Here is a 72,089-nt window from a genome sequence, read left to right as displayed (position 1 = left end):
TTATTAAAAATAAATAAATAAATAAATAAATGGAATTGTCTTCCTAAGCCATACACACACACACACACACACACACACACACACACACACACACACACACAAAATCAAGCCAAAATACTACTTGTTTGATTCATTTAGATATTACCTTGCTGAGAGAAAAATGATGACAACAACAACAAAACTAAATAATTTGAGGTTTGATTTCAATATTTTACATTAGAAGTCTAATATTTTGCCATATGATCCATTTACACTTAAAGAGATGATATGGGATATTCTGAGGAATACAATAATTATTCAAGAATCGTTAAGTAGTCATGAGCCAAGAAAAACAAAAACTATAAGCATAGTTTAAAAGAGACTATCCTAAGATTATCTGGCTGCTTTATATCACATAAAATTTATTTCCATAGCGCTTTTTTTCCCTTCTAGACTCTATTCCTCTGGGTAGGGAACTCACCTCCCACTGTGAGAAATAGAAGCCATCAATCATATAGGGAGCTTCCTATACACCCCTACTCCACCCATTGGCATCATTATCACTTGTTCTAATCTGTTCTCAGGAAGTAAGCCTTTTCCTTGCTAAGAATAACTTTCTATTTGTTCATACAACCATGATTATTCAATCATTTCTTCTTCCCCTCATCTTCAATCTCTTTCAATCTACTATCTCCTTCCTGGTTACTAACCTCATCTATTTTTAAACACCTTCACTTTATCCTGGTATCCTCTCATACTATCTTTCTATTGATATGTGTGTTTGTAATGGTAATAATGATTACTATTATCTCCATTTTGTATATCACTTACTATGATTCAGGATAGAAGCAAAATGCTTTTCAAATATCTCATTTGGTTCTTACTTCAACCCTGGGAGGTAGATACTATTGTTATCTTCATTTTACAGATGAGAAAACTGAAGCATACTAAGGTTAAATGACTTGTGCAGGGTCATGTCTAAGACCATATTTGAATTCAGGCCCATTTTTAAAATTAAACTGCCAGAAAGAATGAAGTTTCTTCATTGCCTCTATTCCTTCCATTCACTGCTCAATCCTTTGAAATTAAGTTTCTAGCCTCATAATTTGAGAGGGATTAACTAGATTTTGGAAGATTAACAGTGATTATAAATACAAAGGACCTTTCTCTCTTAAACTTTTGACTGTCAATCAACTCCTTCCCCTGGTAATTGTCTCCTCCTCCCTGTCTGACCCCTTCTCCTCAGTCTCTTTCAGTGAATCTTTATCTATATCCCTCTTGCAGACTAAATGTGGGTATTTCCTAAGATACCAGACTGCTTTTTTTTTCCTAATTATCCCTAGTAATCTCACCAATTCAGAGGGTTCAGTTATCTCCACAGAGTTATTTCCTAAATTGAGAGAGTTCTGATCTCTCTTTTGTACTCCAGTCAGTGAAAGGCATTTATTAAGTATTCAACAAACACAGTGCTTAATGTTGGTATATAAATAAAGGTAAGAAATAGTCCCTTCACTCAAAAAGCACATATTCTTTGTATAATTGTATTTTCCCTCAATTACATGTCAAGAGAATTTTTAGCATTTATTTTTACAAGATTTTGAATTCCAGATTTTTCTTCCTCTCTCCCTTCCCTCCCCCTCTTCTATAGATGGTAGGAGGTTTGATACAGTTTCCCATATTAATCAGAGTTGTAAAGGAAAAAAAAACTAATTAAAAGGAAAAAAAAACATGAAAAAAAAATAAAGTAAATAAAAGTATGCTTCAATCTGTATTAAGAGTTCATCAGTTCTTTTTTTTCCCTTCTTTTTTTACCCTGAGGCAATTGGGATTAAGTGACTTGCCCAGGATCACACAACTAGGAAGAGTTCATCAGTTCTTTATCTGGATGTGGATAGCATTTTTCTTCATGAATCCTTTGAACCTGTGTGTTCCTGAGAAGAACTGAATTAATCATAGTTAATCATCACATAATGTTGCTGATACTATGTACAATGTTCTCCAGGTTCAGCTCATTTCATCTTCCTCTGTCCATTTCACCAGTTGTTACAAGTCTTTCCAAGTTTCTCTGAAATCTCCCTGTTCATCATTTCTTAACACACAATAACACTTCATTACATTCATATACCACCGCTTTTTCTTGGCAAAGATACTGGAGTTGTTTGGCATTTCCTTCTCCAACTCATTTTACAGATGAGGAATTTGAGGCAAACAGGGTCACACAGCTAGTGAGTGCCTGAGGCCAGAGGAATTTAAAAGACAAATCTTCCTGACTCCACACCAAGTTCTCTATTTACTGTGCCTCCTATATGGAAGAAGAAGAGAAGGAGGAGGAGGAGGAGAGGGAGGAAGAAGAGGGAGGAGGAGGAAGAAAAGGGAGGAGGAAGAGGAAGAGGAAGAGGAGGAGGAAAAGGAGGAGGAGGAGGAAGAGAAGGAGGAAGAGGAGGAAAGAGGGAAAGAGAGAAAGGAAAGAGAGAAAGAAAGAGAGAGAGAGAGAGAGAGAGAGAGAGAGAGAGAGAGAGAGAGAGAGAGAAGGAAGGAAGGAAGGAAGGAAGGAAGGAAGGAAGGAAGGAAGGAAGGAAGGAAGGAAGGAAGGAAGGAATTTCAGAAAAGAGGAGCATTGGCTTGGGAAGAAGGATAATGAATTTTGAGTGCGAGATACTTATGAGATATTTAGTTTGATGTCCAGAACACAGTTGGCAAAACCTATCCTTAAATTCCTTTATTATTCTCTCACTTGCCAGGTTTGATTTCCTCCTTTCCCAACACATCCAATCCGCTTCCTAATGGGTCTCCTTATTTTTAATCACTTTTCTCTCCAAAGTATTCTCCATATAGCTGCCAAATTAGTGTTTCTGAAGCAAAGGAACTCCAGCATGTCATTCATCATGAAAAATCTTTAATGGCTTCCTATTGCTTCTAGAATAAAATATAAACTCAGACTTCATTTAAAGCCTCCCATAATCTGGCTCCTACCTGCCTTTCTATATTAGCCCCCTTGCAGCACCCTAATTTCCAACCAAATTAGCCTTTTTGCTTTTCCTCAAACTGAAGGTCCCATCTTCTGTATCTGTGACACTGGCCTCTATATCCAGATGGTTCAAACATATTAACAAATAGTTTAATAGGCCAATAACATAGGAAGAGAGAAAGATAATTGATGGGCAATCTATGAGGACAATCCATTTGTATCCATATAACACCAATATATTATGAGAAACTATCACCTCAACTCAGCCTCTTAGAAATTCATCTTCCTTCAAAGCTTCATCAATTGCCCAATTCCTGCAGGAGATCTTTCCCAGAACTTTCTAGTTGTTCTTTCCATCCTGATGTTTTACTTTTAATCCTTGGTGAATATGTTGCTTCTTTCTCCTTGTAAAGTAAGCTCTGTAAAAGGAAAGATTGTGTGTGTGTGCGTGTGTTTTGTTTTGTTTTTTAATTTTGTTATCACAATCCCTAGCTTGATGACTTGCACATAGTAGACATTTTGTAATTATGACTTTGAATTAGAAGAGACTTCTGAGGCCATCTAGTCCAAGTCACACCTAACAACAATCCTCTTTATCACATCCCTGACAATCATAAAGACTTTTTTATTCAAGATTTCTAGTAGGCGGGACAACCTGCTTATTGAGGAAATCCACTGCACTTTAGATAACAGAATTTTATATCTTTTTTTCTTATCACAGCTGTATCTGAACAACTTCCACTTATGATTTTAATTCTGATTTAATTAGGATGAAAGAAAATCAATCAAGTCCTTCTTCCCTGTGACAATCCACATGTGAGTCCACTGTTTTATTACTGTAAAAAAAATTTCTTCATTGAAATCTGATTCACTGAAATCAATGAAATCTTCATTAAACCTGAAACCCAGTCTTGGCTCTAAATATACCTGGGATGTTGTCCTACTACTTAGGAATGGAAATAATCGTTTTAACACAATTTTAGTCACAACCCTGAAGAGAGACCCTAGAACTGAGTATGTTTGCACTCCAAGATAGGAAGACAGAAAAAAAGAAGCTCTCCTCTTTCCAAGCTCTTGCCATACTCCCCACATCCCTCCTATCCCTCAAAACTCACAAGCATAGACTATGACTAAGCATTTTCTCCAGGCATGAGTATAGTCACATGCAAATGCCTAGGCTTGAGCCCCAGATTACAATTATATTACCAGACATTTTATAATGCAACTCAGTAAATTTATCAGACACATTTAACAGAATTCCTTAGGCATTCAGTTTCAAAAATTCATGATCTCTATTTCCCTGTGACTGTCACTACTATATTCAAATAAACGCAAGTTTTAAAGAATGTACTAACAGATATTTATAATGGGCCAATAATCTAGGAAAAGGGAAGGATAATCGGTGAGCAATCTATTGGTATTTATATAATACCAATATACACAAGAAAGGCAATTATATGTTGAATGGACCCCTTGAGATATATTTATGAGGGCATGGTAAGAGCTGCCAAACTAGGCAGATGTGGATAAAGTACAAACTACATTATTGAAAAAAGCTCCTTAATGAGGAAATCACAAATCAATTTAAAGTACTGCTCCAAATTACCTCCTTTCATTCTTTCCTAGCATTTTCCCTATTTCAGTTTTGCATTTTAGCTATAAGGAGATCTAGGTTAATGTTAGATGCATACGATTTTAAAATTATAAGGAATTTCAATATTTATCTAGTCCCCTAAGAAAAAAAAATCCTGTAATTTTTACTTCTGGGAGAACTATGCTCTAGAAAGGTTAAAAGACTTGCCTAAGAGTCATGGATTAATTGATGAGAGAGAAGGGGAAGGTAGGAAATTAAGAGATTACAATTCCTAGGACTTCAATAAGAAATTTACATGAGGGTAGAATATACAAATACAATATTGGTATTCACATATAAATGTTTATTATAATTTTTTCCATACTGCAGGAATAGCAGAGGCTATCTGAATCTTTAAGATAGTAAAATGTTCCTTTATGTTGATGCTGTCAAGCTTTCAGTGCTAGGAGTACCTATTGGAGTCAACAAAAGAAAACTTGAATGAGTTCTCCAGGCCCTCCCAGGTGTTAATGGATAGGTTTCAAATATTTATCAATGCTTTTATATATTGCTGGATCCCAACAGGTTAAAGTCAGGAAAAACAAATAAATTTTAGATTCAATTTTAAGGCTATCCCCAAAAGAAACTTTATGTATTGGAAAGAAACTATTTGTAAGCTGAAAAAAAAAGATGGGATTTATTATATTGCAACTCTATTTAGGAAAAGGGCTTATCTTTTCAATGTTCCAAGAGTCTATACAATCTGGGAAATGCAAAAAGTCATTATTTAACAAGAACAGTAGATATTTAAATATGAGGTGCAGTTTTGAACTTTCCTATTTTGTTTATAAAAAGATATAGGGGGAAATAATAGCAGTTAACATTTGTAAAGAACTTTGAAGTTTTTCAAAGTGATTTATATACATTATTTTAGTTAATGCTCATAACAATTATCAAAGCTACAATAAATATCATCCTCTTTTTACAGTTGAGAAAATAGATATGGAGAGGTCCTTGTTTGGCAGAACAATAAGAGTGGAAAGCAGAGTTTGAAACTAGATCCTTCTAATTCCAATTGCAATCTGCATCCTACCAAGCATATTCAGATCCTTTTAAGTTACATATCATATCAAACAAAGCAAGAAGGCATAAAGCTGGCTGGGTGGCACCAAAGGATGAGATTTAGAACTAGAAAGGTGCCGTAGAGGTCACATAGACCCAACTATTTTATTTTGCAGACAAGAAAATGGAGGTCTAGAGAAACTAAGTAACTTGAGGTCATAGATATAGAATGGCTGAGACAGAATTGTTTATAAGCTTTTACATGCAAATTCAGAACTGTTTCTTTTTTCTATCTCACATTTATTTTATTTTTAATTTAAACAAGCATTTCCATAACATAGTATAATAAAAAAGATGATTGCACATGAAACTGTAAAATCTATTATGTATAATTTGCTATTCCTTTTAAATATGGAATAAAGCTATCATGTAAATTTCTATAGCTTTTACCCTGGTCTTCTGAGTTGTCTTTTAACTCTTTGAGAAAGCTATCTCCAATTGGTGCCTCCACTTCCTTTCCTCTTATTCTTTTAAGTGCCTCTAGTCTAGCTTCCAAACTCGTATTTCCAAAGTTATTAACAATATCTTACCTATTAACTCTAATTGTTTTTCATAATATTTCTGGCTTGGCCAATTCCAATGATCTCTTGATGAAGAGAGCCAACTACACCCAGAGAGAGGACTGTGGGAATTGAGTGTGGATTACAACATACTATTTTCACTCTTTTTGTTATTTGCTTGCATTTTGTTTTCTTTCTCAGTTTTCCCCTTTTTGATCTAATTTTTCTTGTGCAGCATGGTCATTGTATAAATATGTATACATATATTGGATTTAATTATATTTTTAACATATATTAGACTGCTTGCCATCTAGGGAAGGGGGTGGGGAGAAGGGAGGGAAAAATTTGTAACGCAAAATTTTGCAAAGATCAATGTTAAAAAATTTTCTATGCATATGTTTTGAAAATAAAAAGCTGTAATAAAAAAATAAAAAATAAACATTCACAGACCTCAAATTAAGACCTGTCAGACAACCATAGCAATGTCTAATGATCAAAGCTGTTATATAAGCAATTCAACTATTAAATAAATGCTTAAAATTCTTTTTCTCCTTGCCCACTGCAGCTTGACAGCACTGATCACTATCTTCTCCTGCATATTGTTTTCTTTAGATTTTCAGACATTGCCCTATCCTGCTTCTTATATGTGTCAGATCACTCCTTTTCAGGTTTTTCTAATTCTTCATCCATGTCACACTCATTAGCAGTGGCTCTCCCTCTGAGTTCTCTTCAAGACCCTCTTTAAAAAAAAAAAAAAAACTATTATCTCAGTGATTTCAACAGCACTTATAGGTTCAATTATGAGTTCTATGCAGATGATTCCCAGACTTATACATAGAACCCTCATCTCTCTCTTGAATTCCAGTTCCACATCACCAAAGTGGAACATTTTGAATTGGATATCCCCAAAGCACCCAAACTTGGCGTGACTGAACCTGAACTCATTATCTTTCCCCACAAAATCCTCTCTTTATTGAATTTCCTTATCACTCTCGTTGTCATCACCACCTTCCCAGTCACCCAGACTGGAAACTTTCCCTCTGGTGTCATCCTCATCTCCTCAGTCACCTCACATATTCGATCCATTTCCAAATCTTATCATTTCTAACTTCACAACTTTCTCCACTAATATTGCTGCCACCCCAATACAGGGCCTCAACATCATCATGTTCGACTAGTGCCCTCAAAACTCTTCCCAGTTCAATCCACCATCCACTGTTTCCAAGGTAATTTTTCTAAAAGGTACGGCTGACCACATGAACCACCTGTTCAGTGAGCTCCAGCAGCTCCTTATTGCCATCAGGATCAAAAACAAACTCTTCGGCTTGGCAATTAAAGCTCTTTGTAACCGGATGTCTTCCAACCTTTTTAGTTTTCTCACACTTTACTCTCCTCCCAGCATTCCCCAAGACAGCAATCCTGTTCTATTAGCAATTCACAGCAAAGTACCACCTGCCAAACCTGTACTTTTGTATAGGTTTTTTCACCTCTACCTCTTAATTTCTTTTCCTGGCTTCCTAAAAGACTCAGTTCGTCTCACCTTCTGCAGAACTTTTTTGTTGTTCCACATAGCTGCTAATGACTTCTCAGAGGTTACTTTCTGCTGACACTATACAAATTGAGTTATATATTATTTACTTGATGTTTCCTTCAGGAAAGATCCTCAAAAATATGGATTTTTTTTCTTTTCTTCATAGCCATAAATATAGTACTTGGCACACAGTAAACTCTTGTCTGACTTAACTATCAACTTCCAAATGCATCCTGCCCCTTAATGTTTCACCCTGCAAGAATGCAGGGGCAAGCTTAAGGAAGTCACAATAGAAGCAAAGCCCCTCTGTTTATGTCCATCTACTTGGGGGTACCAAAGACAGCCAGGTTTCTCTTCTCAGCATATGGTCGCACAGATTGGTTCTAGCTTTCTAAGTGACATCAACTGCTTCTAATCTTACCTTGAGATGGATTGCTCCCAATCAGCAGAGATATAATTGACATTAATCTCACCAGTGTGGGTCTAAGTCCAGTTCCTCCCCTTTTTTTCCTTTTGTTCGTCCTTCTCTCACTCACTCTTTCCCTAATGCTACAGTACCAGTGAAAAACGTTCACATAAATCCCTTGCTCCCCAAAAGAAGCGTGGTCTTTATCCTCTATTCTTTTCCCACAAGTGTAGACAGCTCCAGATCAGGTCTGAAAGAGCGAGCAAGTGTTTGCTTGGCCTCTGGCTCTGACTGGCTGTGCCTCCGCAGGCCCCCGAGCAGGGGCCTTGGGCTTTTTCATATCGAGGAAACTGAAGAGATTGGGTTCAATAAAACTGCACCTGTATGCGGCCCAACCTGTAACTAGGGCAATGAATATCTAGGTGGCGCCGAAAGGCAGTCCCAATGCTCACTCTCTCCATATTAAAAAGCTCGTTTAGGCAACTGGATAATTTCGGACGCCTTATGGTTTGTTTGCATTTTGATCCGGTAAAGAGGGCTGGCCAACTTCAACCTCCTCCTCCCCTAGTAGCAGATGTAGGCGAAATGCATGGGGACAAACTCTTACCCAGAGTCAAGGCGAGTCGTGGAAGTCTATTGAAAAAGTTTTTCCGAGTGTTCCCACTTGAAAGGAGCTAGAGACAGCCGCAACTCAGTGCCCTGGGTACTCACTGCGTCCCGTTGCTGGCACCGAGTCAGCTGCTCCAGCTTCTTTCTGTCCAGGCGCAGCACGGCGCTCATTTTCAGTACTTTAACATCCAAGACATCAATCACTGCTCTTCCCAGAGGTGATTCACAGCCCAAACCTCTGTATGAAGAATCATTTCTCTACAAACAGCATTTACTGACCCGCCAGCAACTTGTATACGGCGTACAAATCACCTTCTCCCCACCTTCCACCGGATTCCCTCATGCCTCTTCTGCTTATATTACCTTTGGAAAAAAAATCTATTCTATCCATTGCGATTTTGTGCAAAAGATATGGCATATTACAGTACTTAAAATCTCTGGTCTGGATGGTAATATGAGGGGGTGGGGATGTAGGGAGGTTAAAATTGATTTCTTCCATTTATCCAAAAATGCCTTATCCTAGGCGAAGGAACGATGTTGTCAGAAGACACTCAAATGGAAGAGATAATAAGATAGGGACTTCTCAGTGCAGATTACTGTGGTGATTGAATCAAATAGAATGGTCCTCAAATACTAACACAAAATTCCCTCATTTAAACATGTTTTATTCCTATTGAAAAGTAAAAGATTGGGCTTCAATTCAGTAAGATCTACATTGGAATTTGTATTATCTGTAAGAGCAAACGAAGTATTAATTTCCATTTATTTTAGACACCTTCCTAGGACTACTAAATCAGAGTTTTTATTGATGGAAATCTCACCTTGTCCAGTACTTGTGCAATCCCAAGTCTGACCCCCCAAACCAAACTCATTCTTCATTGGAGAAATGGTCAAAACGTGAATAAACCCTTAGGAAAGAATCAGTTTTAGAAAAGTAATTTCAGAGGCTGTCTAGTCCAAACCTTCTTTCAGAAACCCTTGTTCAAGCACACCAACATTACAGTTAAGTGAGTCTGAATCCAAACTCAGTCCAATATAGTATGCTACAAATTAATAATCTCTTTAATTGCTTAATATCTTTAAGAATTGAAATGTTTTTCTTATGAAATTAAACTTATTAACCAACTACACTGGCTAAAAAGATAAAATTTCAATGTAGAACTTCTTGCGAAGAGTAGTCAGTGTAAAAACAGACCTTTAACTAATATCCCTCTACCAAGATTATATCCCAGTTTTTAGAAATCGACTACAAATTTGAACAAGAATTGTTAATTCTTTGCCTGTCTAGCACATAGTAATCTTTGCAAAAAAAAAAAAAAAATTCACAGTAATTTTACTAATTCAGTTGTTTTATTTTTTAATGAGAAATTGTAAAACTACCTAACCACCGGAAAATAGCTTGATAAATTGTGGTATTCCATGGAATATTATTGCCCTATTAAAAAATACAAATGTAAATATTAATATACATATTCAAAGTGAAATTAAAAAAAAAAACTTTTGAGTCCCTCTGAGATAGTTCATCTGGACGGAATATCTAACATGTTGAGATCCATAGATTTAATACTTATAAATCTAATATAACTGTGTTTCTTCTGACTGAAACCAATTTCAATAATGGGCAACTAAATCACTAACACACCACTTTTTAATGGTTAGTTGTTTTAGTTTTAGTTCTACATTTCATGTTTGGTTGGATTGTCTCTAGCTATTAACTAAATGCATAACCACTTGAGGAAAGCAATATTCAAATTGTCTTGATTCTGAAGTGAACTAGAGAAAAATCAGTTTTAAAAGCATAATTAACAAGTTTTGATTTAAATTTGAAATTTGACTTGCTTTTTTTGAGTCTATAAGCTTTATAAGACCTTACCTAAACAGTAATATTTAATACTTCTAGATTTATACATAAGCAGTCTCATTCCATGTGGTCCTTAATTTAGTGGGTGAGTGGATTTTAACTTAAAAAAGGTTCCCCAAACCTATTAGATTATACTAATTTTCCAACACTGTCCATATAGTAAATTCTGCCCTCAGACTTAATCAAAACGAATGATTACCAAATCATCATAAATGTTATCAAATCACCTGAGGAAGCAAGTTTTCTATCACCAACTAGCCTAACTTAAGAGCCAAACAGTCTGCAATACAAACATTATGGGCCTTGAATATCAACCCACTATCACCATTTTCCCTCAGACTCTGATGGGGACAAATTCAGGACTCAGAACCCAGGAGCCTTGAGAACAGCAATGCTTCCAAGTGCCCTCACCCTAAACCATCTTTTTGTAAAATAACTTTTGTGCAAATAAGAGCTTTGCAAGTGCTTCTGCAGTTGCTACTTGTAGCTGAAAAATCTATTAGGAGTGCTTTGAATAGATAACAAAATGCCGAACTGGAATCAACAACTACCTTTCCTTCCTGGAGATGAGGAAACCGATGTTTCTTGTGGATGTATCTGATTTCCAAATCATAAAGTACCCAAACTGATTTTTAGTTAGCATTCCATTTTTTATAAAAGCAAGTTGCTCACCAAAGTGCTATACTGGAATTCTTACCTACATTTCACTTATAAATTCCTGTAATGATTTATTTAAAGGCTTCAAGTTTGACAAAATAGGAAAAACACCAACTGCCAAAAGCACAATCCCTCAAAAACAAAATTCACCACACATGCCAAGTAATACTTATCATTTATGATTTTTATGTTGAGAATTCCCTTCCCATTAAGACAGCAACTATAATCCATAGCTTGTCAAGTTTTGAATTATCTGGTCAAACTAGATTCCTCTTAGTGGTAGCAAGTCCTTTAAGTTTCATTATAATAAAAGAATTATTAGGCTTGTCTAAAAGGACAATTAAGATCAAGGAGTGATCAATGTTAGATAGAGTAGGTCCCTTAATGGAAATGACAACTGGCTTCTTCAAAATCTCCAGTTCTTCCTAGAACAATTTAAAGAAAACATTATATTGTATTCATTTATGTGAAGCTTGCTTTACTATTGGTAGGTTATTGCAACTGTACAAAAATAATTTTTAAAACTGTCAAATATTAAATCATAAGACTAGTAGACTCTAAATATACTCAAAAGCACTTAAAAGTAACTGGAACAGGAAATGATTTGACAAACTAAAGATTAGATTATGAAAATATATATATACCAGTTTACTCTCCTTTAAATTCCTAAGCCAGGGACTGCTTGCCATCTGGGGGAAGGGGTGGAGGGAGGGAGGGGAAAAATCGGAACAGAAATGAATGCAATGAAATGAATGCAAGGGATAATGCTGTAAAAAATTACCCTGGCATGCATTCTATCAATAAAAAGATATTAAAAATAAAATAAAAAAATAAATTCCTAAGCCAGAAAGTTCAGGTTAAAATCTTTGTTGAATTAGTTTTTAAAACTCAAAATCAAAAACAAAATCTGGGCCAAATTAACATAAAGTCCACATCATTTTTGTGACCTTGGACAAATCCCAACAACTCCCATAAAAGTTGAATTATACTGATACAAGTCAGAACCTTTTTCAGTACCCTAACCACCATCTCTCCTTCCCCCACCTCTCCAATTCTGACTTCCTAAAAAAATAATTTTTATTGGCTGGCATTTAAATTCTCATTTCTTGAATTACTCCATTTTACCTACTCCAAATCTTAAATTATTTTACAAGGAATTACGATAATGATTTGAATTCAAAAACATCAAACAAAATTTAATAGTTGCAATCAATTTATTAAAAGAGATGACTGATTAGGCATCTGCAATGGTGACTTCCACTTCTACACCTGGTTCAATGCTGATAGAAGTGATCTGTTTAACAATTTCAGAAGGACTGTGCAAATCAATAAGGCGTTTGTGGATTCTCATCTGGAAGCGATCCCAAGTCTTTGAACCTTCACCGCAAGGAGTTTTTCTAGTTGTGATTCGAAGTGTCTAAAATAAGAGAAATGGCAAACCAAACTTTTTAAGTTATGCTTGAAAATCTTAAAGTGCGAGCTTTGGTCACCTAGTAATAAATATTCTAAATATACATTAAGCATTCTTGGAGCAAACCACCATTTTTAGTTTTTTTTTAAAGTATGAATGAAGACTTAAAAGAAAAGTGCTTTGAAGGGTATTTTTGCTGCATTTCCCCTTGAAGTTACTAACTCAAAACCCTTCACATAGGTATAACTTTGATCTTAGGACTCTGAAAGATCTTCCATACCTTAGTGGGCATTCGAACAGGTCCCTTCACTTTCAAGTTTTTTTCTTTGGCTCCTCTAATTAGGTCAGCACACACTAAAAGGAAAAAAAAAAAGGTATTCTTATAATGCATTGACAGAAACCTTGAGTAACCCTGAAAGGATCTAACCAAGATGGCCCTTCCAGAGTTGACTCAGAATAGCGTATAGAACAATCACTGAAACTCAACCACTAAGTTTATCATCATTGCCAACTTTTCCAGAAGTTCCAATTCATTCAGCCCACCAGTTGAGTGAACCTTTTAAAGAGCTTTCGGTCTTAAAAGAAAAAAATCTCTGCCCCTCCCCATCCCTTTTTGGATCCGGCAAAGCAGTTTTTCCAGAACTCGCAGGCGCTAAAGCCTTCGATCACTTGGAGTAGGTTTTAGAGCATTAACATGCCAAATGATACATCGATAGCACGAGAGACTTTTTAAGTCCTCCGCTCCTCACTTCCCCCACCTTCGGTTACCTTTCTCGAGTGACTTCACATTGCGGCTGGTAAGAGTGATACGGATGCGATGAATGGCCACTTCGGGCTCCACAAGTGTCTTGCCGGTGTCTTTGAATGCCTAAGAAGGAAGGAAGCCATTAGGGAGGTGCGGAGGGAGGAGGAGGGGGACAAGAAAACCAGACCCAAAGGACGCCAAAAACAAGAAAGTTACTAATTTAAAAAGGGAAAGGACTCATTTTAGGAATCAGTTCCCGGGAGCGCGCATGGGCAGTCACGTGGGCTGAAGCCGCCCAGGCCCACGCGGCTTCCCCCTTTCCACTTGGCCGTGGCAGCGCCAGCTTCGCGCCAACAACCAGCCCGGGCCAGCAAGCCAAGCTCGCGAGACCGCCAGCTTTTGTCCTCCTCACCATGGCAGTGAAGCGGCTTCCTGACCGACTTATTCCTCGGTGAGAGCGAACAGCGGTGAGTCAGGAGGAGAGGCAGGGACCGAAGGGAGGCTACCTTCACCAAAAAGGAAGGGGCGGGACCGAACAGGCGCTTTTATATCCACGGATGCGTCCCGTCGCTACGCACGTTTTGGGCGAATAACCCGGAAGAGGAAATCTTCGGCACTGAGAGCCATAGAGAGCAGCTGGGCTTGGGGATAAGAAGAGAGAGTTGAATGAAAAACAGAGCGCCTTGCATCGCTCCAGTGACCCCTGCCGCCTTGGCGGAATGGGCGCTTCACTTTCTGAGCTGTGGAATCCTGGCGCAGAAAATGCAGTGGCCGTGGCCAATCGGCTCTATTCGATTCACTCGGATTTGTTCACTTCTAGGAAGCCAAGGGTTGCAGTGAACGTTATTAGGAAGTCAGGGAAGGAAGTCGAACCTCTGCTAAGCTAGACAACGTTGTATTAGAGCCACATATGCTACTTCCGCCCCTCCTCCGCCCCCCCTACCATTAAGAAAAAGGACGTTCTCCCAATCACCCTTTGTTGTAAATTAAGAATCCCGGACTTCATCCCGAGCGTTGTTTGAAGTTGTAGGAGCGTGGGGATATGAGATGTGTAGTATGAAGAGGGCTTTGAATGCCAAGGAAAGAAGTTGGAACTTAGCTGGGTGGCAATAAAGAAGAATGTTGGGCAAATGTATGTGTACAAAAGGGGCGCGGGTTTAGAGATGGGAAGAACCATAAAAGGACAAGTTCAATATGGGAGGGAGGAGATGGTCCATGACAGCCTATGTACCTGGTAATAAGTATAGAGAGGAGGGGGTCAGTATCAAGTGTTGTGGAAGGGGTAAATGTAGTACAGCAACTAGTAGTGAAGATGAGGAGCTGGGCTCCTGCCTTTGATATCAAGTCACAAACTCTGAGGCAATGTTCTCCATCATAAAATAGGATCAAACTACCTGTGGTATCTTCATCACTGCATTGTTTAAGAGCCAGGATAAGAAGGAAAAAGAAAGAGAGAGAAACAGAGAGAGGAAGGAAAGAAGAAAGGAAGGAATGAAGTGAAAAAAAGAAAGAGTATACTTCTACATTTTCAGAAACTGATAATAAGAAGGGTACCAAAGTTTATGTGGTTAAGGTTTTCAAGTTAATGTGGTCTTAATGACAGCCATCTGCTGGTACATTGTTGCAATGACAGTGTCATCCTATCAGTTTTAAAAAGGAAATATGCATTTATATATACACAAATGTATATTTGCATATATACACATATTCATAGATATCAATATGCAAAAAAGGAAAAAATGTGTATGTTTATGGGCAAAATGAAGTTAAGCTATTGTATGACAAGTAAGTAGCAACTGCATTTTTCAAATACTTTGTTTATATGGTTGATATTTTTAACTTCTTAAAGAAAATCTAGGAATGTTCTCCCAGTTAAGCAAACAAGGTAACCAGAATCAAAATGAAGTGGGAAATTAGCCCTATCTGAACTTGTCTAGGCTATCAGATACAAATAAAATCCTACTGTGTCAGGACAAAGAAGTTTTTTAAACAAAATTTTTTCTAACGTACATGAACTGATGCTGAGTGAAATAAGTAGAACCAGGAGAACATTGTACACAATAACAGCAAGATTATGTGATAATCAGCTATGGTAGACTTAGTTCTTCACAGTGATAATATGGTGATCCAAAATAATTCCAAAAGACAGGAGTGGAAAACGACATCTGCATGTAGAGAAATAACTATGAAGAATGATTGTGGATCAAAGTGAATGTTGAAAACTATTTTTACATATATATGGAAAAAATAAAATATTATTTTATCAAATAAGTGGGCAGAAATAAATAGTGCAAAAAGCTGGGCACAGAGTCACTAAAAACTTGGGTTCATATCTTTGCTCTGACAATGTGTGACCCTGGGCAAGTTTTACATCTCAGAACTGCTAGAAAATATATAAGCCCCTTAGTTGAATGGAAAAAAATTGATTTCTCTTGTACATGAGAATCGCTTTATTTTGATTTCTAAGACTTCTCCAGTATAATCATTCCAAATTCATTCCCAAATTCACATGTCAAAGTTTCTCTTCTATACTATTTAGCTTCTTGATGTCTTTCCTAAAATGTAGCACCCAGCACCTAATACATATACCATCAGTGTTCTGACCAAGTCAAAATATAGTTTTACAATCTTCTCCTATGCTCAGGACACCTTATCTTTCAGTGAAACCGTTTTGGATGAGATATCACATTGTGTGTGCCTGTAAATCTCTGTTTGCTTTCCTATAACACAGAAGTTCTCACACTTTTTGATTTTAGAACACTTTTACACTTTTAAAAATTATTAAGGACCCCACAGCTTTTCTTTATGTAGATTATATCTATTCATATTACCATATTAGAAATAAAAATGTACTAGTATCATAATGAATAGTTTTGATCCCATGAACTCTCTGAAATCATCTAAGGAATCCCTAGTGGTTTGTGGACCACAGTTTAAGAAGTGATATAGAATATCCCAAATAAGAGAACAGTATATCACCAATCATCCAGCCTTTCAATCCAACAATCATTAAGCTTATACTATTCATCAGGACTTAAGTATATAGAAAGGGGAGAGGAACAGTCATTGCTTTCAGGGAGCTTACATTCTACAGAGGGGAGTATAACAAAGATACATACACACACATATATACTCACATATATTATCTACATCTTTCTATGTAGACAGATAGGTATAGAGATATACATAAATATAACATACACTTATTTGTGTGTACATATGTATGTAACACTTTCAGGAGAGAGAACACTAACAGGGAGATTCAGGAAAAGTTTCCCATGGGATCTGGCACATGAATTGATTCCCCAAAGATGTTTAGAGGCAGACTGAGGGTAGAAGTCATTCTAAGTATGAAGGAAAACGAACTGGAAAGACGTGGAATTTTTAAAATTCACTTCACAAGTGAATAAGTGAAGTGAATAAAACAAAATTTGTGTAAGCTTTTTTTATTCAGCTTCTGGAGCTGTATTTCAACTTCAGAGAGCAGTCAGTAGGCCAGTATAGAGAGAAAGTAGAGTTCATGAAGGAAGTGTGCAATAAGTTTAGCAAGATAGAATGAAGCCAAATTGTGAAGAGTCAAACTGAAGTGAATAAAACAAAATTTTAAATGTCAGATTGAAGAGAATAAATCCCATGATTTAAAATTTTCCAGTCCACAAAGGGGAATCTCTAAGTAGTCAGTAACTATTTTGAATAAACTCATAGTTTGTCTCAGATTTGAAAAGGACCTATTTTATCTAGCTACACTACAAACAAATTATTTATTTTTATACTCACAACAATTCTGAATCTCAATTTATTTACCTATAAACTGGAAATAATACTTGTAGAACTTATCTCAAAGAATTTTTAGGAATACAAATCTTAAAATGCTAGAAAATAATAGTCATTATTTATTATTTTAGTTTCCTAGGTTACAATAAAGTGTAAGCTCATAGCCATACATCAAGATCATTCAGGATTCTGGAAGTTGTTATAGGGCTAGGGATTGGACTTTGATTTCATTATCATAGGGAACTAAGCAGATCAACTCATTCTCTACAGATTATATCCTTAACAAATTTCTTAGGACCCAATTATATGATTTGCTCAAGATCACAGAGCCAATATTTGCTAGGCGCTGGACTTGAACTCAAGCTTTCATTGTACACTATACCATATTGCAACAAGATGTAATTTGAGAAATAACCTAGTTCAATGACCCCCTTATAATAAATATCAGAGGATTCATGAAGCAAGGAGGTATATTCTGACCAAGCTTATTCACTGTGATGGAGAAAGATAGTCCAGGTAAAGAAAAGATCATCTATCAATGCTGTGGTCCTCCAGATACTATTGCTTTTAGATGATATAATGATCATTCAATCAAACCTCAAAACATTGGAGAGCCTTCTAGTAGAGATATGTAATTATTGCAAAAAATTTGTCTTGGAGAAATTAGGCAGATAAAGTATTTCTGTTGTCCAGATTTCAACATCCATTTGGATTTGTTTTTCTCAGAATCAATCCCTTTTTGTTATTTCTTAGGGCACAATACTATCTCTTTACATATATATATATAATTTGTTCAATCATCTCTCAATTGAAGGGTATCTCTTTAGTTTCCAGTTTTTTTTTTTCTGCAATAAAAGGAACTGTTCTAAGTATCTCTGTACATATGGGTCTTGTCCTGATAGTGATTCCACATCTGGAACAATAGATCATCCAAATGGATCACTCAGAGTCAAAGGGTTCAATTCTGGAAGACAGAATTGTATAATAAGACAGGACATACCAAGATCTACAAATTTCTTCCACAAACAAGGTAAAATTTTGCCTCAAAGTGAACTTTAAACAACAGAAATAGTTAAAAGTTGGATAAAGCAGTTGTTATCCGTAGACAACTTGGGAGGACTTTAGGAAAGACTCCACCTCTAAGGAATAGAGGTTTGGCCCAGTTGAACAAACACCTCCAATCAGATTCTCAGCAGTTGGCAGCCTCAGGGTTAGGAACTTTTCACCTCACAGAAAGTGTGGGGATCAAGCAGCTGAGAGGGGGAGATTAGAGAATACTTTCCTATCCTAGGATGCTGACCAGATGTAGTCCTGAACTGCAGCTGTGAGGACAAATTCAAGTCTGGTGAGTTTGGTAAGAGAGTGATAGGGACCTTGTTGACTGTGGTCACTTTCAGGAGAGTAAAGTCCCTGGTTTTGGTTCTGGGCAAAAGGATGAGTGAAGTTTGCAGCCATGGGAGGGACTTCAGGGAACAAGAGAATTTGCAATTACAGTGTGGCTAAGTCCTTGCCATGGCTCAGGGGTAGAGTAGGAGTACCCAAGATTGAGCCCCTAGACTTAGAAAACTAGTATAAAAAAAACCCTGAAGTTTGAAGCATAATTCCCCACACTTGGGAGTAGAACCGTACTATAATAATAAGTCACTCTATAAATAAGTTAATAAAAAGAATGATTAAGAAAGGAAGAAAGAACCCAAACATAAATAGCTAGTATGGGAATAGGGAAGATCTGGTTTTATACTCAGAAGAAAATAATGAAATTTTTAAAAGCCATTCTTATTTCAAAGAAAAATGTCAAATGGTCACAACTCCAAAAAAAGTTTGTAAAAGAACATAAAAAAGAACTTTTAAAATCTGATAAGGAAGATTGAGGCAAAAATTAGGGGGAAAAGGGAAATCTAAGAAAATCAAGAAAAATATAAAAATAAAGTCAACCAATTGGAAAAAGAGAGCCAAAACTTAAAGGAGAAAATGACTCTTTAAGAACTAGAGTTGGGCAAGGGGAAACTAATAATGTTATAAGACATCAAGAAATAATAAATAAAACATAATAAAAAATTAAAAGAATGAAAAAATAGAAGAGAATGTGAAACATCTCATTACAAAAACAACTGATCTAAAAACAGAGAGACAATTTAAAAACTATTGGACCATCTGAAAATTATGATAATCTAGATATTATGAAATATTATTAATAAATATTGCCCTGAAGTTATAGAGTCAGAGGAGGAAATAGAAATACAAAAAAAGATCCATTGATCACTCCCTGAAAGAAATCCCCAAATAAAAACTAACAGTAACATCATAGCCAAATTTTGAAACTCAGGTTAAGAAAAAAAAAGATTACCTGAAGCAACAAGTTTTTAAAAATACAGTAAAGCTATAATCAGGATAATACTACACCTAGCAACTTCTACACTAAAAGGGCTTGGAACATTATGTTTTGAAGAGCAAAGAAGCAGGATTTTCAACCAAGAATAACTTATCCAGAAAAACTGCATCCCTGAATAGAAGGAAAAAAAATTAATAAATTGAAAGTCTTCAAGTATTTGTTGGGGAGGGGGAAATTTTGACATATGAGATCCAAGACAAACATAAGATGAACATTTAAAATAAATTATGAGACTTAAGAAAGTCAAATTGCTTAGTTCTTATATAGGAAAATGTTATATATACTCTTAAGAATGTTATCATTACTTGGGTAGTTTGAAAGAACACACATAAAAGACTTGGGGTTGAATTGAGTATGATGAGGTGACTAAAAAATAAAATTGGATAGAGAGAGGTGAAATGGAGCAATTATCTCATACAAACAAGGCATGAATGGCAGAACTGTTACAAAGGAAATAGGGGGAGTAGAGAACTGATGTGCTAGACCTTTTGTTTATCAGAACTGAATTAAAGAGGGAATAACGTCTCTAGAAGAATATAAAAGTCTAAATTTAAAAAGAAACAGAAGGATGAGGATATAAGTTAAGTGAGGGACTTTTACAGGGGTGTGTACATTAAGAAGTAGGAGGATGGGGAGAGAATAAGGAAAGGGTTCTTAAGAAGATGGGTAGATTAAGAAATAGAAGGGTAAAGGGAGAAGATAAGAGAGAAATTCTTTAAAAGGGTGCAGATTAGTGAAGTTGTGGTTAGAAGTAAATCAGATATGTGAGGCATAAGGTAAAAAGAGAATAGGAAAAATAGGATGGAGGAAAATACACAACTAGAAATTATAGCTTTCAATGTGAATGGGATAAACTCATCCATAAGACAGAAACAGATAGCAAGATAGATTAAAAATCAGAATCTGACAATATTTTATTTATTAAAAAAACCCACCAACCAAATAAATAAATGACAACAATAACAACAAAACCCACACACATTTAAAAATGAGAGCTACACATACAAATAAAATAAAGATTGGAGTAGAATTTACTGTGCTTTGGCTGAGGTTTAAAAAAAAAAGCAGAAGTAGCAGGTCTCAGACAAAGTTAAAGCTAAAATAGATTTAATTAAAAGAGAGAAACAGGGAAAGTACATTATGATAAAAAGTACCCCACCCTGCCAAAAGCAATATCACTACTAAATCTATGTACACCAAATAATATAGGATCTAAATTTTTAAAAGAAAAATTAAATTATATACAGGGAGAAATAAACAATAATACTATAATATTTTATCCTTTTCCTCTTAGAATTCGATAAGTCAAATAAAAAATAAATAAGAAAGAACTTAAGGTGGTGAATAGAATCTTAGATAAACTAGATATAACATATATCTGGAGAGAAATGAATAGAAATAGAAAAGAATATACCTTTTTCAGTGGTACATGGCATATTTACAAAGATTGACCATATATTAAGGCATTAAAAATTTTATAGTCAAATGCAGAAAATCAGATTTATTAAATGCATCCCTTTCAGATCACAATACAATAAAATTATGTTCAATAAGGGACCTTGAAAACACAGATTAAAAACCTAATCTTAAAGAATAAGTGAGTTAAAGAACAAATCACAGAAATAATAACTTCCTTAAAGAAAACAACAATAATGAGACAAAATAGCAAAACTTATGGGATGCAGCAAAAGCAATAACCAGAGGAAATTTTATAACTCCAAATGCTTATACAATAAAATAAAGAACATACCAATGCATTAAGTCAGTTATTTAAAAAATTAGAAAAAAATTTAAATTCCCAATTAAATACAAAATTAGCAATTTTAAAAATTAAAAATGAATGTAAGAAAACCATTGATAAATAATAAATTGGTTTTATGAAAAAATAGGTAAACCATTAGTTTATTTTAAAAAGAGAGAAGAAAATCAAATCACCAGTATTAAAAATGAAAAGGATGAATATACCATTAATAAAGATGAAATCAAAGCAATTATAAATTATTTTGTCCAATAATATGTCACTAAGTTTAATAATTTAAGTGAAATGAAAGAAAAGTTATAAAATAATAATTGTCGAGATTAACAGAAGAGAAAATAGAATATTTAAATAAATTTATTTTAAAAAACGAAATTGAACAAACCATAAATGAACTTCCTAAGAAAAAAACATCAGGACTAAATGGATTTACAAGTGAATTCTACCAAACATTTTAAGATTTATTAATTCCAATATTAAATAAGTTATTTGGAATGATAGACAAAGAAGGAGTCCTACCAAACTTCTTTTATGAAACAAACAAACAAACAAAAAATCAGTACTATCTGATACCTAAACCAGAAAGAACAAAATTAGAGAAAGAAAAATTATAGACAAATTTCATTAAGGATATAAAAGCAAAAATCCTAAATAAAATAATCCTAAATAAAATACTAGCTAGGAGACTACAATAATATATTGCAAAGATTATATATTGTAGCCAAGTGGGATTTGTACCAGGAATATAAGGATAGTTTAACCTAAGAAAAACTGTAATTTGTAATGGGGATGAGATAGAAACTTTCCCAATAACATCAGGATTGAAACAAGGATGCCCATTGTCACCAATATTATTCAATATTATATTAGAAATAATAACAATTGCAATAAGAGAAGAAAAAGAAATTAAAGAAATCAGGACGGGCAATGGGATAAAAAAAAAAAAAAAAAACCTAACTTTTTTTCAGATACTACATTGATCTACTAGGCAAATCCTAAAGATTCTACTAAAAAAGTTAGTGGAAATAATAATTTCAGAAAAGTAGCAGGATATAAAATAAACCCACATAAATCATCAGCATTTCTATATATTACCAACAAAACCCTTCAAGAAGAGATAGTAAGAGATACCTCTTTTAAATTAACTGTAGACAGTCCAAAATATCTGGAAGAATACCTACCAAAAAAACCCAGGAAAGATATAAACATTATTTAAAAAACACTTTTTAATATAAATGGTTAGATTTAAATAATTGAAGAAATCTTAATTGTTCATAGGAAGGCAGTTTCAATTTTACCTAAACTAATCTATTTATTCAATGGTATTCCAATTAAATTACCAAAAAATTATCTTACTGACCTAGACAAAATAATATTGAAATTCATTTGGAAGAACAAAAGTTCAGGAATATAAAAGAAATTAAGGACAAAGAAGTCATAAAGGAAGGAAGTTTAGCAATATTAGATCTTAAACAATATTGTAAGGCAGTAATTATCAAATTATCCAGTACTAAGAAACAGATTGACAGATCAGTAGAACAGAGCAGACATACAAAAAACAGTAGCAAATGGTTATAGTTACCTTGTATTTGACAAATGTAAAGATCTAAGCTTTGAGATAAAAGTTCATTAATTGGTAGGAAAAAAAATTGTTGGGAAAACTGGAAAGCAGTTTGGCAGAAAATGGGCATAGACCAATATCTTATACCATTTGCCAAGGTAAGGTTAAAATGGATACATAACCCAGATATAAAAGTAAGTACCATAACAAAATTAGAAAAACAAGATACATGTTACCTATCAGACTTTTGAATAGGAAAACAATTTGTGAATAGAGAAAAAGAGCATTGTAAGATATAAAATGGATAATTCACATTACATTAAATTTAAAAAGTTTGGTACAAATAAAACCAATGAAGCCAAGATTAGAAGGAAAATAGAAAATTGGGAGAAAAAAATTTTTATCAACAGTTTCTCAGGTAAAGGGCTCATATCTCATATAAAGAACATTGTCAAATTTATAAGAACATGACTCATTCCTTAGTTGATAAATGGTCAAAGCATATGAACAGGCAGTTTTTTCAATAGAGAAATAAAAACTATAAAAAATATAAAAATGTTCTTTAAGTCACTAAAGATTAGATAAATTCACATTAACACAACTTTGAGATATCATCTTATACTTATCAGATTACCTATCATTTTATGATAGAAAAGGAAAGTGATAAATGTTAGAGGGAATGTGGAAAAACTGGGACATCAATACACTTTTGGTGGAACTATGAATGAATCCAACCATTTTGGAGAGCAAGCTGGAATTATGTCCAAAGTTATTTAATTACCTATGCTTTTTGATCTAGCAATGGCATTATTAAGTCTGTTCTCCAAGGTGATTAAGGGAAAAGGAAAAGAACTTAAGTGATTAAGGGAAAAGGAAAAGAACTTATAAGTTCTAAAAAAAAAAAAAAAAAAAAATTTATAGCGCCTCTCTTTGTGATGACAAAGAACTGGAAATTGAGGTGATGCCTATCAATTACGGAATGTCTAAACAAGTGGTATGATTGTGATTTAACACTACAAGAAATGATGAGTTCAGTATTCTTAGAAAAACATGGAAAGACTTGTTTGAAATAATGAAGAATGAAATGAGCAGAAACAAATGAACACTGCATATAGTAACAACAATATTGTCCTAAAGACAACTTTAAGTGAATAAGTCATTCTGACATTAACCATAAAGGACATATGAAGTAAGATGCTATCTAAATCCAGAGAAAAAAACTGATAAACAGAAGTATGTATAAAATAATATTACATATATATATACATACATACATACATACATACATACATACATACACCTATTTGTGTTCAGAGGTGGCCATCTCTAGGGCAGGGTGGGAGGGGGGAAAAAGGAGGGAAAGGATGGAATTTCTGCTTCTAGATTCCCCATTTTGGGGGATTTTTATGTCCTGGACTTCCAGCAATAAATGGTAACCTCCTTACCTTAGCCATGTTTGGCAAATATGCCAAAGTCAACCATCACCAGCACTGATAGATTTTTCCATGATACAGAAAAAGTATGAAGAAATAAAACTGATTGTTACATCTTGTTTTGGTCCATAAAAATTACCTTCCCCTTACTTTGGTGCCCCAAACATTGAAAACAATGCCAACAAAACAGGCTGATATTTTCATTATTCCATTTTATTTGTTCTTTTTCTAGTAGAAGTATTGTTAGACAAAGTCATGGATATAAAGTGGTTAGCAATAAAGAGGAAGATAGTTCATATAGTCATAAAAAAGAAAGAACTGAAGGTCAAAGTGCCTTGGAGATAATTTATTTAATGTTCCATTTTGTTTTAAAAATTGAGAAAACTAAGACAAAATAATTTCAAATCTTATAATCTTCCCTGAATAATATATTTAATTGAGTTTATATAAAGAAATAAATTTTTTTTCCTTGTCTATTATTCTGATCCAAGTTGAAATAAAATAGCAAATACATGTCATTTTAATTAGCTTAGTTAGACATTTCATGATTGTGATATGATCCACCTACAGTGGACTTGTTATATTTTTTCAGAGGGCGACTTACTCAAGAAAAAGGTAACTGGATAATTTTTCTCATTTTAATGATTTATAATTTGTTACACAAGACTTTCCAAATTTCTTAAGAATTTGAAGTTAAAATAGAGTATGCTTAATAAGTATCTACTATTTGGTAGAATTGCACAACATGCTCCGATGTGGTTTCATTTGTGGAAGGAGGGAAGAAAAATATACTTCTAGTCTCTGAAGTCATTGTCTCGAAACCTCTAAAGGGACACATTTTTGGCACTGCTTGACATTCTTCTAACTTTTCCCCCCTTTTAGTTTAAATCTCTTTTGTCTCTTCTATTACTACATGGACGCTTAGTTTTTTCCTCTTTGTAATGTGATACTTATATTCAGCAATGTGCAGGAAGCTGTCTTATTATTAGTCCAGCTCAACTGCTTCTTTTTTTTTTGTTGTTGTTAATTGAATGTATGGTTTCTGTTTTGTTTTTTGTTTGTTTGTTTTAGTTTTGCTCTATTTTCATGTTTTCTATAGGTTTTCCATTGAAATGCACTTTTAAAAGTATGAATTTTAGCTATTGAACTATTTAATTTGATATATAATAAAGGAATCCAGAATGTTTAATTTCTAAAAAGAATTTTTTTTGTACATTAAAAAATAAACTATTTAAGTAGGAAGTAAAGTAACAAGCATTTTATTATAGGTCTTTTATGTGCCAAGTTTTATGCTAGCTCTTTATAAATATTATCTCATTTGACCCTCACAATAGCCCTGAGAGGTAGGTGCTGTTACCTACCTCTGTTATTATCATCCCTATTTTCCAGATGAAAGGTAAACAGAAATTAAAATTAAGGATTTGACTAATATTACACACCTTAGAAATCAAGTCTTCTTAAACTAGAGTGCCCCAGAACTGTATCTGTTGTACTACCTAGTTGATTTAATAGCATAAGACAAATGAGTTTCTGAACCTAGAAATAAAAAGCAAAATGTTATAGTGGAAAGTGTACTGGTCTTGGAATGTCTGGGTTCAATTCCCATCTCAGACATTAGTTATGTGACCAAAGGTAAGTGATTTAACCTCATAATCTCAGCTTTCTCATGTATAAAATAGATAAACTGCCTATCTCATGAGATTGGTATAAGGAAAATACTTTAAACGAATTATCATCATACAATCTTGATTTTTGTTTTATTTTATGTTAAGTGTGTGGGTCTATTTCATTTTTCTGACTACATTTTGAAATCTGCAGTCATATGGATCAGAATAAAGAGAAATTTGCGGCAGGGAAACTAAATAAAAGGTTACTGAGCAAATATAATAAGAGACTTATTACTTTAAAGGATATATATATATATAATATATATAATATAATATATATAATATAAAAGGATATATATATAATTATAGTATATATACATACAGACAAATATATGTGTATATGTATACATGTATGTATTTGTGTATGTATACATATACACATATATTTGTCTGTATGTATATATACATACACAAATACATATAATTAGTAACCATTTGATTTAATTTATGTCAATCTATAAAAAAAATCTTAAAAACTAAAAATACATTTAGAAAATCATGTCAGAATTAAATTCTTATAGTATTGGTATAAAATTTTTTAGTAATTCTGAAAAAAAAATGAGAGAAAATAATCCAAGAAGAAGCCTCTGCTTATAACACTAAGGAAGGGGAGGAAGATAATGCCATCAGCCATGATGAATAGATAGAACTGAAATTTCCAGATTAAAGTTAATTTATCACTGGGGAGTTTAGAGATGAAACGATTCTACTCTTAGTTAAAGAGAATCTCTAATAATAGGCTGAGATTAGAGTTCCAATCCTGCACTAGGAAAGATTACCTTTTCCTGTATGGGTACCATATTTATCCCAAAATGTCATATCTACAAACCAATGACAGGAAAGTTATAGACTGGGAATAATTGCAAGTGTTTATGAGAAACTCGATCAGTGAAGTCAACAAATATTTATTAAGCATCTTTTAGGTGCCAGGTCCTGTATTAATCATTCAGTATACACAGAAATGCAAAACAAACAAAATCCCATTTTTGCCCTCAAGGATCTCATAGTCTAATGGAAATAACATTCAAAATAAATTAGAGATAATTAGCAGGGAGGAAATAATTATTAAGACATCTTTTAGAGGATAGAATTTTAGCTGGAAATTGGAGATAAGATGGAGATGAACAGGGAGATGAACTAGGCATAGGAGGTAGTCAGTAAAAATGTAGAGTTGGAAGATAGTATTTTTGTGGGTGGAATAATAAGGAGGCCAATATGACTGGATCACATTGTTGTGGAATAAGATGACTGGAAAAATTGAAGGGTATTAGGAAAGACTTTGAATCAGAAAGGATTTTCTCTTTGATCCTATATGTGATAGATAATTTATTCCTATATGTATATATCCTATATGTGATAGAGTTTATATAGAATTATATGTTATATATATATGTATATATATAGTATAGTACACATAGTATAGTATAGTATATGTAGTATAGTGTATGTGTGTGTGTGTGTGTGTGTGTGTGTATGTATATATATATATGTATATATATATATAAAATTAAGAATGGGGTATATCATTGTTAGATATGTGCTTTAGGAAGATGATTTTGCCAGCTTAATGAAAGATGGACTGGAATGTGGAGGAACCTAAGTTAGGAAACAAATAGCAGGCTATTGTAATAGCCTAGGCATAAAATAATGATGGCCTATGCTAGGGTGATGACAGTGTCAGAGCACATGAAAAAATGTTATGAAGACAGATATATGACTGGACTTGGTAACCAGTTGTGTATGTGGGGTGGAGTGAAAGATTGGGAGAAGTCAAGAATGACAACTAGGTTGTGAGTCTAAGTGAATGGGAAGATAATGGTGTTCTTGACAGTTTTAGGGAAGTTGGAAGAGAGGAGGGTTGAGGAGTAGATGACAAAAAATTCTATTTTTGACATGTGGAGCTTAAGATATCTATAGCAAGGACATCGAGTTCTGGATGTTCAATCAGCAGTTGGAGATGTGATTGGAGGTCAGGAGAGAGTTTCAGGCTGCATAAGTCTATCTGAAAATTATTGATTAAATCCATGGGATTGGCTAAGATCACTAAGAAAAATAGTGTAAGGAGAGAAAAGAAGGAAAGGTTGCACAAGGATAAGAGAAATGAATGACTAGGACAGAGCCTAGGACATCCATGGTGGGAGTTAGCAAAGGAGACTGAAAAGGAGTGGTCAGATATACAAAACAAGGAAAGAGAACTATCAAAAATCTAGAGGAAAAGATTAAAGAAGGCAGTGACTGACAGTATGAAAGATGAGGATCAACATTACATTAGCCAAAGGCACTCTTTACCAGAGGGATGCAATTAGGGACTAGTGCCATTGATTGACTCAGCTAAAATGAGGTAGGGGAAGGGCATAAGGGATTTCAATTCTTTCATATTCCTTACAGTGTACCTGGGGTTTTTTCCTCCAGCCACCTGAGAAAGTAGGCATGACTAAAACAGAATAAACAAAGACAAAAAAAAAAAAAAACAGTCTTGTGCCATGCTTCTTGCTCTTCTAGCTTTCAACTCTCTAATCTCACTGAAGGCAAACCTTTGAGAATGAAAATTTTTGAGCTGCCAATCCAAAACAGCACCGTGCTTACTTCTCCAATGACTCCAGTTTCACTATTTAGTGAACTGGTGGGAAATGCTACCACCCTCCTCTCCTTACATTCTCTCCAGAGACTTTTTTAAACTGCTCCTTTAGAGGAAAACTCTACCTTCCAGTTTCATTCTTGCCAAAATTTCCTCTCTTTCTGACCTTGGGAGAAATCCAATTCCCAGGATCTTTAGCAACTTTTAGGACCCCACACAAGACAGCCAATTCAAGCACTGCCAAAAGAACTATTACACACATATTATTCTTTCTGTGTATAGGTTCTCATGTTTATGGAAACTTGTGCCTGTCTAGGGGTATGGTTTCAATATTCCTCTTTTTCATTTGGAATTTCCAAATGTCTGTTCTTCCTCCCCTCACAACTCAGCTTTCCTGAAGTGATGATATATCCTTTCTTCCTCTGAAGAGATCCATAACTTCTTCCCAGATTCGGATCCATTGCCATTATTAATCATACCAGACAAAGATTTAGAGGCTACTGGATTTTTTTTTTTAATATAAAGAAAGAAAACATAATCAATAGTGATGTAAAGGTAGATATCATTAATTTGGTCAATCAAATATCTCACCCTATTTAATTGATAAGATTTCAAAGCCTATTACCTTAATCAGGTGAGAACATGTCAATAGAATCAACTCATCAGTGAGGTGGGTCAGGAAGTCTATTCTAGTTTGTTAAAGACTATGAATTGTCTATAAAAAGTGAGCCAGTTCAGTACCCACACATTGGAGTACCTAGAAGCCTTCCAATTAAGTCCCTGAGAAAGAATCAAGATCAAAGGATAATAGTTTTACCTTGACATTTCTTCTTCCTCCCTCATCTTAACTAGATAAGTATCTCTTTAACTCTGAAGGATCTGAAGAATTTTGGACTTCTTATCTTCCTATTGTCATTCTGGCATTGCAACTGGATAGCTGTGACTAGTGCCTGCATTAGGAACTGAGAACAAGCTGGACATAGGGGAAAAAAATTTGAAGTTGATGTCTAGTTTTTTGGGGTTCCTGGTTAGGGAACCAAAATGTGATAAGGTCTAGATTTAGGAACCAAAATAAGATTAAGGTTTCTGGTGATCAGGGAGTTAAATGATAAGGTCTAGTGGCAGGTTCGGGATTCAGGGAACCAAATGGAGAGGTTTGGCTCCCCTGCAATCCCTTGGGATTTGGCACAAGGGTAGGGAGTTTGGGGGACTACCTTCTGGCAATGCAGAGGTTCTCTGTAAAGGACTTTACAGACCCAAAAACTGAGATTGATAAAAGAGGTTTATTATGGGGATTGGAAGTAAAGTTAGAAATCCTGACAGAGAGGCATAAAGTCTAGTTAGGGGAATAGGTAAGGGTAAAGAGAGGGTGGCACTGGAAAAGAATATTCCAGTGTACAGATCTATGGAAAATGAAGTTTTGCACTAGAATGCAGTTCTCAGTGGACAGAAGGTCCTGGCAGCAAAGGGAGCTGCCAAGGTCCATCTGCAAAGACTTTAGGTGATGGAAGCTCATTATATTGAGTGTCTTAGTGGGGGTTGGGACAGCCTGAGCAGAGCAGAATCAGTGGGGGCTTGGACAAACCCAGATCTCTATTGGAATTCAACAGCACCGATCAATAGGAAATACAGTTTCTTAAAGGAACCATAACCTGCTTCAAAGCTTTATAAAGAACTTGGTGACTTCACACCAAGAGAAATATATTGAGGACTCTAGCAAAATGATTTCCTGGAGTTAAGAGTTAGCTCTTATATTTTATGCACTCTAAACTGGAGCCTGCTTTTCCTAGATTATGTTTCTATGGGTAGGAGAGTATGTCCAGACTTTTGTGGTGGTGAGATTTTTTTTGTACCAATACCATCTCAGTAAACACCTTTTTTGTACCATACCATCTCAGTAAACACCTCTTTATTTCTGAAAGCTAATTTGTTTTAGCTAGTTGATATTAAATAATAATGGTGGGGAACACACAAATTGGGGATTCCTCAGCTATAGCAAGAGAAAAACTACCCAACTCTTCGGGAGATCTGGGTTCTGAGGAGATCATGGAAATTGTGCTCTTAGGGACCTAATCTACCCCCTTGATTAGAAGTTGAGATAAGCAATACTAGAAGGTAATATAGTTATAACAAGTTAATGATCAATGATAAAGTAAAAGCAATAATGGCAAGTGACTGAAGAACAAAAAAAGTCTGAGTTTCCTGGAATGAAGAATAGGATCAGCTTATTCTCCTCAATTTAGTCTTCTTCCAAAGAGTTAAAAAATTGATTTCCATTGCTCTAAAATCTCACCAGTGTGTACCAATCAGTTTAGTTATTCATTCCCCTCATCTGTAAGAAGACCTCATCAGAACATGGAAGAAGAGGAGTCCAGTACTAATAGATCACTCCTCAGTTATCTTTTATTTTTTGGTAAATATTTTATTCATGTAAAATTAAACACAAAGCGAAAAAGGGAAAAAATAATATTTCCATGTACATAGCAAGCAGAACACAAGAGAGGATTCAATATAAATTTCCATTTCAAGAAAACCTATATAATAAATATTACATATTGTTTTCAAAACTACTCAGCTTTTCTTTGCTTCCTTATAGGTTTTCTTTTGTTCTTTGCTGTGCATTTTTTTTCTCCTTCTTCCCCTCTCCCTGCCTTAAAGAAGGCTACAATTAAATTGAGATATATGTATATATTTGTCTACACAATCACATCCTAATGAGAGATTGTTTATGAAAGATTTCCCCTCAATTTTCTTTAGTCCTTCTGTTCTTGGCTATATTGGTTTTATTTATACAAGAAACTTTTAATTTAGAATAATCAAATATCCATTTTACATTTTAATAATATTTTCACCTTATATATGTTAAGGTCTGTTACTACTGAATCTTCTTTCTTCATATCTTTTCCCCCAGTTTGTATGAAATTCCTGACCTTTGTTCTTCCAAATGAACTATTATTTTTTTTTTCTAAAAGTAAACTAATATTTAGTATCTTAGTTTGGATTACTTTGAATAAATAGATTACTTAGGTAAAATTATCATTTTTTTAATGTTGTTTTTATTTACCCACAAATAATTTGTAGAAAAAATGCTCATATTCATGTAGTTCTTGTATTTGTTTTGGTAGGTATATTCTCAGGTATTTTATGCTGCCTAGTTATTTTAAAGGGCATAAAACAGTATTGAATAATATTGGTGACATATAGTGGAGTTTTCCTATTTTTCTCTTTTAATTAAACAATTTAGCTTTAATTTTGTCAGATTATGATTACTATTCCTGCTTTTTTACGTGATAAATTCTACTCTAGCCATTTATTTTATCTCTCATTTTTATTATATTTCCTGAAAGCTATAAATATATTTTTGGATTCAGATTTTTGATCTGATATCCATTTCTGTTTTATGGGTATATTCATTCCACTCACATTCTAAGTTTTAATTACTTTTTGTGTATTTCCCCCTCACTATCCTTACCCTATTTATTCTATTCCTCCTTCTCTAATTTACTTCCATCAGTCAGCTTGCCCTAATGTTTCTTAACCTACCCATTCCTCTAAGAATCCATATATTATCCTCTTTACCCATCATATCCCCTCACCCTCTTATTTTTTTCTAAATTTAGAACACTTTTATATCTTTGTAGATACATATATTATTTACTCTTTATCCATTTCTGATAAGAGTAAATTCCAGTACTATCATCCCTTGCTACTTATCACTTTCTTCTTCTCTATCACTTCTTCCTTTCATGCCTCATTTATATGAGATCATTGACTCTTTTTTATCTCTCCCTATAGTTTTACTTTTTTAAAAAATCATACACAGCTCAGACTAAGCTTTTCTTTCAAACTACCTAAATAATGATAACAGTCCATAAGAGTACTAATACTATTTTCACATATAAATTGTAAACAATTTGATTTTATTGAGATCCTTATAATTGCTCTTTAATATTTATCTTACATTTTTCCTGGATCTTAAACATTGAATTTTCTGCTGTTTAAGTTCTGTTGTTTTTGTCAAAAACACCCCAAAATCTCTCAGTTCATTAAATTTCCATTTTTTCCCCTGCAGAATTATACTTGTTTGCTGGGTAAGTTAGCCTTGGTTGAAATCCCAGCTCTTTTGCTCTATGAAAAGTAGTAATTCCAAGACCTGTAGTTTTTCAGCATGGTAACAGCTAGGACTTGTGTAATATTTATTGTAGTTGCATATTTAAATTAGTTTTTTTCTTGTTGCTTGCAATATTTTCTCCTTAAGCTGGGACCTTTCAAATTTGATGGTAATATTCCTGTACATTTTCTTCCTGGCATCCATTTCAGGTAGTGATTGGTGAATTCTTTTTATTTCTGCATTGCTTCTTTATTTAGAACAGGGGTCCTCAAACTTTTTAAATAGGGGGCCAATTCACTGTCCCTCAGACTGTTGATGGGCCGGACTATAGTAAAAACAAAAACTTTGTTTTGTGAGTCTTTAAATCAAGAAATTTCATAGCCCTGGGTGAGGGGAATAAACGTCCTCAGCTGCTGCATTTGGCCCGCAGGCCGTAGTTTGAGGACCCCTGATCTAGAACTTCAGGGCAATTTTCCTTGATAATTTCTTTTAATGTATCAAAATTCGTTTTTTTTAATCAAAAATTTCAGGTAGTCTGATTATTCTTATGTTCTTTTCCTTTGATATATTCTTTAGATTAGTTGTTTTTTTTTGATGTGATGTTTCACACTCTCTTTCATTTTTTTTTCATTCTTTTGATTTTGTTTTTATTATTTCTTGGTGTCATGTCATTAACTTCTCTTTGCCCATTTCTAGCTTTCAAATAATTTTTTTTCTTACTTAAATTTATGATTCTTTGTCTCCAGTTGGTTGACTTCCTTTTTTATAATTTTTAAATTTTCTTGAAGTGCTCATTTTAAAAAAAAAATGTTTTCCTCAATCTCCTTATTTAAATCCTTTTAAAGTTCTTCCAAGAACTCTTTTTGGGCTTGGGAGCATTTGATATTTCTCATTGAAAAAAGAATGGCTTTTTTAGGTCTACTATCTTTCTCTGAATATGAAGCCAGGTCTTCTCTGTTCCCATTGTAGCTATCTATTATTGGGTTCTTTTTCCTTTGCTTACTCAGTTTTACTTTTTTTTCTTTTTTTTTTTAGAAATTATTATACTCAAACTCTAGTCCCAAGATTTGGGGAATGGTACCCCAATCTTAAGGTCCTTTTTACTATTATTTTCTGGGCCCTGGCCTGGGACCCAAGCTTAGGCACTCCTCTTCACCCCTAAGCCATGGCTAGGGCCCCCAGCCACACTGTCTTACAAATGTTCTTACTATGGTTCTGGTAGTGGCAAATTATAGCTGTCTTCTCTGCTTTGGAACAGAAGTCAGGGACTCTGCTCTCTTACAAATGCTCACATTCGGTGTTCACCAGGAATGTGCTAACTCCTTCTCCCCATCTGTAGCCCAGACTCCATCAGGTTACCATAGCTGTTCTTGGTGTTCCTTCACAGTGGAAAGCCCTTCAATCTTCCTTTACTAAGCTGTTGGCTCTCTTTTGCTTTACCCTGACTCCTGTTTATTTCTGCTGCTCTATATTCATTCTCAGGCAATGTTTACTTTTTTTTTCCTTTTTTGAGAAAATTTGGAGTATTGAAAGGTTTTTGTCCTACTCTATCACTTTCTTAAAATCTCCTCTCAGTCCCCAATTATTTTATGCTTCCTTCTCATGTAATAGACTACATAAGAACTGTTAATTCTGGTTTTTGGTTTTGCTCTCCCCCAAAACTTCAAGAACACAGTCTCTGAAAGCCAAGTTCCAAATGCATCACCAACTGGTGAGCTCTGAGAAAGAATCTCTTTGAGTTTCCTCTACTTTGCAATGATTTGAACACAGATCTCTGGAAATGAGACATACCTAAAACTTAAAATTTCATAATTGTTTTTAATACTTTAAGACCTTTCATAATCTAAGACTTTAAATCAAATCTGAGTCAAAGTGTTTCTACAATGTTCATGCATGGGTGGTGCAAAGTGCGCATGTTGTATTCAGAACCAAGGCTGCGGTGAAGTCTCATGATGCTCCACAGGCAAGTGCTGCCAGAAATACTTAGAATTCATTAGGCATTTGATTTTGAATTAATTTTTGTTTTACTGCGATTTTTTCCCCCCACGCTGCTAAGTTTAACACTCTCTCTCTCTCTCTCTCTCTCTCTCTCTCTCTCTCTCTCTATATATATATATATATATTTTTTTTTTCAATTCATTAGATTCCGATGTTTTTATCTGCCTCTTTTGAACTTTCTTTTTCTGTATACTTTTTTCCAGACTAACATGATTTTTTTCTTTATTTAGTATTTTATTTTCCCCCAGTTACATGTAAAAACAATTTTTAACATTTGTTTTTAAAAACTCTTGAGTTTCAGATTTTCTCCCTCTCTTTTCACCCCTCCATTGGGAATGCAAGTAATTCAATAGAGATTGTACATATGTAGTCATGCAAAACATTTCTGTAATAGTCATGTTGCAAAAGAAAATATAAATCAAAAATAAAAACTCTCAAGAAAAATAAAAGAAAATTTAAAAAAGTATACTTCATTTTGCATTTAGACACCATCAGATCTTTCTCTGAGGATAAATGGCATTTTTCATTATAACTTTTTCAGTTGTCTTGTATCATTGTATTGCTGGGAATAGTTATATCATTCGTAGCTGATCATCTTACAATATTGCTGTTACTTTGTAAACAGTTCATTTTCACCTTGCATCAGCTCATGAAAGTCTTTCCAGGTTTTTCTGAGAGCATCCTGATCATCATTTCTTATAGCACAATAGTATTCCATCATAATCACAAACCACAGTTTATTCAGCCATTCCCCAATTGACGGCATCCCCTCAATTTCCAATTCTTTGCCCCTAGAAAGGAGCTCTACAAATATATTTATACATATAGGCTCTTTTCTTTTTTTAAAAAAAATCTCTTTTGGAACACAGACCCAGTAGTGGTATTGCTAAGTCAAAGGGCATGCATAGTTTTATAGTCCTTTAAACATGGTTCTACATTAAAGAGATGGTTGAATCAGTTCACAAATTCCACCAACAATGCATTAATGCCTCATTTTCTCCATGTCCTTTCAATATCTGTCCCTTTTCTCTTCTATTGTATTAGCCAATCTAATAAATATGTGATAATATTTCAGAATTCAGAAATCTTTTGACGAGGGGAGCCCCCAAACTCTCTCTCACTCTCTCTCCTGGACTTTGGGGGCAAAGCTTGGGAAACTCTCTCAGAGAAGCTCTCCTTTGAGAGACCCGCCCCAGGGAATCAAGATAATGTGATTTCATTCTGTTATCTGGGTGGGACTAGTTGAGTCCAGGACTACTCCTACTTAGCTTGAGCTGGAGATCGATATTTCTATCCAACTCTCAGTCCCCACCAAGAGTTGCCATAAAACAAGCTTCCTTCAGCTCAATCCCTTGCAGAGGACCTAATCATGCCAAGGAACCTTTCTCTCTTTTTGGGGTCACAGCAGGTTTTGCTGTAACCCTCTGCCTGCTGAAAAGACATTCTCTTTTCAGTATTACTCCCTCTTTATCTCTTGCACCTATTTCCCTAACAGGACCCTATATACCCCTCTGTCAGGATTTCTCTGCTAGAAATTTTCCCTGCTAGAGGATTTCTCTGCTACTCTGTCACTAAGGAAGTCAGCCTCCTAGCAAATGCTGACTTCCCAGTGCCAATAAACTCCTTTTGCCAGTTTAACTTTTCGGGTTCATAAATTCATTTATGAAGAACCTGCACCAACTAGAAGGGGTTCTCACAGCTCCATGCCCTGTGCCAGACCTCATCATTTTTGGCTCTCTGACCAGGAATTGAGAGGAGCCAAACTTCATTCTTTGGTTCCCTGACCAGGAATTGAGGAGAGCTGAATCTCATCACTTTTACTGTTATCAGTTTTTTTCATGATACCCACATTCAGTTTCCATATGGTGTTGCACCCCACAGTTTAAGAAGCTCTGCTCTACACTATAGCCATCTATATAACTCTAATATGGACTGAGGGCTAAATTATATCATTATATATAGGTAATTAAACCAACAGTAGCTAGTTTTAAAAGCATCATGTTTTAGTTGGGGGAGAGAAGTGAGGAAGCAATGAATTTGAAGTAATATATCAGGAAACCTGGATTTGAATCTTGTCTCTGCTATTTAACCTGAGGAAGGTTCTTCAGCTAATTTTCTCATTTATGTGTAGCAGATCCATTTGCCCATGCCCTACAGAGGACAGTGACATTTAGGAGAAGGTCCTCACTGATACTAGCAGAACATACTGACCTTTACTCCCAAGATTGCTCCTCACTTCCCAAGTTGAAAAACAGGCTTGTAAGTAGATGTGGAAGCCAGAGAGGTGGAAACCAGGCAAGAGGTGGAGTGGGGAGGTAGGGACACCAAAATCTAGCTCATTCCAATGATTGTGATGAGACTGGCATGGAGACAGAAAGGAAAAAGGAGGTTGAAGGAGTTGCTTAGAAAGGAAAGCTAAGCTCCCAAAGGAGACTGAGTAGTTAAGGAATCTGCTTATCTGAAAGAAAGGAGAGCAAGCTGTATAAGGATGCTTAACAGGTATGAAGTACCAACAGAAGCAGCCTGTTGAAATAGGCAGAGGAGTTAAAAACATCTGGCTTCATTTCCTGTCTTAGGTACATATTAGTTGTACTACCAATAACCTTTTCCTCTCAGAGGAATTAAGACTATGAAATTAATCTCTCTTTCACACCAGGAGTTCCATTTTAATGATATCACAAGTCCATAGGAACCAATTGTCTTTAGTCTTCTGCATCTCCTTTGATCTTCTTTCCACATCTCTTGCCTTTTTTGTTTTTCTCCAAGGATTCAGTATCATAATTTTTCTTAGATCTCTCCTCACATCAAAACTTATTGATAGAGCTTTGTTCAGAAATTTTTTCCCAAGCAAATTAGGTTGTAATATATATATTATGTTTGGTGATTAAAGATTAATTTTCAATTTTAAAAATTAGTCTTCTCTAAACCTTCTTTGAACTTTTTTTTTAAAAAAAAGATGGATTTCATCAGTGAATTCAGTGGATTTCAGGTTTTAATAATACATTTTAAAGTGCTATATTCTTTTTGCATTATAGTAATAGAATCATTTAAAAATAAATGGGAAGTAAAATTTTCATTCCCCTTAAGTATAAGTAGCATATCTTGTAACTATTGAAAATCAGTCCTTAATGGTTCAAATAAAATTTTTCTTTTTACAAATTATTTATTCTAATTTAGTTAGATTAACTTAGTCAACATGCAGCCAACTCATATTAAAGCACTATCTCATTCATTACTTATATTTTTATAATTGTTTTGGATGCCTCTCTTTTTTTTTTGTCCCAAACTAATCCCCATTGTGCTAAAGATAGTAAACTATCAGAAATATTAACTTTCTCTTTAAAACCACAATAATAAACTTCCAATGGAATTGGATTTGTTCTTTGTGGACCGCTTTTCCATTTCTGCAACTTAAATGATCAAGATGAATTTAAATGATGAATTGACTAGGTAAGAACTCTAGTAAGTTTTGTTTTATTTTGTTCTTTATGAATCCTTCTGGCATGTACTATTGAATACAAGCTTCATGGTGTCTTTTTTTTTTTTTTTTAATCAGGCTCCTGCACATTTTACCATTAGTGCCATCTTGTGAGCATTCAGAGCAACATGCAAAACAGAAACACATTGTCCTAAGAATGACAGCATTAAAAAAGAGAGGCTTGAAGTATTAGTTTTAAAAATATGGATTGTTTTAAATGTCTACAGTATTTCTATTCTTCAAAAGAATGGTATGTCATCCCTGCAACTGCCAAAGCATAATTAAATGTGTGAACTTGTAGAAGACTTTACCTTTCTTAAAAGGAATAAAATCTTTTCCTTAAAACAAAACAAAACAAAAAAACCCCATTCCTGGACACTATGATGATTTAGTTAGGGTTAGTTTTAGTTGGCACTCTTTAAAATAAATTTGTTAGGATAAAAGCAGAAAAAAAAATCTGTGGCATTTATAACAAGTTTGGACAATGGCCACCAAAGTTTTTTCCAACTCAGATTCTGAGAAACTAATAGATAAAAAGTCTTAAGAGTATTTGCGGTTAACTTAAAGGATGTAGTCATTTAGAGTGAATCTTCATAATTGTGATTATGAAAATATTTTGTCCTCACCTTTCATTCAAGGATCTCAAATTACTTAGACATGAATTTTGAAATTTCTAAAAAGTTCCAAGAAATCTTTATCCATAATGGCATTCCCATGAATGAATGAATGAATGAATGAATGAATGAATCTGTTTAAAAAATATACTCAGACATGAATGATGCTTAGGCTAAAAAATCAAAATGTCAACACATACAACAAAATTGTGGCTAGTCCAAGAAAAGGCTGGCTGGTCATTGAGTGAGATTTTGTTGAACATTAAATAGAAGCAGGTCCATTCCAATAGTAAGATTTCATATTACTTAGGACTTTGGGAAACAGTTTAGATGATTGCTGATAGGCATTTTTGTAACTTTATTTTTTTAGACAAAAAGCCCCAGTTAGAAGTTCTATGTTTTTATAGCAGATCATGTTTAAGTAGTAATATTTATATCCAAGAAAAAGCTGTACCTATCAATTCGTCATTTCCCTTTCTAGTATAGTTTCTTTATAGGCATTGCTTTCCCCCCCCCCCCACTTCAAAAAAACTTTAAAAGCAGGAGGAGTCTCTTTGATGTGAATTCAGCAGATCTGTTGAGGTGCAATGTCTAGTTGTGCACTAGTTTTGAGTGAATAGTCTCCTCTTTTTATTAATAACAATTATTATGCCAGTTTAACATTTACATAGTGTTTTAAGATTAGAACACATTTTATGTATTATGTCTTTAACCTTTATGATAATCTGGTAAGTACTACAAGTATTTTTATTCCTATTTTACAGAATAAAATAAAACGTAGAATGGTTAAATGACTGTTTTTGATCATACAACATCAGAGGTGATACTAAAACTCAGATTTTGACTTTAGGTATAAAGCTCCTACTATATCATATATAGAAATGAATTTCTAATTATATTAAAATCAAAACATGAATAGAATAGTAAGATTGGCTTCTGTAAGCAATACATAAAAATCATTAAAAGCTTTATAATAGAGGTAGTGTGGCAGATAACAGGTCTTTGGATCAGGAAGACTTTAGTACAAGGTCTGTCTCTGGTAAGAGACGATCTCTGTGATGTTGGACAATTCATGGAATCTCATGGTGCTCTAAGTCTAGTCCAAAAACTAAAACACTTAATTGTCACATCATGTGCGTGTATGTGTCCCCTTCCCAACATATAAAAAAGTTGTCTTCTAAAAATTCTTAATTCTGTTATTTGGAACTCAGAAAGTATTTTCCAACAGAAAAGAAAAAACTTATAAATAATAGCTAGATTACTATGCCAAATCACCATAACCTATTTACCTGAGAATATAGCCACATTTCTCCCCAAATACCATATTCCAATACTTTATCATGGAATGGAAATGACTTTAGGTATTCAAAGAGTATTTTATCAGACTGTTATCCTGACAGGATTTTTTGTATAATCGTAGTAATAGATGCTATTTGCTTAAATAAGCATGAATAGGGGTTATCATCACAAGATTGGTATTTAGGTGATGAATATATTAATCATGTCAACATGAAACAGATTTCAAATATCAACAAAACCAAATGGCCTGAATACTATATGGTCCCCTTTCATTTCTATCATAATAGAGGCAGAATGTCAGAGAAAGGGAAAGGAACAGAGATGTCTAGGAATAATACAGTTTTTAGACAGCTAGATAGCATAGTGAATAGTGTACTGGACCTGGAGTTGGGAGGATTCATCTTCATAAGTTCACATCTGGACTCAGAAACTTACTTTTACTAATCACTTAACCCTATTTGCCTCAGTTTTCTCATCTGTAAGATGAACTGGAAAAGACTGTTTTCACAATTCATGTCACTTCCTAAGTAACATTGAAATGAGAGATTCATTGGTTATAAAAAGGCATTTGATTTGGTAGAGCAAAATGTAGCTTTAAAGGCTGTCCTCAAATAAAATATCTACCTTGCATGTTTATCATATAAAATCCTACAACAGATATGACTACAGAAATCTTTAAAATAACAATAATAACAATCTGTACATATATCACAAGGAGGGTGAAGGCAGAAAAAAAAGGCCTCAATTTATTCTAGCACTTTTTGGAAACGGCCCTAAAACACCATAAATGTTTAATATTTAGGGATTGCCTAACATTTAGGGATTATGACATATTAATGAAATGAATTATTACTGTGTCATAATAACAAATAATTATGAAAATTTGAGAGAAACATAGAAAAATGAATTTAAAATATGAAGAACCAGTAAACTTATATATTTGATGATCACAAAAATATAAATAGAACAAAACAAAAATATACATTGAATAAAATAAAATGACCAAGCATGGCTCTAGAAAAGAATTAAGAAAATGCATTTCTTTTCCTTCATTGAAGAAGTGAGGAGAATATGGGTAATAGATAGGATCTATATATTGAATGGTTTTTCTTAACTGGTTTTTTTTTTTTCTTATTTAAGTTTTATTATGAAGAAAAGTATACTGGATGGGACTGAATTCAGAAATGAATATAAGGTAAAGACAAAAGGCATCCATTAAAAAAAAAAAAAACTATCCACTGAGGGACAACATCAAATTAGATATAAAACAAGGTTGTTTGTTGGTGTCGTGGAATAAAATTTTATGTGAAAGGAAATCTCATATTTGCCAATACTTTTTACATGACACTGTTCTGGTGGTATTAAGCCCTTAAATCCTATACCACTTCTTCAATATGGTCCACAGATGTCTAAGAGACCAACCAAACCATCCACAAAGGAAAAACAAAATGGATGTTGAAAGTATATTGACATAATTAGAGCTTGCAGTCTACTGAGATGGTATTTGACTACCTATAGCTGGGACAAGTGTCATAAATGGACAATGAGCTGGGCTCATAATTAAATAAGGAGAGATAATGATAATAAAAGTTTACATTTTTATCATACTTTTAGGTTTGTGAAATATTTTATATGCATTATTATTGCTTTTATTTTCACAACAATCTATAAGATCCATTTTATAGGTATTATTATCCTTATTTAACATATAAAAAAGTGAGACTTAGAAAGGGTAAGGAACCTGTCCATATTTCAATAGCTATTAAGTATCAGAGACAGGATCCAGAGGTAGAAAGGGTAAGGAACCTGTCCATGTTTCAATAGCTATTAAGTATCAGAGACAGGATCCAATCTCTTCCCAATTTTTTCAGTATTCCATCCACTAAATCACATTTCTTCTAAATCTGGAAGGTGTTTAAGAAATTGTACAGTGCTTTCAGTGCTCCAAAGCTACATATATGAAGCTACAGAAAGCTTATTTTTTGCATATAAACATTATTCTGGTGATTCTATATAAATATGAATTTTGGAACATCATGATTTCATAAAAAAAGTTAGGTAGCAAAAAGGTCAATGGAAAGATGCAGGATCCACAATGACTTATATTTGTGAAATCGCATTAAAAAAATGAGGATAGATATCACCCCACCAGATATAACTAGAAAAGGGGAGCCAGTCATATAACAAGAATAAGGCATGAGTGAACAACTTGAGTACTTTTTTTTATTAATATTAACCTATTTTTACAATACCTCCATTTCAAATTTCTCTTCCTCTTTCCCTATCCAGAGAACCATGCTTTTTAACAAAGAACAAAAATGACAGAGAAAAGGCACAGAAACAGCAAGCTTGGCAAGCCAAACAAGTAAGTGTGATATCTATGAAATGTTCTATACCCATTCTAGTCTCCCCTGATTTCTAATTCTACATCTCTAACTATATATTGGACATCTCTACTTAAATACTTCAAAGGCACATCATCTTCATCCCTTAAATCTACTCTTTGTCAAGGGCATCACCATCCTGCCAGTATCTCAGGTTTGTAATTTCAAAGTGACTTTCCGATTCAAAAATCTTTAGTGGCTCCTTATTATCTTTAGGTGAATAGGAACTCTTTAGGCTTGCATCAAAGCCCTTCCATAGCCTAGCTCCAGCCTACATTTCTACCTTCATTTCATACTGATTCCTTTCACATTGTCTCTCTTTTAAAAAACTGGACAAGCAGATGTTCCCTATACTCAGCCTGTCACTTCCCTCTTCTATTTACATTTATATTTACATAAGCTGTCTTGTATGCTTGGGAGAGGGGTATTTCCTTCTCATTTATTCTTTCTGATTCATTATTTTGGTTCAATGTTCAAAGTTCAAGTGATACTTTCTTCATCAATAACAACTATTCAGTAATTTGTGTTCAACTTTTTCTGAGCTTATTTGGGGTTTTCTTGGCAAACATACTAGAATGGTTTGCCATTTACTTCTCTAGTTAATTTTGCAGATAAGGAAACTGAGGCAGAGTTGCCCCGGTTCACAGTAAGTGTCTGAAGTCATATTTGAACTCAGATCTTTGTGAAAACAGGCCTAGTATTCTATTTACTTCGTTATCATCATCATTCCATGCTTCTTTAAAATTTTCGAAGTTCTTTATCTATGTTATCTCCCCTTAAGTAAAGGTGCTATTAGAACTGAGATTTTGGAGAAAAGAAAATAGAAATAGAAAGAGGTAACATGGTTTCTTCGAAGTCATACAATTAATAAATGCTTGAGGTAGGATTTGAATTCAGTTCTACCCCATTTCAAATCCAGCATTACCCCTTGCTATCTCAGAACATGAAACTCACATGTCCTCAAAGGATACCTATTCTAGAATTTTTCCTTCAATGTTTATTGTGGATGAGATGAGAGAGAAAAAGAATACTAAATCCAAAATTCCTTGAAATTTCAATGAATTTAAATACTACCATAACCTCAGATTGTTTTATTTTTTCACTAGAAAATGACCTAGTGTATAATAGAAGTACACACCAAAAATGCAAATTTAAGAAGGAAAAAGCCTGTTTTCTATCTTCCTAAATTAAAAAAAAAAGTGAGAATTGAAGTATTTTCAAATTTTTAAACTGGGGCTATAATCAACACTTGGATCTCATTATGCATAGAACATATTCCAGTGGTGTTGAAACCACCCAAAGCTAGACTGGATTTCAAAGAAAATATATTCCCTGAAATAAATGTGGAGTTTTAAAAAAAATTTCTGTAAGATAACTAAACTTCAAAAAAGTGAAGGACTAAATTTATTTCATTCTATTTTCTATTATATTTAATAAGTAAAAAGTAACAACTATGCCAGTTTCAAAGAAAACAAATGTAATTTTACCAAAGACCACATAGGAAAGTTATTGGTGCTAGTCAGCTGAAAATCTTCATACTATCTCACACAGGTGAGGGTGTCATGTAACTTCACCTTCCCCTTTTTATGAAACCTCTCAGTACCTCTGAATATAAGTAGAAAATGAACATTAATACAGAAGAGCTAGGCATGGTTCATGTTATCATCTTCATAAACTAGCTATCTTGATCAGAAAAATCCTGTTGAAAAGACTTTCAAGACTCCATATATTCCACTTGTATATACATTTTAAAATAGCTTGTTACAGGTCAAATGTTGGGATGTTATGAGCAATTTTTTTTTATTATAACTTTTTATTGACAGAACCCGTGCCAGGGTAATTTTTTACAACATTATCCCTTGCACTCACTTCTGTTCTGACTTTTCCCTTCCCTCCCTCCACCTCCTCCTCTAGATGGCAGGCAGTTCTATCTATGTTAAATATGTCACATTATATCCTAGATACAATATATGTGTGCAGAACCAAACAGTTCTCTTGTTGCACAGGAAGAATTGGATTTAGAAGATAAAAATAACCTGGGAAGAAAGACAAAAATGCAAACAGTTTACATTCGTTTCCCAGTGTTCTTTCTTTGGATGTAGCTGCTTCTGTCCATCCTTGATCAATTGAAACTGAATTAGCTCTCTTTATCGAAGAGAACCACTTCCATCAGAATACATCCTCAAACAGTATCGTTGTTGAAGTATATAATGATCAATGAGTAAATTTTTTAAGAGCCTCAAGGTTGGGATCTCTTAGAAATCCACACTTTTGGGCTAGAGTATCCATATCATGGGATCCTCACCTCAATAGGCCTATAATAATGTCTTACTATGTCTTCTTCAAATCTCAACATTTGCATATATTTGAAGTCAGTTTAAAATGAATGTCAAGGGCAACATGGAAGAGAAAAAATCAGATTGGCAAAGATGACAAAAGAAAAAAATAATGAATGTTGGAGGGATCATAAATTCACAGAATTAGAGCTGAAAGGGGCCTTAGAAGTCATTGAATCTTACCCCTTCATTTTATACAAGAAATTGTGAAATCTGGGAGTTAAAGGCATTGCTCAGGCTCACATAGATATAACATTATAATTGACATTTGAAGCAACATCCTATAATCCCATATCCCACTGGTAGTTCTTTTTTTTGTTTGTTTGTTTTAGGATTGCATTCATTTTACTCTTAAAATTACTTAGGACCCCACCAAAGACCCTTTGCTTTTTATCTATTGCTGGCTTTTGTTAATATTTACTATATTAAAAATTAAAATACTTTAGTGTGATAAAAATAGCTTGAGCTTAATAATCCCCTGAAAAAGATTCCATTGGATTGTACATTGACAAATAATTGCACTATACCATTTTGGAGCTGTGAATTGGTCCAACAGTCTTGGAAAAAATTTGGAATTACAGTTTTGTATGCGTTTTTTTTTTTTTTTTTAAACTCACAAAACTGTACTTCTTTGATCCAGTTTTACCATTACGAGGAACTAGAGGGCACAATGGTACATACAACACTGGGGTCTGGAATCAGTAAGACAGGCTAGAGTACCAACCCTGAAGTCAGAAGTTCCAGAATTCAAATCTGACCTCAAATACTTCTAGCACGCAGAAACTAGCTTCTAAACACTTCCTAGTTATGTGACCTTAGACAAATCACTTGACCCTAATTGGCTCAGCTTTAAAAAAAAAAAAAAAAAAAAAAAAAAAGAATAAAGTTCAAATGTGACCTTGGGCAAATTACATCTGTTTGCCTCAGTTTGTTCCTTTCTAAAGTGGGGCTAATAATGGCACCTATCTTTCAGGATTGTTTTGAGAATCAAATAAGATGACAATTGTAAAGTGCTTAGCACAGTGCCTGGCCAGTAGTAAATGCTATATATGTGGTAACTATTAGCTACTACATACTCAGGTGATAAATTTCTCATAAATATTTAAAACATGAGATTAAAGTTAGAAATCAGGAAACAAATTCTAGTCTCAATTTTACCACTAAGAATGTGACTCAAGTCACTCAACTCTGCCTTGGTTTTCTCAAATCAAACATTTATTGAGTGTTTATGGTCCAGTCAACTGTGGGAAGTAGCTTATCTATCAGAAACTGATCCAGTGTGGATTTAATGAATAAGGCATAAGTGCAAAATAAATAGCTACATGAATATATACATAATGCATTTCTTTCAAAAAGTAGTCTGCAGTTGAATTGGCTGCTGAATGTCTACAACTGGGTTCTATTTCATAAAAGCAAATTTTGTCAGCTTCACAAGTTGTAAGTTTGTATGTGTGCAATCCTAAAGAGCTTTGAAACTAAAGTAGCAGCAGAAAGCCAGTTCAAAATGACATAATGCTCCGAGGTTAGTTTCTAATTAGAAGTAGGTTTTAATTACAGAACTTGGAACTCTGTACTCAACTTCATTTAAATGAGACCCACAAAAGTTCACGTCATTTTATTTTTTTAAAAGTCTCTCTTGCAATCAAGAAACATTTTTTTTAAAAGAAAAAATCTTTCCAACTCTCCACATGGAAGCAAGGGAAGAGAAAGAGAAAACACAGAAACGAGCAGACACATAGGAAAGCTTTTTGTTGACTTAACTTCTAGCATTCAAGCCTGCCAAGTTAGTGCGCAAGGAATTAAGATCACCCAGGAGCAGTTCTGAGCTGGGTCTGAGCAAAGCGTCCGCAGTCCAGCAGCATCGGATAATGTGTTCCAGTCTTTGGCCAGGTATGGAGTCGGTGAAGACCGGGGATGTGAGTGGTGGCCGGAGGTTGTAGGCCACCACCGCATACAGAATGTATTGGTGCTCACCCGAATAAGGCACTTCCTTTGTGACCATTTGCCAGAGCGTGATGGCAAAGGAATAGACGTCTGCTTTGCCAGTCACCGTCTCTCCTTTGAGGATCTCCGGGGCCCGATGTGTGTATGTGCCGCCCAGGTGGCAATGGTGGGCGCTCAGGCCCAGCAGATCTTCCAGCCTTTGGGAGCACCCGAAGTCCCCAATTTTGCAGACTTCATGCTCCCCGATCAAGATGTTGGCCGGCTTCAGATCCAAGTGAACGATGCCTTGAGAGTGGAGGAAAAGCAGACCACTGACCACGTCGAGCGAATACTGGAGGCATCTTCCCAGGTCCAAGGGCTCCTCAACTCTGGGCTCCTCATCGTCGGGTGCTGAGCTAGCCCCGTAGATGACGTCGTGCAGGGTCGTGGGGCCACCATACTCCATGATGATGGTCCCCAGGCTGTTGTAACCCGCAGGAGTGCAAGTGCTGGCGGCCACCACCCGCACCACATTTTTGTGGCACAGCCGGGCCACGTTGAGCTCGGCCCAGAAGCTCTGTCGCGAAGCCAGCCGGTTCTTGCTGCACTTTTTCACTTGCTTTATGGCGACGGTAAGGCCTCGGTAGGTGCCCTTATAGACGGAGCCAAACCCCCCGGCTCCCAGCTTCTGCAGGAAACATATCTGCTCCCAGTCTATGGAGCACCAGGCCAGTCTCCGGGGTAGCCGCCGAGCCCTTGGGGAGGGAGTTCCCTCTAAAAACAGCTTCCCCCCCTTTCTTGGGAGCTCCAGAGGGCTGCTGCAGGGCCGCAAATCCACTGAAGGAGAAAATTCTCTGGGAAAGAAACGAGTCAGGGGAACTGGTGATGGCATCGGCCACCTTAGGGTGGGGACCAGCTCCCCTCGGCTCAAGAAAGGGGGGGAAAGGCCAAATGAGCCTCAAAGACTAACCACTCCCGCTGATACATCTCTCCCTTCTTTATTCTCTTCCCTCATTTCTCCTCTCCCGCCCCCGTCCCCAAACCCGAACAAATAAGCTACATCTGTTGCTGGTGGGTTGTTTTTTTTTTTTTTTCCTACGAAAAAGAAAAGTCTCTGAATGAAGGCAAAAACAATCACTTTCAGATTAAAGTATTATCTCAATCACAGAACTCAAAAATCTTGCATTAAAAAAATTTCTGAGAAGAGTTTACGATATAAACAATGGACATATGCCCTACAGCTCACCTTATATCATGTTCCCTTTTCTATGTCCCTAATTAAAAGGAAGTTGTTTTTTTCCCCCAAGTGTCATCAGCTGAAATCCATTCTTAGACTACATAGACCACAACAATGAAATGAAATAATTTCACACTTTTTAGACTCGAGTTATTGTCAACTTTTGTCTCCAGCTGCATTAAATAATTTCCAGCATTTACTGGAAGCAGTTACTTATTTCCAGTTGAAATAAGAACAGCACACATTTGTATAACTTATTAAGGGAACAATTAGGTGCAATATTCAGCAGTAAAGAATTGCAATGTTAATGTAATTGATACAAACAAAATCACTGGTATCCCTAAATCAAGGGTCTCTCCTCTACATAACAGAAAAAAGTTAAGACTTTGGCATTCCATTCAACATCCAGAGGAAATTAGCAATACTTCTTAGCAACATATAGAAGGAATTCCTTAAAATCCTTCTAACCTTCCATAGCAATTCAGCCCACCCAGTAAGTTAACTAGCAAGAGAGATTTTAGACAAATGAGTTACAGAAGTCTTGTAGTAAAATTGGCAACAAAAGGGGAAAGAATAAAGAATAGAGTCACAGTCATGCCCTGAAATAATGCAAATATACAGTAGAAAGTAGAAGAAAAAGTTTGTTTTTTTTTTTTTTAAAAAGTCCGCATTATTTCTGATACAAATGTAGAACAAATACATGAAAATATAAGATGTTAGGAACCTTATTCATTCATACAATTCTCCTAGACACAACAAATAATTGTTAATGATTGTTCCTGGTACCAAGTAATTGGAATTTTTTTTTCCCACACCTGCTTTATGAAGAAAACACCAAGTTCAGTATTATCTCAGTTTTGGAAAACAAAATTTAAAGAGATGGTCAAAGCCTAGATTTAGAACCAAAAGCTCCACTTTCCACTTCTGAGTTAGGTCATTTTAGTCCGCCTGCTGGGAATACTTATGAGTACTATAAAGGCACAAGTTTATTGTGAGCATTTATCCTTCCATGTCTGTGATGTATCTGAATTTCTCTTTTATGAAGCCTTTTTTATCCTTTTAGAAAGAAGAGTGCTTACTCTCCTGACCTCTCCTAGAATTATATATATATATGTATATATATATACATATAGAAAAAATATGAAGTTATATAATTCTACTTTGGATTATAGGTGTGTGTGTGTGTGTGTGTGTGTGTGTGTGTGTGTGTGTGTGTATCTCCTCTACTTTGTGGTAAAGTCGCAACTGCAGACTCGAGTCTCTGCCTTTTATCACTGAAGAGCCTAACACAATATTAGCACATAGTCAATATATCATGAATTTGTAATTTCATGGTGTAAAAACATAGAGGGCTCTCATTAAATGGTTATTCTTGAACTGAATAAGAATAAAATATCTTGGAGATGGGCAGCTAGGTGATACAGTGGATAGAATGACAGGATTGCAGTCAGGAAGATTCAACTTCCTGTATCCAAATCTGGCCTCAAACACTTACTAGCTGTATAACCCCAGGCAAGTCACACAATCCTGATTGCTTTGATTTCCTCAACAACAAAATAAACTGGAGAAAGAAGTGGCAAACCACTCCAGTATCTTTGCCAAGAAAACCCCAAATGGGATTACAAAGAATCAGACACAACTGACTTGGAGTCCTTCCAGTCCTAGAGTGTGATTTCTGTGCTTGAGCATGCTCCTAACTTATTATGTGAGTTTAGATAAATCACATTACTTCTATAGGCATTAAGCTCACTATTTATTCAAAACAGTGGAGATTTGGTTTAAATTAATAAGTCAAAACTGTAGATTATTTTTTAAAAATTCAGTTTTTCCAAATACCACATATATTATAAACTATAAAATAAGTGTATGCTAATAAATATTATTTATTTATTTTTAGAAGTTAGTTTACCATAGGTCTCTACCATATAATAATAATATCTTGTGATTACATAATACTTTTAAATTGTATCAAGCATTTTCATAGAAATCTGGTCTCAAGAGTTGCTTTGTGGGTATAAGCAAATCACTTTCTCTTTTGGTACCTCTAGCCAACTTTCTAAGACTTTCAAGTTGCAGAAAAGTTATGGATCTGCAATTGGTAAAAGGCGTTCCTCTCAGGAACTTTCTGATACTGAAAAAATTACAAAATGCCTATGAAACAGGTATAACATTATATTATCATTCCCCATTTTACATGTAGGGAAATGGAGGGTATGAAAAATTAAGTAAATTCTTTGCTCAATATAATCCGCCAATAAATATCTAATGTAATCACCCAAACCATTGTACCAACACTCTTTAGTGGCAGGTTTGAGACACATTTCAATTTTTTTTTACTTAACAAAGCCTTTACAATGGATTCCGAATGGAGAATTTGGGTGTGACTAGGAGGAACTTCACTAAAGAATTTTTTAAATTGTATTGAGTTCTCGGGAGTATTGTCAATATTAGCAGAGTAATAGATATAAAATGCTTTAAAACCCTTAGTGTAATGCTCTCTTCCCTCCCAAAATCCACCCACCTCTACTTAGTTAAATGGAATGCCTGGCTGAAAAGCAGAGTTGGTATTATCATGAATTTTATATTGTTCATCCATTCAGCAAAAATTCATTAAGATTCTGTCATAAATAAGGTGTGAAAGGCAGCATAGTTAATAGGTAGAGAATTGATTTTGAAGTCACAAAGAAGTGTGTGTAAGTACAACATCTGACTTATACTGCCAAGGGACACCTGAGAAATCAATTCATTTAACTTCCCAGTGTTCTAGGCAAATGTTTCAACCCCCAAATATACTGGTACAGGGAGTGTCCTCACTTTTAAATTCCCTATAATAATAAAATTGTAATGGGCTGAGGCTTGAGTTGATGCATTGAGGTCCCAAGCACATGAGGCTAAATAGTAATTGGACCATACTCTATTAATATATAAGCTTGGAGAAAGAATGGCCCCTGCCCACTCTTTGTGCAAGTCCTGATGTGTTGTATAGGAAATGACGATTTTGGTGGGTGGAGGCAGGGGAGTGGAAAAGGAAGGGGAAGGAGAGACTTTTTGCATTGCCATTGCAATGGTTTGCTCAGCTCAGATCTCTCTGTTAGCTGGCTTCCTGTCGCAGCTGCCCATATTGCTATCGCAATCTTTCTTGCCCATATTGCTATCGCAATCCTTATTCATCTCTTCACTTCAATAAAGATTGAAGATTTTTCCCTTAACCTGAGTTCCTGACTCCGGCTGATTTTAAATACGCGGTCATTACATAAAATCACAGCTCATTCCCTCTCTTTTTATAAAAGATGTACTAAATGTAGGGGAAACAAAAAAATTATACAATTCTTCTCTTTGAGCTTACAATTTAGTTGGAAAAATGAGAAGAATTCATGTATGTGTATGTATATGTGTATATATGTGTGTGTACACATATACATATACTATATACATGTAGTTCTTGTTTCAGCCATGTTCGATTCTCTGTGACCCAATTTGGGGTTTTCTTGCCAAAGATACTGGAGTAGTTTGCCATTTCCTTCTCCCACTCATTTTATAGCTGAGAAATTGAAGCAGAGAGGGTCAAGTGACTTGACCAGGATCACATAGTTGGTAAGTGTCTGAGTCAGGATTTCAATTCAAGTCATCCTCCCTCCGACAAGGCACTCTATCCCTTGCACCACTTACCTGCCTATAAATAACTACATTATAGAGTAGCATATGATAAGTGTTAGATAAGTCAGATATAAGCACCATAATAAAGGGGAGATCATGTGGTTTAATACAGAGATGTCAAACAGGCAGTCATTCCATAACACTCCATATGGCCAGAATCAAATTAAAATGTAATTGGAAAATATTTAACAAAATAAATAGACACAATAAAACATAGCTAATATTAATATGCGGTTTTCTAAGTTAGTATACTATGGGAAAGGATCCTTTTCTATTTAAATTTAACACTATTGATTTAGTAGAAGGAAACACAGAATTTGGATCCAGCTCTAATAGATAAATCCAATGTCATTTTAGGTAAATCAGTTAACCTCTCTCAAGTTCTCTCTCTCTTTTTATAATCTGTAAAATGTGTACTACTTACCTGATAGGATGGGTTGGTTGTTGTCCATCATTTTTTAAGAGAACCAAAATGACATCACTATGTTAGAGTTGGGTTACAATGTGTCTGGCAATGACTGATCAGACCTAATATAAGCTTGGAATGCTCTGCCACAGGTTGGATACAAATAGTCTGTATAAAATTGGAGTGGCTTTTCTAACTTTGCACATATCATGTTTCTTTGGAGCCAATTCAATTCTGCTTTGCTCATAGAGCACAGCACCTTCTCTGAGGGCATGCTATGCTGGGCAGTCATGGGCCAGTTCTCCCATGACATACAATCAGTTCTCAAGTTTTTAAGAAGACCTTGAGAGTATATTGCTTTTTCTGACCACCTTGTGAGCACTTGCCCTGGATGAGCTTTCCATAAAATAATCTATTTGGCAAGTGTACATTTGGCATTCAAGCAATGTGCTCAGCATAGTACATCAATTTCATAATGTTCATTATCTAAGAACAATGGATAATGCTTTTGAACCTTCCCAATTACCAATGAAGTGGAACAGGGTTGTTTCCCATAATTTTTGCTTATTTTCAGCCATGTTGTTATATGCCTTCAATGAGAACAAACATAGAATCAAAGTCAGCTACCACACACTTTTGGTAAGTTCTTCAACTTCAAAAGGCTACAAACCAAAAACAAAGTGGAAGGAGTGTGGTTATAGCAAATGACGAAATTTTGAATGCTGTTGATAAGTTCACTTACCTTGGCAATATATTTTCCAGGGATATGCACACGGATAATGAGATTGACACATGCATTGTCAGAGTTAGCTCAGGGTTTGGGAGGCTCTGAAGGAAAGTGTGAGAGAAGAGGCATTAGACTGACCTAATGAAGGTCTACAAAGCCATAGCGCTGATATCATTGTTGTATGCCTGTGAAATCTGACCAGTCGTCCAGTGCCACGCTAGGAAACTGAAACCGAATCGCTTCCATTTGAGTTGTCTTAGGAAGATTCTGAAGATCACCTGGCAGGATAAGATACCAGACAATGAGATCTTCTCTCAAACTAAATTGCCAGACACAAACTCTACTGTAGAAGGCACAATTCCATTGGGTTGGCCACATTGTTCGAATGCCAAATTCCTGAAAGAGTAATTCTGAAGAAAGCACCATGTAAATTTATAAAAAAAATTAGATAACTATGAGCTTTCATTATTTTTTAAAGCTGAGGTAATGAATTGACTTCTTCTGAAATATATCTCCATTCAAACATCTTTCAGTCTAACAAACACCTGCATGTATCCTCCCCATCTCTGTCATCTTTGTTGGTAGCCGCTTCAAAAGAGAATGATATGAATGTCAAAGGAGCAAGACATTGATGGTGAATATGATACAGAAGTGAAACAAAGTGAAAACTATCATCTAGTTTTGTTAGAAAAAGATTATCTCCCCACAGAATCAACAGTAGACTCATTCTTTGCTCTGAGAACTAGACTATAGTAGCAATTATATCCCAACTATTGTTAAATGTGAGGTAAAATATATGTATTTTTATTTCCCAAGATAATGTCCTAACCTTTCCCCCATTACTTTATTTCGAAATGCTGATCCCCATTTTAAATAAATTTCCTTTAAGTGTCATTTCCCCCCTCTTATCAATTGTCCTTAGCTAGCAGTAATTAAATTGGTCCACAAGTGTACTGACTGCCTCATGATGTAGGGAGTGAGTTCTTCATTAACAGACCATTTGTTAGAAATGTGGCGGAGATAATTCTTTAGACGTGGGGAATACAGCTGATAAACTTTGTGCTTTCTTGCAACTCAGGGACTTTATGATTCTAAGTTAACCTTACAGAACAACTAGGAATTGAGAGATAAAGATGAAGATGAGAAGAGAAGGAGGAGGAAAAATAGATAATTTTAGAAGACCAGTCTGGAGTTCTCAGAAATTGTTATTGATGAAAACACTAAGGGGTGGAAGGGTTTGTTCAGGGCTGTGGCTACACTATAACTAAACTTACTTGGGCAAGGTTCATCATTTTGTGTTCTAAGCTGTTCATTTTCCCCATCAGGGTGGGGACACATTTCTAAATATTACTCAACTGAAAGAAGTGACAGCAGCATTCCTTCAGGGCATATGACACTTGAAATATTCCTAGATTGTGGCCCCACCTAGAGGATAGGAGGGGTGGTGGCTTCTTTGGAAATGTCATGGATAGATATAATCTATGTGTTACCAGTTTCTGATCTTCTGGACTCTCAACAAGTAGAATATAGTTCCTTAGATAAAGCATCCCAGCTCTACTAAGGGCTCAGTCACCTTCCTAAGAAAGGTGAGTAAGAGAATAGAACTTTCTACATCAGAACTGGGGATGGAGTACTACAAGAAAAGTGTGGTAGCCCAGAAACTCCCCAAACCCCTCCAAAAGAGCTAATGTACCAGAAAGAAAAATGATAAATGAAGCCAAAGAAAGCTAACTATTGGCTCCTCTAGCCAATCCTGGACTATACAAGAAGACTTTTAGAAACCTGCCCTGAGCAGAAAGAGCCAGGAAGGCAAAAGATGTAGGCAGCTCAGACCCACCTCAGGAGACAATGTAAGGAAGCTCTGGGCCCAGGGAAGCAGAAGACAGCATCCGGTCAGTGTACCCAATTCACTCCAGGAGAAAGAGCTGAGTGAGTGCCGGGGACCCTGGTACCACAGAATTCCTTGGATCAGATCATTCAGGGCCAGAGCAGAACCCAGGCAGCTTGTGCCCAGCCAAGAATAAACAGGGAATAAAATCCAACTTGACTTTTAAAGTCCTTTAAATGGTCCCTTTTGTATCTTTCTTGCTTTCTTACTTTGTATTCCCCTCCATATACCTTACAATCCAGTATAACTATCCTCATCCAGAAGCCCAAGCTCAGCAGGAGTCAGGGATAGACCTGCGGGCTTGCTGCTGTCCAAAACCTAAGATAATCAGGGAAGGCTCATCAAAATAATCTTGGAAGCCTGCCAGTGTAATTGACAACATCTAGTTGGAAGCCTAGGGGGTGGCAAGGGGAGTCAGAGGGAGCCAGCTCTGGGTTAAAGCTTATGTAAGAAGGATGGAGCTGAGGCTAAAACCCAAGTTAAACTCTCAGAAGACTGAGCCCAAATCCAGGAATTCCTACAACAGAGTGCCTGGCTGTAGTGGCTATATTCAGAATAAAGCAGAGCTTCCTGAAACCATCCAAGAGTAAAAGATGGAGATGAATCTGCCCTAAACACAGAACTCTCTTTAAGCAAATGAGGCTGGAAATGTGATTCAACCGAAGAAAATAACAAATACACTCAAGAAATATTATGGACTGAGAAAAAGCAAAGAAAAGTAAACTCAGAAGAAGAGAGTAATTCCACAAGGAAAATACTTGGAAGAAATAAACCAAGAGGGACAAAATGTGAGGTTAAATGAAATGAGAGGTGAAGTGGAAAGAAGGAAAATGAGCAGTTTAGAGCACAAAGTGTTTCTAACCTTGCCCAAGTAATATTCTTCCTAAAGTGAATATAGATTAAATAGCCACTGACTCTGAGAAACAATGAGAAATACTAAAACAAAGTAAAAGTTTAGGGGGTAAAAAGAATAAAATTTAAGGTATTCCTGAAACACCTGGAATACAGGTCTATTAGAGACTTTTTTTTTTTTATCAGTTTCCCTGTATAAAGTCTCTCCCCACTTCTACCCACTCCATTTTCAAGTTCCAAAGTGTTCTATGTCAAACCTTTCTTCTACCTTTACTAAATAAATGCCAGTTGGCCTCCAGTTGCATCAAGGATCCAATATAAAATCCAACTTGACTTTTAAAGTCCTTTACATGGTCCCTTTTGTAGCTTTCCTACTTTCTTACTTTGTTTTCCCCTCCATATAACTTACAATCCAGTATAGCTATTCTTCTCCTCCATATCATTGCTTGTTTTCTAATATCACACACATATATTATATATATGTATTCAAATATATATATATACAAATATACATATATATATATATACACACACACACATATCTTGAATCAGTTCCTTATGTAGATTGGATGTGAAGTATTTATCAGAGAGCATATACACAAAACACATACACAGATCTGTATACATACACATCTGTATATGTATGTATATTTGTATACAAACACACACACACACACATATATATGTGTATGTGTATTTATGAATTAAAGATATTCCCCAACACATAAAATGGTCAAAGGATGCAAACAGGCAGTTCTCAAAGCAAGAAATTCAATATGAAAAATATGAAATATGTTCCAAATCATTTATAATAATTAAAATTAAAACCACAGTGAGATTCCATCTCACACTATCATATTGGTAAAAATAACAGAATAAAGCTGTTACTGAGCATTTATTAAGTCTACTATGTGATGGACATTATTCTAAATACTAAGGATAAAAAATAAAGGCAAAAATAATCTCTGCCCTCAAAAATCTCACAGTTCCATGGGGGGGGGGTGACAATTAATATACAGTTTTGTACAAACAAGATATTTATACAATAAATTGGAGACAATCACAGAGAAAAAGGTATTATTAGGGGCTTGGAAAGGTTTCTTATAGATGATAGGATTTTAGCTGAGACTTGGGAACCACTAGATTTTTGAATGGGTGGATGATATGATCACAAATGGAGAATGGATTGGAAGGGGAGAGAGACTTGAGGCAGACAGATCAGAATATTAATCCAGTAACACACTTTAAGCCTAGGTTTGTGGTAATAAGGGTCTGTACCAGGTGGTAGCAGTATTAAATAAGTGAAGGTGTATATAAGGGATGTTGTGAAGGTAGAATTGGCAGGACTTGGATATGAGGATTGAGAGAGTGAGAAATCAAGAATGACACCAAAAGTTGTGAGCCTTTAAAAACATGGTGGTTCCCTCAACAGCAATAGTGAAGTCAGGAAAAGAGATGATTCAGTTTTGAATATGCTGATGTAAAAAAACTGGAAATGCGGAAAAAAAACCAGGAAAATAATAATTATTATAAGAGCCTATGGAAAAATGGACACTAATGCTCTACAATTTGGAACTATTCCTCAAAAAACTATTTCACAGTTTAATAAACTGTGCAAAATCCTTGGCCCAGCAATATCCACTGCTTAGATTTTAATACAGAGATCAAAGAGGGAAGAGATCAATATGTATAAAATATTTAAAGCAGTTCTCTGTTGTAGCAGATGTCTTGAAACTAATAAATGTCTATTAATTGAGGATGGTTGAGAAAAATTGTGTATGTGAATTCTGTATATGAATATTAAGGTGATATAAGAAATTATGAAAGAGACTGTTTCAGCAAAAACTGGATAGACTTGTATGAATGGATGCAGAGTGAAGTGAGCAGATCTAGAACAATTTTTACAATATAAATATATACATACATATATACATTATATATGAAAAATAATTTAGAAAGACTTAAGGAACCATAATGATCATTGCATGATAAACACTTCCTGGCATACAGATACTGGATTCAATGTGTAAAATAAAAAAATCACATTTTTAATATGGGAATTTGTTTTGCTTGACTTTTATGGACTTTCCTTTTTCTTAATAGGACTAAAAGGATACAAGGGGATAATTTCATGCTGGCCTTCTAAATAAGAAAAGAAAATTATTGAAATAATTTTAAACTTAAAAAGAAGAGATAAGAGGGACAGTTAGAATTGTAGGAGCAATCCTGTCATTCTATCCACTGTATCACCTAGCTGCCCATCTCCAAGATATTTTATTCTTATTCAGTTCAAGAATAACCATTTAATGAGAGCCCTCTATGTTTTTACACCATGAAATTACAAATTCATGATATATTGACTATGTGCTAATATTGTGTTAGGCTCTTCAGTGATAAAAGGCAGAGACTCGAGTCTGCAGTTGCGACTTTACCACAAAGTAGAGGAGATACACACACACACACACACACACACACACACACACACACACACACACACACCAATATTTAAGTATTGTATACTTAAAGGTAATGCCAACCTATACATAATATTGTTTCATGGTTTCATGTAAAATCCTCATTTTTTTTCTATTTTATATGTGAATATTTTATTTTTTGGTAAGTTCAGAATTTTTAAAAATATGATTTAACAAGAAAAAAGGAGAAAAGGATGTATATCTCTGTAGAGGCATTCTTTGCTTTGGGTGTGACTGAACTACCCAGCAGTGGCTCTGTGAAATGTGAACAAAAAGCACAGCTCCCTGGTATACTATTTTACTGAATTAACATAATGTTTGATTGATTATACTCTGAAATCACCTGTAGTACCGGACTAGAATTGATCAAGAGTGCAGATTCATTCAGTGTGCAAATTTCACATATAGTCTGTGGAAAGCTGAGCTACTGCAAAGTAATATTTATACTTCTGGACCAGGAGTTGGCCATTCACATTCCTGTATTATAAAGGAAATTTATGTGGACCAAGAAGCATCCCTAAGGAAATAAACAAACCTCACTAACCTAGACAATGAAACTAAGGATGCAGCATCTGCAAAACAGGGGCATGCTGGAAGAGGGTCACTACACCAGAAAAGGAATCCCAGTTATCATGTGGTTTCCAAGAAAACTGTGTTGATTGAAAAATTTTGGACTAGTAAATATACCAATATGTTTATAATTGCTTTTAAAAATTTAATTTCACTTTTTTACTTTCATGTTTATTTTCTTTTTTTTTTTGGAATATCTTTTTCTTTTAAGTCATCTCTCTTAATTTAGGATTAACTTGCTCTTTTTTACTGAGGCAGCTAGGTGGCGCAGTGGAGGGAGCACTCAGCCAGGAGTCAAGATTTCCATTTCCTTTCTCAGATACTTGAGGCAAAGCACTTAACTTCTGTCTGCCTCAATTTCCTCAGCTGTAAAATTGGTATACTAATAACATCTACTTCTCAGAGTTGTTGTGTGGATTAATGATTTGTAAAGTGTTTAGCATAGTGCACGGCATATACTAGGCACTTAATAAATGTTTATTTCCTTCCATCCTTTCTTCAATATCTTAACATGGCGAGTAGAATTTATATATGTATTCATCAGGCCATAAACATATGTGAAGTATGCCTGTGAATGTTGGGAGTTTTGATGAGTTGAAGATGCACATGGTGAAAGAATCTCCAACCAAACCCTTGTGCATTATTTTCTGCAAATTTGGGCATGTGCAGGGAAAAAAAAATAACTCCACACTTTAGGGAGAACAATTCTTTGTATATAATTTCTCTGCTTAGCTTGCACTATATCTACTACCTCTACTATTATGTGGACAGAAAGGAACATGTTTTTTCATTAATGGGACCTCTATCTTTTAAATGCTTGATAGCTTTTTTTCCAATTTGCATGTCTTTTATAATGAGTAATTTCTTAGAGGTAGATTTTTATTGATCTATTTTGCCATTATATACTTTAGATTTTCTCTTCTTTACAGGTTTTCATGACGTGGACTGAATTTGAAGATTTGAATCCTTTGACTTGCATGATATGTAGGATTTTTCCATGAAATAACCATTTATAATGATCACTTGGATTCTATAGGAAGAGAAAGAGTGTTTCCTCATCACAATTTTAGAAATAAATTTTGGTCATTTTTATTTACTAATTCTTCCTAAGAATATTCTCTTGTAATAAAATGTACTACTGAGTTAAGCAAAACAAGCACATTGACTATATCTCACTTATACATTGTTGTTCAGTCACTTCAATTTTGTGACCTCATTTAGAGTTTTCTTGGCAAAGATACTGGAATGGTTTGCCATTTCTTTCTCCAGTTTATTTTACAGATGCAGAAACTGAGGCAAACAGGATTATACCTATTTGTTAATAAAGCTGCCTTTGATTACATCCTGCTAATTATACTTTGTAAATGAAAAGTTTTATCACATTTTCCACTAGCATAATTATCCTAGGATTCTTGGTGGCTCCTGAAGCCAAGAAGAGTGTAACATTCCTGAAGATTTTTCATCTCTGACAAATAAAAAAAAATCCTGCCACTGGGCTGTCTTAAGGAAATTAACAATTACAATTGTTAAATATGAGGTTATCAGGGCAAATTAACAAGAACTTGAGAGGGTGTACACACAGAATCATCCTTTTGGGGAAACTTGGGACTTTACTGATTATGGGAACTCCTACTGAGAAATCTCATTATGTGGAGACTGAATATAAATCAACACACGCTATATTCACTTTTTTTCTTTCTTTTGTTTTGTTCCTCTTACGGTTTTCTCCCTGTGTTCTAATGTTTCTCTCCCAACATGATTCATAAAGAAATGTGTATTTAAAAAATTAATGTACATGTATAACCGGAAAACAGCAACAACAAAAAGAAAATCTTTCATTATGAATGGTAACTATTTACAAATTATAGTTTTAGAGAATTGCTTAAAGCACTGAGTGCCTATAGTCAATAGCAATTGTGTATAAATGGTAGAACTTGAATTCAAGCCGTGGGTTGGACTGGGAGGTTAACACTCTTGTCTACAAGACACACTCATTCTAGATTCATACTTATAAGAAATGAATTTACTCCACACTTTGTCATTGCTCTTATTTCACATACATGCTATATTCTGACTCACTACTTTTATTTTGAGCTCCTTGACAAAAGACGGTGTCATTTTATCAGTTTGTTAGCTTCCTCATAGCATTCTTTGTAATTATGTTTACCTTCCCAAACCACAAATAAAAAAGCATTATTTGGATATTGAGCAACTCCAATGTGATAGGTGTGACAGAAAAAAAATGCCCTCCTTTTTTGGTGGGAACATAATCTAAATAAACAAGGAAGCCATTACACATTTTCTTTTTATTAGGAGTATTGTTTGGTAAGTATCTACTGTGTATGCATAGGACTGAATAGCAGTAAACTATATTCTTAGAATGCCCACTAAAGAAGACATATTAAAATTAATATATCACTATTGGAATACACAGTAAAGAAGGGATATTAAAGTTAATATCTAATATGTCTCATGGCAAAAGAAGTTCTTAAAAATCATTCTATTGCTAAGTGTTCTAAATGCAAAATTAATGTGTTGTAAAAAAAAATTATCCTCTTGACTGGTCATAGCTCTGAAACAGTCCAGAGACAAAATAATAATAGCTCATATCTACACAGCTCTTTAAAGTATAAAAAATGTTGTTCTCAGAATTGTGCTATGGAAAATACTGTTTGAGAAAATTAAAGCTTAGAGAGATAACTTCTCCTTCTCTTCCTCTTTTTTCTTTCCCTCCTCCTCCTGTTAGGAAATGTTAGGGCCAGAATATAAACTCAGGTCATCCAGCTCTAAAACTACTGCACCTTCCACTATTCTTATCAAAATAACTTTATTTTTAGTACAAAGCATACAAAATTCCATATTCAAAGTTTTACGTTGTGAGATAGAAAATATTTTTAAAAATTATACTTTTCACACACACCTCTCATCCTAACTTAGTTTTGCTTAAAAGATAAAATGTGTGTATGTAAACAATTTCATATATAATATGTACATATATTTATGTAGATATGAGTTATTGGCTATTTTTTTCCTCATTAGAAATCTTATAAAATGTTTTTCCTTTCTAACAAAACTTCAGTGTTAATTATTAAGGTCTGATTTGGGGACCTTACATATGGTAGCTTTATCTAAAGTTTTGGATCTCAGAAATAGGATGTGTCAAAATATGTTGATAAGACTCATGGCATAAGCATGCCTTATAGAGACATATAGATTGAAGTTACTGAACATTATTTTGGGATAAATTATTATGTCAAACAATTTCAAATACAATTCAAATGCAATGAATTTGAGTGTATTTTTGCTGATAAGCCTTGTTAAAATTTAAATAATTCATAGATGGATGGATGGATTGATAGGCAGAGAAGTAGATAGGTAGGCAGACAGGTGCGTAGGTAGGGTAAATATTTATTAGGTACTTACTATATGCCAGAACAGTTGGGAATAAAAACACAAGAATACAAGATAGTCTCTATGCTTATACATTCTAATGCAGGGAAGACAATGCATTAAAAAAAAAAAAAGAATGAGAAATGATGGGAGGCAATGAAGGAAGAAGAATATTATTCATTAATTCAATGAAAATGTACAAAATTCTATTTTTTGAATATAAACTGTTGAAAACAGTGTCATGTACATATAAATCATAACCAGCTGATGAGAAATGAGAAAATCCTATTTGACAGACTTTAAAAAAAATGTTATCTAAGATAACTAAAGATGTATAATGCTGTTAGGTTCTTAGTTCATATATTTGCTATTTATTTTAAATTGTATATTTGGATCACCATAATGTGGTGAGCACTTAAAATACAATTAAACAAAACTAGAAAGAAAATAAACAACAAATGAACCTACTGCCTGAGGAAAGTTCCTTACAGTGAACTGAGAATGTTTTTATGTATTCTAGGCTTTAATTAGAAATCATTATCTATATTAAGGTTTAGACATTTCTGTCCTTATTCCATTAAGCATAGCCAAAATAACCACTAGATTTTAGCACTAGTTAATAGAACTGAGTAACTTTCTGACTAAAGTGTTAGGAACCACCAAAGTTGTATTTTTTTTTTTTTTTAGAGTGTGGCTATGTGTGGATTGATAGATGGAGAAGAAAATCTATCCTTCCCTGGACACAGTGCTCAGATTTCTTTCTGAATAAAAAAAAGTGCTTTAGTTGACTAAAAATACCTTGTGAGAGGGAAGTACTGGACGAACAATATACTTGCTGATCAGGCAAGAAAATGAGGGGGACTAAAGTATATGAATATAATATGAACAGAAGAGACCTTTTAGCTCATTTACTTCCTCATAGAGTTGATGTGACTTACTTAAGATCACATGGATGGCAAGTAGCAAAACCATAATCTTCACGCATATCCTCTGATTACAAATCCAACATGATTTCCATTGTACTGTAATTGATTATTGAGCTATAGTGAGTGTGGTGATCATGTAGTATGGCAAAGCAGCTAGGTGGCACAGTGGATAGAGTTTGGGACTTGAGGCCAGATGAGTTCAGATCTGGCTTCAAATACTACTTGTGTGATCCTCACCAAGTCACTTAACTCTGTTTACCTCAGTTTCCTCATCTGGAATGCTTTGGAGAAGAAAATAGCAAACTATACTAGTATTTTCCACAAGAAAATCCCAAATGGGTCACAAAGAATCATACAAAAAGGCAATAAAAACAAAAATCTTAAAGGTGGGGAATCAATCTGTTATATATTTCCTTTTGTTGATCTTTCTCTTTAATATTCTTCTATGAACTATTTCCTACTTCTTTACTAGCCTACCCAAAGGAAAAAATGATATAGACCTTTGATTGTGAATCATACTCAGGATTTCTGTGAAGTTTTCACACTATTTTAATCAAGTGATCAAACTTCATTTTTCTATTGTTATTTCAAAATAATGAATGGATGAAGCCTTTATCAAGCTCTTACTATATGCAAACCACTGTGCTAAGGGGATTACAAATAGAAAAGTAAGACGTTTCCATTTTAATTGAATTCTAATAGGGAAAAAACATATAGAAGGTTAAAGCTGCAAATCAGATGGAAAAGTTCCATGGTTCTTCAGGTAGAATGGTAAAACAGATATTAATACATTTTCTTAATGCAATACCATTTATATTGATAAAATCAAATCAGTTTCTGGGGTTGAACTTATTTGATACAGGACTATAAGAATTGTTATTCAAAAGAAAGACTTAGGTTCAAAGGTCTGGGCTCGCTCCATCAAGATTTAAAGGGAGATGATGATTAAGGTATTAGTGATTTTAGTTGTCTGGTGAATGATGTAAAATGTAATATGAAAATAACATTTTCAAAAAGCTGTTGTAAAGATGCATTGTGATAAAGCATACAGAGGTCTTTGCAGAACCTAAAAAGCTATGTAAATAAATGGTTGTTATGTTTCTTGATATAGGTAGTGGGTCTGGAATCAGGAAAACCTGAATTCTAATTTGGTCTCAGACACTTGCTAGCTCTGTGACTCTCATCAAGTCATTTAACCCTGTTTGCCTCAATTCCCTCATTTGTAAAATCGGCTGGAGACATAAGATTTTCCTTGCCAAGAAAATCCCAAATAGGGTCATAAAAAACTGGACATAACTGAAAATGACTGAATAAAAACATCTTTGCTGATGTTTGGGTAATCATCATTCCCAAAGATTCAAGCAAACTCTTTCAATTTCTGAGCTTTTATTTTCTTGCCTATAAAATGAGATTTGCATTATTTGCCTAATATGATCATTGTGAGGATTAATGATCCACAAGGATCAAGTTAACAAAGCTTAAAATTAAACTAGCACTTTTTGGACATCGTGTATATGTGTGTGAAGTAGCTATTCAGAAAGGAAACAGAGACTTCATCCTGTTCATTAATACTGTAAACAAATTTGTAATCTGAAATGGCACAGATCTTCAAAAGATCTGTTCTATTACATACATCTCATAAATTTTTGTTTATTTTTATAGTCATAGTAACTATATGTCTTCAAACTAGCTCCATTTTAAGTCTATTAAAAAGGTCTTTTTAAAAAGAATAAAAAAGTACAAATGCACAGTATAATCAGGCACAGGACAGGTATTTTTTTCCTACACACAAAAGAAATACTAAACATGAAAGAACTACAGTATGTATTGAAAGAACAACTTAAAAGCAGGATTCAATAAGTTAACTTATAACTGCTATTACAATCTCTAAGGGGCTGAAATACTCCATGAGAATGTAGAGAAGTTTGTAGGACTGATCAACTATTTTACAAAGCATCCGACCTTTCATTCAATATCCATATCTTTTGACATAACCAACACAGGGATTTGGTCTCCATTTATAAGGAGTCATATTGAAGAAATTATTCTTTCCATTAGTCAAATTTACCTAATGGACTTAGGATTTCTGCACCTGTTGAGCTTAGAAGGTCCCCTCCGAGCCTTGCCACGTCCACCTTGCAATTAATGCTCATTTTCCTACTCAGGAACAAAAACACAAAGCAGAAAGAACAGATGGGGAGGGGGGGTAGAGAAAGCTCATCTAATGGAGTCTCCCTACTCTAACAACCATGTGTAAAGATTCACCATGATTTTGTGGTAAGGAAGGGCTAGTCATAGAGTTATATGATGCCATGTTTAATGCCAGGTTGAAGGAAGAGAATCTGTGGGAAGCTGCCTCTCTTTTTAACTCATGTTACACTTTAATTCCATGATGTTGCAAAGGGGGAGGGATTAGTCAAGAATTTTTTGCATCATATCAAAGTAATAAGACTTTTCAGCACTTAGTCACCATATGGCCTGAAGCATTCAAGTTTGTCATTCCCAAAGGTCCCAAATTCAGAGTCACCATGTTCCTGCTGTACATGGAAATTTCCAGGGAAGCATTGGGTGCATGCAATTTGGGATGACCCTTTTAGGTCAATTCACCTTCCCTAAAAATATAAGTATAAATACAAATTATCTACTTTCTACTGCAATAGTCTACTAATTTTATAAGGAAATTTGATTGTTTTGAATGGAATGTTTTCCTAGTTTAATCTTCAAAACATAGAAAACACCTGATTGAAGAACTAAATTCTAATCCCAAAACAAAGACACCCAGAACAAAGAAGAGCTGAAGAAAACTCCAGACTTATTCTGACACTTAATAGTTTGCAAACAATTTTTGATCTATGTAATAAAGTCTTATAACAGCCTTAAGAGTATCTGATTAAGCTCCATATTATTAGGGGGAAAACTGAATAAAGGACTCAACTTATTCAAATTCACAAAAACTGGCAAAGGCAACATCAGAATTCATAAGTTATGTCTGAGTAATATTGCTTTTTAAAATTTTCACTTTTTCTTTATATTTTTTCTCAATAGTATTTTATTTTTCCAATTACAAGTAAAGATAATTTTTCACATGCATTTTGTAAGATTTTGAGTTCCAGTTTTTTTCCTCCCTTTCTTCTTCACGTTGTTCTTCCCCAAGACAGCAAGCAATCTGATATGTTATACATGAAATGATTATTTCATGTTGCTTTTTAAGGTATTTATTGCAGTTAGCTTTTTCAAATAATACTAGAGCATTGATTTTTCCCCCCAAAGTATCCATAGTTTTATTTTTAAAATAAATTATCTTTTTATCTGTTATAGCCATTATTGCTATATTTATTTTATTTGGAAAAGGGGGATTCAGACAGCTTATGATATGTCTGAAGTAAAAAAAAAAAAAAGGCATTAGTGAAATCCCAAAAGTCATCCTCTAATGGGATCAGGGTTCTCTCTTCTTCCCATAACATGAGTTCATCAAATTTTTTTTTTCTTCTGGAATGGGAACAAAGCTATTCTCTAAGCATTGACTCTCCCAGGGGCCAAAGTTCAAATTTCAGCTCCCTTGACACAAATTTCTTATAGCCTTGGGTCATGTTTAATATAGCTTCCTATTCATAATCCACCAGATTTGGGGTCCTAGTGACCAAGGAATAAACTACATTGTCAACCAGATGCTTTTTCATAGGGACGAGGGAAGGGTCTTGGGTACCTAAAGTAAGTGCCTTAGTATTCTTATTGACTATCCATATCTTTTCTATTTGATGACAAATAAATCTTTTGTTAACCATTGAACGAACCATGAGTGCCTTATATGATTCCATCACTGAACTGGGGGACTGAGTCAGATTAATCTCTAACAAATTAAGGTATTTAAATATGTAGAATACGATGATCCCAGTACTAAAGTCCTATTTCAATGCATCACTGAGATGTATGAATAACAGAATGTCACCCCATCTGGGCATTAGAATCTCTGGATTCCTGTAAGATTCAGCCCAAGAAACTTTTCCAGAAGACCTTTCTTGGTAATACCACATCTCTGTCTTCCCCTCTGTAACATATTCAGCCATAAGTGCCATCACCTCTAACATGACCTTCCATTTACTATGTTTTTATTTTGTATTTTTTGATTTATATATGTTGTTTCTCCTATTAGAGTATAAGATTCTTGAAAGCAAGAATAGTTATGCTTTCTGTTTGTATCTCAAATGCTTAGAGATAGCTTGTGGATCAGATAATAGGGCACTGATCCTATATTCAGGAACACTGAATTCAAATCCAGCCTCAGAAATCAACTATCTGTGTGACCCTGAATACTTAAACTGTTTGCCTCAGCTTCCCTATCTGTAAGAAGAGAAAAATTAAAGCACCCATCTTGCAGAATTGTTATATCAAATGAGATATTTGTAAAAAAGTGCTTTGCACATTCATTGCCTGGCATGTAGTAGGTGCTATAAAATAATTTTCTCTTCACTCTCCTTAGTACCTAGCAGAAATTAAATCCTTAATAAATGTCTGTTGATTAATTGGCAGATTTCTACCAAGCTAGAAAGTCTTTGTATACAAAATCAATGTTTTCTGGGGCTTTTTTCCAAGAACTAGCCAAACTAAGTGATGAGGTGTTCATTACTGGAAGGCTGGCCAGCAATCATCCATTTTTTCCAGCCATAGAAAATCACTGTATGTGGAGAAATTCATGTTGATGGAGGTGTGTAGCGGTGTGTGTGTGTGTGTGTGTGTGCGTGCGTGTATACATATATATATGAAATGAAATCATATATTTTTTAAAATGTAAAAGTACACATATTTAGAAAAATCACAACTTAAGAAACATTTATGAAGTACTTACTGAATATAAATAGTTATGCTTGTAAAGATCAGAAAGTTTAACAGGATCCATAATATACAGATAAAATATAAGATGTGACAATCCTATTAGCCATACATAATAACTTTCTCATCTATTATGCACCCAGAATTGGGTGGCAAATTAAAGTATACCCTATGTAAATTTTGAGGCACATTGTCCTAACTCTCCTTCTCATGCATGAATTGGGTCTAGAGCTTGCTAAGATATATTTTTTTTTATCAGAATCCTAGGGAGATCTCTGAGAGATCAAGGGTTATTCTTTTTAAATAGTCTTTTATTTTCAAAATACATACAAAGATAATTTGCAGCTTTCATTCTTGCAAAACCTTGCATTACCAATTTTTGTCCCGTCCTTCTCCCCAAACCCTTTCTCTAGAAAGCAAGTAATCCAATATATGTTTAAAATGTGCAATTCTTTTATACATATTTCCACATTTATCACATTGCACAAGAAAAGCAGATCAAAAGGAGGAAAAAATGAGAAAGAAAAAAACAATTTTAGTATGATTCCTTCCAATATTATCAGTTAAGAATTTAGTAGTCAAACTTAAACACCTTTAGAAAAGGGCTATTTCCCAAGTTGGTGTACATAATAATTAAATATATTGGTATAACACACCTACCCCACAACACCTTAAGTCTATAACACACACTCCCCCAAGTACATAGAGTCCAAGAGAAATCAAGTTCAAGGTTAGAGGACACAAAACAAAGGAGCACCTCTTAGTTCTTGTAGTTAGAAGTCATCCTCCCCACCCCCCCATTTTGGGGACACTCAGGAGCTTCTCTTTAAGGTGTCCACCTGTCCTTGCCGGCGGATGCAAACTCTATATTTAGAACAACAATGGGAAGGTCCGACATCTTCCAGACACTTTGAAACTGATAAAGTCCTCTTCCAATCTAAACGGGGGTGCAGAAGGAAACCTGGCTAGGCCAATGCAAAAGTTGAAGCTTTTCCCAACCCATATCCCATAATGGTTATTTCTCAAGGACTTTAGCTGGAAAACCATGGTGGTCTCAATTCCTGAAATATCACCCTTTCCAGGTAACTCTCTTATTCTAGGTCCCAACCTAGAGCATTAACAAAATTCTCCAATTGGAATAGACTTCTTGACTCATTTCATCAAAGAATTTTCATAGTCAGGTTAAGATCTTTTGAATTGGTTGTGATAATGTTAACACCTTATGAAAGTATCAGAACTAAAATGAGGTGGGGTAGTTTTACTCCCACCCTCCTTTTTCACATAGGTAATTGAGCAGATATTTCATTATAACACAAGGACTTTTGAAAGTGAAAAGAAGAACAGTTTCATCAGCTAGTCCCTTTCTCTCTCTGAGTATCCTGTAGGACTAAAGTTCCTAATCAGTTTTTCCTATTTCCCCTTTCTCCCAACTTCTTCTTCGTCCATCACATTTGCCTAGAATGGAAAAGATAGACAGAAGGCTAATTAAGGTATGAATCTGAAACACCAATTGAGAAACATTAATACTTAAACCTATAAGTGAAATTATACCTAATACAATTCCACCTTTGCAAGAGAACAGAAGACAGCTCCTGTCTCCAGTAATAGATGTGTAGAAGCTAATTTAACATGGTAGATTTGATGTTTCTGAAAAGCTTCTGGAAAATGGTGCTCTTGAATAAGTGAATGTAGTTAGCAATTCAGCCTTTTAAGGTCCTCAAAAATATGGACAGTTTTTAGCCTATCCATTTACAATGCCTCTTCTGACTCAAAGAGATATTGAAAAAAGGATCACAAGGTGTTGACATTACATGTTACTACATGAAAACCGTAGTGTGTCTCATTATATTCTTAAATACATCAACTGCACTGGGGAGAGTGGATAATATTCTCCCTTCCTTTTATCTTTCTTTGATCTCTTTGGAGTATAGAGCTGGTAACTATATCACTGATCAGAGAGAATATACATTTTAATAGCTTTTTGAACATAATTACAAATGATTTTAGAGAACAGAACCACTTCAAAGCTTCACCAATAGTTCATTAGTAGTTATTTTCCAACATGTCCTCCAGAATTCATTTTTTCTTTTCCTTTTAATCATTTTGGTCAAACTGATCAGTGTAAGGTAGTACCTCAGATTTATTTTAATTTTTTTCATATGACTACTGATAGTTTTAATTTTTTCCTGAAAACTACCTATTCATATACTTTGATAATTCATTTTTGGAGAATGAATTATTCTTATAAATTTGACTTTGTTCCCTATATTTTTAGAAATGAAGCCTTTGTCAAAGAAACGCTGAAAAGTTTTTACTAGTTTCCTTCTAATTTTAGTTGCAATGGATTTTATACAAAACCTTTTGATTTTTTTAATTATCAAAATTATTTATTTCCTGTGAACCTCTTTCTCATCTGGTCACAAACTCTCCCACTAACAATAATATAACAGTAATTTTCTTCCATGTACTACTATTTGCTTATTATATCACCCTTATATCTAAATCATATATCTATTTTGAACTTATCCTAGTATATGGTGTGACCTAATTGTCTGATGCTAATTTCTGTTAGACTATTTTCCAGTTTTTTTCCAGCAGTTTTTGTCAGAAAGTGAGTTTTTGTTCTAATATCTATGATCTTTGGAGTGATCAAACCTTAGATTACCGTGCTCATTTGTTTCCATATAAAGTGTACCTAATCTGTTCTATAGATCAACCTCTATTTCCTAACCAATACCAAATTGTTTTGATGATTATACCTTTGTAATATAGTTTGAGATCTGTTATTGCTAGTTTTCCTTCCTTTCCATTTTTTGCATTGATTCCCTATATGTATGGGAATATGTATACAGGAAGACCTGTATTTCACGAACTGCCTTTGATACATATTAGCTGTGTGACCATGAATGAATCATTTAACCTTTCAATATTCTAAACAACTCTCTAACAATATAAATTATAGAAGATCTGCTAATTGTATCATCAGAGGGATGCCACACATAAGGGCCATCCCTCATCCTCCCCATCAGACAGACTTATGAATCTGAACCCCTTGCCTTCCTGCAACAACAGCAAAATCCAAATAATTTTTAAAGAACGAATGATTTCATACTGGGAAATTGTGTTATTCTACCAGTGGGTAAATGTTTATTTAATTATTATTGGGGGATGTTAGGAGGAGGGCAAAGAGAATGTTACAATTTAAGATATCTAAGATGAAAAAAACCCCACTTAACACCATGTGACATTATAAACAGACTACTATATGAGCTCTTCATACAATATGTGTCCTAAAATAACAAAGATAAGAGCTTTTTGGAGGACAGCAAGCCAATTTGGGAAGTTAGCTGTTGTTTGAGATATCAGAGAGCAGGATTTGACTTCTGAAATGATAGGTTTCTTCGCCTAGAATGGAGCATATCTAACAAGAGGTAATAAAAATATATTTGCCTGAAATTTTACAAATCTAATTAAGATTTTCAAATAAGAAGGAAATGGAAATGCTAGAAACTAGAAATTATTACAAAGAAAGATTAAGTGATTGTGTCAAGAAATATAAGGGAGAGAAAACTTAGGTCAGTTATAAAACTGAAAAAAATATCAGCATTGCGTATATCTAAACAAAAATACACAAAGGACAGTAGCAAGATGAATTAGAAATCTGACCCTATATATATATATCATGATGAATTGGGGAGATAAAGCCCAGAGATGGAATATGGTCCTAGAAAGGTATATTTATTTAAAAAGAAAACAGGCTAGGTAAAAAGCACAGTGAGGGGTGGGGAGTAGCAGGCAATATTAATAAGATGTATTCATATGAAAAAAATCCAGAGACAAGTAAAAAGTAGAGCATTTGGATAAATATCAATGAAGAAAAAAAATGTGATTATTAAAAACATAGTATAAATGAGAGGTTATTAAGCATGATGTAAATTAAGCAAAGTTTAAATGAGAGGTAATTTCAAAGGGAAAGTACTGGGGGAGGGAGGAATCTATGAAAGGCCTCTTAAAAAAGGGGGAATTTGAAAGAAAGAAGTAACGGAAGCCAAGAGGTAGAAATGAGGAGGGAGAATATTCCAGGCACACAGTGAAAAGGTATGGAATCAAGAGATTGATTGTTTTATGTGAGGGAACAGCAAGAAGGCCAGTATTGCTGGATCACATGGTACTTGGAAAGTAAAGTGTGAGAAGCCTGGAAAGGTAGGAAGGAGTCAAGTAGTGAAAGGATTTAAAAGTCAGAGAATTTCATATTTAATTCTAGAGGATATAGAGAGCAACTATAGTTTATTAAAACGTGTGTAGGGAAATCACATAGTCCTAAGTTTTAGGAAGCTATTTTGACAGCTAAGTAAAAGTCAAAGGGTATGCATAGTTTTATAGTCATTTGGACATAGCTCCAAACTGCTCTCCAGAATAGCTGAATCTCTATACAACTTTACCAATAATACATTAGTATTTTAATT

The 72,089-nt window shown here is 34.6% G+C and overlaps 2 protein-coding genes and 1 non-coding gene across 3 annotated transcripts; all 3 read right to left on the bottom strand.

The window, feature by feature from the left end:
* Window positions 1–12,401: 12,401 nt before the first annotated feature.
* On the bottom strand, window positions 12,402–13,892 carry RPS20 (ribosomal protein S20). The gene is made up of 4 exons (XM_051970175.1): window positions 13,775–13,892; window positions 13,386–13,485; window positions 12,898–12,971; window positions 12,402–12,623 (listed from the first exon to the last, which is right to left on the bottom strand). Exons 1-4 carry the CDS (start codon window positions 13,775–13,777, stop codon window positions 12,441–12,443), a joined length of 360 nt encoding a protein of 119 aa, XP_051826135.1. The 5' UTR covers window positions 13,778–13,892; the 3' UTR covers window positions 12,402–12,440.
* On the bottom strand, window positions 13,062–13,127 carry LOC127546149 (small nucleolar RNA U54). Its single transcript, XR_007949998.1, has one exon. It is a non-coding gene; the product is annotated as a small nucleolar RNA U54 (small nucleolar RNA).
* A 32,451-nt stretch (window positions 13,893–46,343) lies between the features above and the next one.
* MOS (MOS proto-oncogene, serine/threonine kinase) lies at window positions 46,344–48,981 on the bottom strand. Its single transcript, XM_051999112.1, has one exon. The coding sequence runs from the start codon at window positions 47,556–47,558 to the stop codon at window positions 46,500–46,502; it is 1,059 nt and encodes a 352-aa protein (XP_051855072.1). The 5' UTR covers window positions 47,559–48,981; the 3' UTR covers window positions 46,344–46,499.
* Between the last annotated feature and the right edge of the window lie 23,108 nt (window positions 48,982–72,089).

The sequence above is a fragment of the Antechinus flavipes genome, chromosome 1, assembly GCF_016432865.1.
Source record: "Antechinus flavipes isolate AdamAnt ecotype Samford, QLD, Australia chromosome 1, AdamAnt_v2, whole genome shotgun sequence".
Taxonomy (NCBI): domain Eukaryota; kingdom Metazoa; phylum Chordata; class Mammalia; order Dasyuromorphia; family Dasyuridae; genus Antechinus; species Antechinus flavipes.
The sequence above is the reverse complement of the archived record's forward strand: the minus strand, read 5'-3'. Positions and strand labels throughout refer to the sequence as shown.

Bases quoted from the DNA above. Each gene is read 5' to 3' on its own strand.
- MOS (XM_051999112.1), bottom strand. From the start codon at position 47,558: ATGCCATCACCAGTTCCCCTGACTCGTTTCTTTCCCAGAGAATTTTCT.
- RPS20 (XM_051970175.1), bottom strand. The intron at 12,972-13,385 runs GTAACCGAAGGT...TTTTCCTTTTAG, and splicing joins TGTGAAGTCACTCGAGAAAG to TGTGTGCTGACCTAATTAGA. The intron at 12,624-12,897 runs GTATGGAAGATC...CTCTTATTTTAG, and splicing joins CTGTTCGAATGCCCACTAAG to ACACTTCGAATCACAACTAG.